Below are 70011 nucleotides of genomic sequence, written 5' to 3' on the forward strand. Positions count from 1 at the left end.
ACCCAGTTTCATGCAGATGGGTCAAACTTCCTAGGAAGAGATCGATTTGAAGTGTTTTTCAAAAAAATTCAAAATGGCGGAAAATCTATATAACTGGAAGTTATGGGTTCTTGAGGCAAATTTGTTCCTCATGAGGAGAGGCATCTCTGTGCAAAGTTTCATGTCTCTACAACATACTGGGCATGAGATATGACCATTCAAAGTTTGCAATTTCAGTCGGTTGCTATAGCGCCCCCCTTTGGCCAATTGATGTAATATTGCTTCATTGGCATCCTCCCATGACCCTCCACCACTGTGCAAAATTTCACATGGATTGACCAAGTCAGTGAGGAGAAAAACATGGAACAGACACACAGACACACCCACACACACACACACACACACACACAGAGCTTTCATCATTATATAATAAGATATAGTTCTGCTGGGAATCTTTCAGGTATTCATGTGGATTTACATACTCCACTGACCCAAACAGTGGTGCAGACCATATAACCCCCTCATGGCAGTAGCACTCCCAAATGGCAGCCCCCAGCAGGACAGCACATCCGTGGGACATTCTGGTACCCCACCTTACAACCCACAGGACTCAAACGATCCACTGTCAACGCCCTGGTGCCAGAAACCCCCACGGATGCTAAGTCAGATTGGGATCTGGGGAATTTTAGGCCAAGTAGATGACCTGAGCTCTTTGTCATGTTCCTCTGACCAGTTTTTGCAGTGTGGCATGATGTGTTGTCCTGTTGAGAAGCTGCTGCCATCGTGTAGTGCTGTTGCCATGCAATGATGTTTGAGAGCATTGTGTGTGGCATCCACATGAATGCCAGGACCAAAGGTTTCCCAACAGAACATTACATTGTAATCCGATGATTAATGTTACTTACTTCACCTGCAAGTGGTTTTAATGTTTTGGCTGATTGGTGTATATAACAGATCTTCATTTTTCTGCTTTTTTTTTAACTTTAACTTTGAAACTAAGAGTTGCTTGAATTCTAATGTAATACATGTCTTACCCACAAGATGGCAGTACATCCATGCTACATCATATACATGCTGCATGTGGTGGAGTAGTTGAAATTCATGTGGGAATAATCTCTCACAGATGCACATGACATTCATGCATGACATTAATATGTGATGTCATGTTTTTTTGCAATGTTTCCACAAACACCTTTACAGTCTAATGGAATCCAGCACAATAGTCCAGTAATAAAGAGGAGCCTTTGGTAGAGAGGAAATGTATTTTTCTTTTGTTGTTGGGACTTTGTTGGACTTGATTCAACCTCACTGTGAACAGCTGAACAGAGCAAAGGTATTTATGTTATTGTGTCAGAAGCTGGACAGGTGTTAACTTCTGTATTCAGATTACAAAAGAAAGTTTTCACGCTGCATAGTCCAAGAATGTAATCAACCAGCCTCAGCCCAGAAATTACATCTCCTCCTTTACTGGCTGTTAAAGTTCAATCTGGTCACCTAGATGATCTCAGCACCTTGTAGATCATTGTCACCTTTTTTTGTGATTGTGTGTGTGCAGGACAGGGGGTGGGTGGAGCTGGGTGAGGCACCAAACCAGGTCAGTGTGACTGTGTGATCTGATCCTATAGGGAGAATAATGCTCACCAGAGGAATTTTACAATACAGTAACAGGGGATTGCATACTGTAGAGATGGCTGAGAGATAGTTGACACTTATCGAATGTACAAAAAGGTGTGTTTCTGTCTGTGTGTGCGTGAATTTAAGCCAGGTTTCCAGTTCAGCCAGACCTACGCCCTGCATTTCTCAGGGGTCTTCACTTTCTTTTCAGTCTCTCCCTCCATTGTTCCCGCTTCCTCCCGTTTCTACCCATGATCCCGCTGGACTGTCCTCAGGTGAAGCCGGCGTCTCACATCACTCTGTGCATTGTGTGCCCACTCAATGGGATCACTGTGGAGACAGCAGAGTCCCTGTTTCCAGGCCTGCTAGCAACACCAGTTTGTCCTCCCAGTATCACCCTGCAGGGCAGACAAAGACCTGAATATGAGGCCAAATATAGCTCCAACAGTCAGTTTGTGTGATGTACAGGAGTAAAGGAAATACACATAGGGTCAGACTATTGCATTTTGTTCTAGCTAGTAATCCATTTTCTCACGATTGTTTTTAATTTTCATTATCTCATTAGCTCAAATAGTCAGAGTACTTTTATCTTCATCACTGTTCAAGCATTTTTTATTATGTATATTTGGTAAAACTTTAAGACAAGCAAGGTTAAAATGCACTAAAAAACACCATACTACACTAATAAACAAAGTTTTTAGTTTTAAACAGACAAACAAAAAGAATGTTACAGGAAATAAATCAGGCGTCTCAGCTGATACCTGCTGTTTGCAAACTTGCGCTGCTGCAGACAAGGAACTGCATTTAAAATTTTGACACCCACCTGTGTAGTTAATGTGCACCACAGTTATTTTTTTCACTCCTCCACAAGGTGTCAAGTTGCATCCTCCTCCTTGTTGCTGTGGGGTTGGACATACCAAGTGTAGCTCCACCCTGACATAGAGAGTCGTGCCTCTGCAGAATAACTCACCTGTGAAATCTGGTCCAGCAACAAACAACGGTCACTTGCACCATCAGGGTCTGACCTGACCAAGCAGCACGAGAGAAGACCTGCTGAAGAACTGATCGATGTAAGTACTATTCTGTCCTTTCTCCACTCTTGTTATTCATTAAATGACCATTTAATGTCACTGAATGAGTGATAAAGTTTCACTCAGGAGCAGATTTAAAGCTCACAGCTGTTCTGACACAGATGGAGAGATGCCTTGGAGGAGCCTACTGAGCCTCTGTTTGAAGTGATAGTTAACATTTCTTGTTGGGAAGTTAATCAGTCGGCCTCAAAGAGACACAAAACAGCTACAAAGAGACACAAAACAATGGCAAAGAGAGACAAAATGATGACAGAGGGATGCAAAATTATTACTAAGAGACCTAAAAAGACTACAGAGATGCACAGTGACTACAAAGGAACACAAAACAGCTACAAAGATATGCAAAATGACTGCAGAGAGACACAAAATAACTACATAAAGAGACTAAAAACGACCACGATGGGACTCAAAACAACTTCAAAGAGATGCAAAACAACTTTGAATGGATTCATAACAACTATGCAGAGACACAAAATGACTACAGAGATGCAAAACGACTACAAAGACACACAAAATGAAAAGAAAGAGACATAAAATGTCCTTAAACAGAGGCAAAGGGACTACAGAGAGACACAAAACAACCACAAAGAAACACAAAACAACTACAAAGAGATGCAAAGCTAGTACAGTGTGAAATAAGACTACAAAGATGCAAAATGACTACAGAGAGACACAAAATGACTAAAAAGAGACAGGAAGTGACCACAAAGAGAGGCAAAATGATTACAGACAGATTCAAAACTACAGATGGACATAAAGTGACAACAGAGAAAGTTAATTCTTGATTGCTGCTGCAAATGCATCCTTTCAGGTCTGTGATTCTGTCTTGAAATAACAGCAGTACTTCCGGTCCTGTCTGTCCTTGTAGATAGGCAGACTTCATATCTTCATAAGAGCACTGATTAAACTCCATCTGACTCTCCTGCAGTGGACACCATGGCCTCCACCATCTCTATGCGCAGCTACTCAGTGCGTCAGCCCTCCTTCTCCAGCATGTCTGTGAGGGACAGCGGGCGCAGCATCCGCTCCAAGCCTCCTGTCCCTCTGGGCACGTTGCCTCTGTCCCGTTCCGTCTCAATGGGCAACGGCCTCAACATGCTGGGCTCCAGCCTCTCCATCAACGGCCTCGGTGTCACCGCCAGTGAGAAGGAGACCATGCAGGGCCTGAACGACCGGCTGGCCAACTACCTGGATAAGGTGCGCTCACTGGAGAGGTCCAACGCTGAGCTGGAGGTGAAGATCAAGCAGCTCATGTTGGAGAGGGCTCCAAAAGGGCACGACATCGAGGGGTTGATGGCCCAGGCACATGCCATCGGGCAGGAGGTCAGTGTCTGATGATCAGATTTATGAACTTGCTTTCCAAGAGAGTTTTGTTTCACACATTTAATTGTACCACATCGATTCTGATGTGTACTTCTGGGACCATCTTTTCAATGTGTGGCCATCTTTTTCTCTTCAGATTATGTTTGCCTTTTTTTTTATTTTGGGGTGAACTGTCCCTTTAAGAAACTTAGTTAAAGCCAGTGATAAGAGAGGCAGGACAAAGCTCCTGCAGCCAGATGGATTTGGATGTTCAGGGTGCTTTTGTAAGAGCATGTATGATTTTGCAGAAAACAAACCAGAACACTAACATTATAAAAAGCGCATATAATCTCCTTGATGGCACTTCTCACCTTATTCCCTGCTCAGGTGAGAAAGAAGACGCTGGAGAATGCCCGAATCATGCTGGAGATTGATAATGCCAAGCTGGCGGCCGATGACTTCAGGGTCAAGTGAGTGTCACACAGAGGTTCCTTTCTTTTACTTGCCTGTGAGTGTTCACATGGGAGCGCCAGACTGTGAAGCAATGTGAATAAATGACCTTTATGTCAGGCTGTGAAATCAGAGCCCCATTCCCACGGTGCACAGGCACCCGCAGGAGACGAAGATTGCCATCAGTGAGCGCAGGATGTGATAGATTGTGCAGGTCAGAGAGACGTCATCAGTTTCTGAGGTCCAGAGTTGGCAAAGTGGAGATGAGGGATAGATGGTCAGAGTCGGGAAACACCCACCCTCTGCTGGTGTTTTCACAATGTGTTGATGGTATGTTTTGTGGCCTGATGTGAAGGAGTGATGCATCAATTGGCAATGATTTATGGCATTAGCAGCAAAGTGCATGTGTACCTTACATGCAGATCTTTGCACGAGTTTTTATGGTATTTTTCACATGTGTGCACCCATACTGGGATTATATTCTGAAAGGTTTTTGCATCCTGTTCTCAGCTGCATGTGTTACACCATCTCCAGTTTGTGCTTCTCATGTCGATTCAGTCTCGTCAGTGGTGGTTCGTTACTTAGTTTTGAGGTACTTGTACTAAATATTTATTGGCCAAAATACCTAAGTATTTTTATTTTATGCTACTTTCTATATCTACTGCACTACATTTCGGAGGAAATAAAATAGTTCTTTTAATCTAACAGCTGTAGTTACTAGTGATTATTCAAATTAAGATTTGACATACAAAAAAAAAAACATGCAACATTTATTAAGCGGTTTACAGTAGCTTCAGCTTCAGCAAATGCTGCTTTTATGTTATTGCATCAATATTTGAAACCAAGTCATGACAGTTTTATTTATGCAGGCAAAATTCACAATTTTGCCTCAAGGATCTCAACAATCTGTAAAGCATATGACATCCTCTCTCCTTAGACCAGTGACACTCAATCTATGACCAGAGGGTCAATTTCTAATTCATGATGAAAATAATTTGATGCACATGGGGAATTTTTTTTTTAATACTTTGAATGTAAAAAACTGCAAGACTGCATAAAAGGCATCAACATAGAACTTGAGTATCAAAAAAGGGTGGCACAGGCATAGTGGTTAGCATTGTTGCCTCAAAGCAAGAGAGTTCCTGTTTTGAACCCAGGGTGGGGGAGCCCTCAAACATGTTCTCCCCGTGTCAGTGTGGGTTTTCTCCAGGTGCCCCAGCTTCCTCCCACAGTCCAAAGACATGCAGGTTAATAGGTAACTCTAAAATGTCCGTAGGTGTGAATGTTGTCTGTCTCTATGTATCAGCACTGTGATAGTCTGGTGACCTGTCCAGGGTGTACCCTGCCTCTCGCCTCGCTCATTATTAATAAATTATTTATTAATGTTTGTTTATTAACTGGCCCCTGCCTCCTGTCATTTTGCAAAAGTGGCTTTCTTGCAAAAACACTGCCTTAGACCCTTAATAATTCCATAATATATCAACTCAAGTAAAATATAGTATACTTTACCTTAAGGTATGATCTGCTGAAAATGCTGAACTATTTAACTTGTAATGGAGTATTTTTTACAGTGTGGTTTTAGGAGGCAATCTGACTACTTTTGCCACCGCCAATTATTATTAAATTTGAGTGACAAAAATATCCACTTCGGACTATTTAATAACACATACTACTGTTTTAAAGGTATTTCCAATGTCCTCATAGACTCACTAACTTGCACGTTTATTTCTAATAAAGATAAAGATTAAAAGATGACAGCAGGAAGACACATAGACAAAACTGAAAATATTTTTTCTGAATGATTAAAAATGACATTAATACAGTTTGACAAAATCATCTTCAATCAGGATCCACTTACTAGTTCTCTTCTGAGCATCTCATGACCTTCATCATCTGATTGAAGGCTTGAGCTGAAACAAAATTTCCCAAGTATGAACTTTGATATACAACATCAACATAGACTGAAACTTAATTTTGTTGATGCATCATAAGAATTAAGTGGAAGATACGCCTGGCAGCCATCTTTGTTTGGATTATTCACAACTTGGAAAACTTCTTTAAGATCTTATAAATGTTGCAGCTAATGAAATATTTGATTACGCACATGAACAGAAGACTTTTTGAGGGTGCTTAAATTCTGGATGAAATGACATTTTGTGGTTTTTGTAAAATCTGCCAACTTGTGTTTAAACTGTAACTGAAATGTCATTACAATGCATGAGAGACACAAACTGGGACCAGTGTTGCACATGTCTGCTGATGACCTCCCTTCCTCTAATTTTAATTCTCCCTGCTGCAGATGGGAGGCAGAAGCCACCCTGTGCCAGTCAGTAGAGAGAGACTGTCAGGCTCTGAGGAGAGCAAAGTCCGACCATGACCAGATCATCGCCACTCTGCGAGGAGACCTGGACAGTCTGAAGGAGGAGCTCTACTTCCTCAAGAAGAATCACGATGAGGTGAGATCCCTGCCAAGGTGAAGGTCATGTCAGACTATGATAAATGTGGGTTGACTCATCAAGATAATGACTTTACAAGTTGTCAGGTGTCGTCTTGTTTAAACGAAGGATGTCTTTGAAGCACGGAGGGTCATCTGAGCTGCATGAAAACCAGTTTACTGCATCTGAACATGATTAATGTCCTCCCAAAACCACAGAGCTGTAAAACATTCCAGTTTTTCTATCAGCAACACAGTAGCAGAAGGTTTAACAGTTTTCAGTATCTGAAACATGATCAGTTAAGTGTATACACACCCTTTGTCTTTGTAGCCATAGTTCTTCAAGACAACACCCATGTACACAACACAGGAGTATCTGAGCCCATCCAGCAGCTGGGATTATATGTGTGTTTAGACTGAGAGGTGTGGTGTCCAGGATGTTAACTGTAGACTGTGAACACAATGGATTTTATTTGAATATTTATCTTGCACTTACTGAGGTGATCACAAAAAATAATAAAACAAAGAGGTTAGTCAGGAACAATTAAAGTTCACCGCAGCATCACAGCATCTACATCAGTACATTTTTTGGACCCCTTAAATTACTAGTCATTTTACATACACTTTGTGTTTTGTGTTTGTAAAACATGATGCATTTTTCAGTGCACTAAAGTAGTTTTGCAATAGAGTGATTTTTTAAACATATTTTTGAAAAAATGTTCATAATTCTAGCGCTGCCAAACTTCCTCATTTGTTCTCTCTTTAGTATTTTTAAACAAAAATATCCTTACTACCTTTCACTTGTTGAAGCTTATAATTTACTGGTCAATCTACACCAACCTGGGGTCCCCCAGGAGGAGCTGGAAAGTGTTGCTCGGGAGAGGGACATCTGGGGTGCTTTGCTTGGCCTGCAGCCCCCACGACCCAGGCCCAGATTAGCAGATAAAAATAGACCTCATCTACTGTTGTGCTCAGGAAAGTCCCAAACACAGCAAAATAAGAAAATAAAAGCACAGGGCAGGGTTGCTGCAAAAAAATATACACCGCCACACACTTCTAGTTAGTCGAGTCTATACTTTGTTTTCAGGAAAATCCTGCATAGTATAACTTTAAGTAGGATTTTGAATGAAGCCCTTTAAGTATTTTTGTAATTTGGTATGACCACTTTCACTCATGCAAAGGCTCTGAATACTTGTTTCACTGCTGGATAGTGGATCAGTTAGACACTTAAAGTTGTCCTATTTGTGAGGTATAACCTAAATTCTGCTTTTCCTTTCCCCTCTTCAATTCATCACAGGAGATGAACTCATTGAAGTCTCGTCTGGCCAACGAGCAGGTGAACGTGGAGGTGGATGCGGCTCAGGGTCCTGATCTCGGGGCCATCATGGCTGAGCTGAGGGTCCAGTATGAGGGCATCGCTCGCAAGAACAAGGAGGAGGCCGAGGCCTGGTATCTCAAGAAGGTCACTGCTTGAATCAGCTCTTATTTTTCTGGTATTAATACGTATGGACTGCATACTGTACATTAAATATTTAATGTGTGTGTTTGCAGTTAGAAGCAGTGCAGTCGGAGGTCAAAGAAAGCAACGAGGCTCTGCGCTGTGCCCAAAGTGAGCTCAGTGAGAGGCGACGTTTCCTGCAGGCGCTGGAGGTCGAACTCGACAGTCTTCGGAAGCAGGTAGAGTACACAGGGTGCAGGGGTGAATATGTGAACGTCTGTATGTGATCACCCATTTTATAAAGTTTCATGTTTGCTACCATTCCTCTGCTTCTTTAGAGCTCAACCTCGTCCTCACCTTCTCCTCTGGACACATGTTATCTGTAGATTACAGCTGCTTTCTCCTTGTCAACAAATAGCTTTTAGCAGCACAGTGTACACAGCAATTTATTCTGCCCCAATAATCAATCAGTGTGACAAGACGAAGAGTCAAACAAGCAGAGGTTTTGTCTGTGTTCCCGCTACATGTGAACACAGGTCAGCAAATAGAGCTGCTCAGTGGAGGCAAATATAGCTCATGGATGTTTGCCTAATAGTGAGCACACCATATTGAATGCAGAGATATTATCGCGTTGACAGTGTTAAGTGTCTTTGGATGAGTGGTGAGGGGCCGTGAATGGATGAGCTCAACAGGTAAACATATAAAGCAATACTGGGTGGTAAAAATGTACATTGTTTGAAACTGTATACCTGTATGTTCTGGTAACAGGTGGGTGTGTTGGAGGGAAACCTTGGAGAAACAGGACACAAGTACTCTGTGGAGATGGACCGTCTTCAGGCCACGCTGACCCAGCTGGAGGACGAGCTGTCTCAGCTGCGTTTGGACATGCAGCGCAACAAGACCGACTACGAGCAGCTGCTGCGCATCAAACAGAACCTGGAGATGGAGATCGCCACCTACAGGAGGCTGCTGGAGGGGGAGGAGATGTAAGTGAGGGCAAGGAAACAATGCTCAGTCCTCAACATTACATACATATAACTTCACATTTTTGAGTATAATTCAGAAAAGAACTTAAAAATCTTGTCACTGCAAATATGGTACTGTTTTTAATATTCATATTTCTTTTTGCTACACAAGAATACATGTAGTTTGTGGTTAACATGAATATACATGTATTTTACACACCAACTATACACTGTAAGACTTTGAAAAGGTTAAAGTCTGAGTCTGAGTTTGATTAGATGATCGATACCTCAGTCATCAGCAGCTGCGAGTGGTATTTATTGTATTTATTAGGACTTCCATTAGTTGATGCAGATACATCAGTCACTGATATCAACCTTCTCATCTAACTCTCAGCAAGAAGCAGAGTCAGCATCTTTTCCAAAATATGGAAATGTTTCTTTAAAGTGTCCTACAGCTAATGGCATCAGATATTGAATGAACATGATTTATGCTTAATTTTTTCATACTCTTTTGTCCAACAGGGTGAAAGAAACACCTCCACCTCCTAAAAGTAAGTTCAGATTTTTTTCATTTACTATTTATTGAATGCTAATGTTATTTGCTGTAAGGATTCTTTATTTAAAGTCTCACATCTTCACATGGTCCTGTGGCAAATCTTACAGCAGGTTACTTGTGCTGTGTTTGTTAACTTCAGTGTTTCGCTCTTATCTGATCCAGTGAGGATAGTCAAATAACCACACCCAAGGCCAGCTCCATTACCATGTGGGCATCAGGGAGGTTTTGCAAAATGTAGGAAAGGATCAGATGACCACATGTTGCAGGAGCATCCAATCCTTTCCTAAAATTTCCAGACTCTCCCTTTTGCCCATATGAATTCCGGCCTCAGGTGTGGTCGGTAGACACCCACACAGGATCTGATAAGAGCAGAAAAAGACAAAACACAGCACCAAAGAAATGATGATTCTCTCAATGGAAGTTGAAATCACTGACATCCAATCTCTTCTCTTTTTCCTCCCTTTTGTGTTTTTTTTGGCATGAATTTTACTGACATTAGGTTACATTTGAGTATTGAGTTGTTAAAATATTACCTTTCAGCACAGCCTCATAACCTCAATACTGTAAACGAACACCGCCTTTACAGTAAGTGCTGTTTTGCAAGCCGAGAGAGTTTTTTTACTGACCCTGCTTTCATTCTGTTCCACAGAAGACCCCGACGTAAGGACCAGGAAGATCGTAAAAGTCGTCACTCAGACCATGATAAACGGCAAGGTGGTGGACGAGTCCAGTGAGGTGGAGCAGATTGAGGAGCACAAAAAATGAGCCAAAGTGTGTGAAGAGAAGAAGCAGTGATGTCTGTTAAACCTGAAGTGGATCAAATATCACCACAACCTTTTTGGGGTTTTTTTTTATTATGTTTTTGTTTTAATGCCTTAAAGTTTGCCAAATAGACTGAAATGTGTGGAAATAAGTTCAACCTAAAATATTATAGTCCTTTGCAGCAACATGATATATTTTTGGTCTGCATATCATTTGAAACATTACAATACCAGTATCCTTAGGGTGATGCAGATACCAACAGAGTGCTTCAGTTGATACCTTTTTTTTTCTACAGTACTTCATTTGATACCTGTCATGTGAATGGAAGCATTTGTGTGTGTAGTATAGCCATACTTTTGAACATTTTGGCAGCAACTCCGCGTGCTCAACAGCCAACTCCAATGTCAAATGCTTAACTTGACCCCACCACAGACTGCATGGCTGCATTCACACCAAATCCGCCCTTGCTTTAAAGAAAACAGAATCCAGTTCTCCTATTAATTTGAATGTGGGTAGAATATCTAGGCTCTGGTGCTGGGGCCGGAGGGGGAGGCTGAAAAAAAGTAGCGGCCTGAAAAAGGTTTAACTTTTGTAAAAACACATCCCGTTGGTTGTGTGGGAAGCATGGCGGTGCAGTGTCTTGTCTTCTCCCTGTGTCACTGTGGGTTTTCTCTGGGTACTCCAGCTTCCTCCCACAGTCCAAAGACATGCAGGTTAATTGGTGACTCTAAATTGCCCGTAGGTGTGAATGTGAGCGTGAATGGTTGTCTGTCTCTATGTGTCAGCCCTGTGATAGTCTGGTGACCTGTCCAGGATAAGTAATGTCTCTTTCTATTGTTAAATATTATATTGAGTAAAAAAATAAAATATGTATTAAGAGTATGTACTATCTTACAAAGGAGAGTGCTCGATTTGTTTGCGTGTGTGCACACGTGTGTCTGTTGTGGCAGTAAAGATACTAACATGATAATCATGACATGATCATGACATGATAATCAAAAGGACGTCACAGATAACATAACAAATGCGCCATTTCAGTGATACTCCCACACCACCACCAAGCCTGTGGCTAATTGCTGTAATGCCTATGCGGTGCAGTAGAAGGCAAATTATGCGTCACATTAAATCAAAGAAGACATACTTAACATTTTTCTAGATCTGACAAAAAGGATTGAATGCAGGTGTTGTTTGACTGGAGAGGTTTCAATACAACTTGGTACTGGGTTATTTTGGTCGATACCTTAAAGCTGTTGATGACCGATACCTATTCCTATATATATCTGTACATATGATCTCTAAATGTAAGAAGAAACTCTTAATCCTGATATATGATCCTCTGAAATGTTTGAATAGTCTGTTTAAGAATGCTTGTCCAAGGATTTATGTGCAGATTGTGCTGGAACTGAATGAAACATGCAGTCTTCTACAGCAGATTGAGTTTGCTCTGTAGTCATCAAAATATGAAACATCGGGAAAAAGAAAGCACCTGGACCTTTTGCATTCAGATGTTTTTGTGACACTACTGTTTTTGAGCTCTAACGCTCATTTTATTTGAATTTAAACAAATAGTTTCTCATTTTTTGGTAATTATGGTTATTTGCTTTATTGCTGAGAGTTTGATTAAAAGATGTAGCTTCATATTTAATGCAAACATGAAAGTCTTCTCATCTAACTCCCAGCATGAAAGCCAGTAAGTGATTTTCCAGATTTTCTTTAATAGTGACTGAAGCTTTTAGAAAATGTCTTGATCTTGCATTATCTATCTGTACACGACAGTGTCACTGTAAAAAAGTAATGGGAGTGTTTTAATGTGTTGCAGTTTTATGATGGACAGGAACAAATCAACCAAAGCAGCTGTACAGTGTCAATAAATAAAACAGTGTTTAAAAGAAAGAAAAGTGTCCCTGCTCATTTTCAGCTGAAACAGAAACTTCAACTGATACTGCAGGAACATAATAGCATGAAGAGACAAAGATTTTGCACCAAGAGGGCAGAAACTACAAAACCTCCATACAGTAGTTTCAGGTGACGGGCTTTTGTGTATTTGTGTAAGTGTTGTGTTTCAGTGTGTTTCTCTGTTAGTTTGTGTGCACGTGGACAAACAGCTCAGAGGACTTAAAGTAATGTTGGAACATGAAGACACAACATACTGAAAATAAGAATAAAAAGGCCAAAGTAAAATCCCAAGGTACAGTGAATGAAAGTTATTGTGTTGTCATTCTGGGTCACTGTGATACAAGAAGGAACAGGTCAGGTGTCATGGCAACATGGAGACAATGAGTTCACAGTTTAACAACAAGAGTTTAAAATCATGTCAAAGGTTTCTCCACCTGAGATTTGGGCTGAAAGCATTTTAGGATTCTGGTGGGTTTTTTTTATTGTGAAACTGTTTTTCTTTCTTTTCTTGTCTTGAAATGTGATCGTCATTTGGGGATTTCAGCGACTTTGAGTTTTGTAGCTGATCACTGAAGTGTTTTGTTGGTGTGAGAAGTTCCTCAGATGGGTGTGTTTGCAGTGGTGGAATGTAATTAAGTACATTTACTCAAGTACAAATTTGAGGTACTTGTACTTCAACTTCAACTTGTACTTAACTTGAGTGTTTTCTTCCATGTCACTTTCTACTTTTACTTCACTACATTTTAGAGAAAATACAAACCTTTTTACTCCACAAAAATTATTTGAGCTTCTGCTACTAGTGACTATACACAAACATAAAAAGCTTATAAATTACAATGTTTTTGTTATAAATTAAAACTCCCTAACAGTATGAACAGTGCAGCTACACTCACCGGCCCCTTTATTAGGTACACCTGTTCAGCTGCTCATTTATGCAAACAGCTAATCAGCCAATGACATGGCAGCAACACAATTTAGTCATGTAGACATGGTGAGAACGATCTGCTGAAGTTCAAACCGAGCATCAGAATGAGGAAGAAAGGTGATTTAAGTTACTTTGAACGTGGTTGTTGGTGCCAGAAGGGCTGGTCTAAGTATTTCAGATACTGCTGATCTACTGGGATTTTCACACAGAACCATCTCTAGGGTTTACAGGGGATGGTCCCAAAAGAGAAAATGCAAAAATGCGTTGCTGATGCCAGAGGTCAGAGGAGAATGGCCAGACTGGTTCAAGGCAACAGTAACTCAAATAACCACTGGTTACAACCAAGGTCTGCAGAAGACCATCTCTGAACCAACAACACGTCCAACCTTGAAGCAGATGGGCTACAGCAGCAGAAGACCACACCAGGTGCCACTCCTGTCAGCTAACAATGTATGCCATGAAGAATTAAGGCAGTTCTGAATGCAAAAGGGGTCCAACCTGGTACTAGCAAGGTTTACTTGATAAGATGGCCAGAGAGTGTATGTTTTCATCATCTTAGAATGTACAGATTTTAGCTGCCAGACTTTTAACCAGAGCCAAGAGAAGTGATCACATCACTCCAGTTTTAGCCTCTTTACACCGGCTCCCAGTTTGTTTTAGAATAGATTTTAAGATGTCACTGATTACTTTTAACTCACTAGTGTTTTATGTTGTTTTTTTATTTCTGTTGTACAATATTTCTCTATTATTTGATGTGCACCCGTGGAATTCAGCTTTGAAAGGTGCTATACAGTATAAATAAGGTTAACTTACTTATAACTAACGTGGAAACCGAGAGAAACCTCAGCCTATGTAAGCACTCATTTTGTGCAGTGTCATGTCAATGTGAATATTTTATAGTTTGTCACTCCAGTGTGAAAAGTTTTACTATGACGCAGTAAGAAAACACACATTCCCAGAGTCAGATGTCACTGATAATGTCTGAGTCTTAAACTGCAGCCTCGTCATCAGCAGTGAATGATATTGTTTTTGACACCTTGGTGACAAACTTGTACAAATCCAAACATGGATGTTTCCCATCAACCTTTAGGAGTCTCTTAACGTGTTAACTGTCCCATGAGGCCATTCAGCAGATTTACAGGCACACAGAGGAGACAACAGCTGTTTTGTGAAACCCAGAAAAAAAGACATGAGACACACCTGACCCCAAAGTCTTCTTTTTTCACTTAAGATCATCTTTGAATTGCAACGTAACAGAACACGCTGTCATGTTTGATGTAGAGTAACTCATGGAGTGATTGAGTGACTCAGTGTCTGTGTTACTGTCTGATTTCATGATTTTATATCATGTTTAAGATTTGGTGACCTGGACAGGGGCAGATTTACCTGCACATGGTGCCTGCACAGATTCACTTAACATCTTCGGTGTCAGCTCTACTGATAGTTGGTGAGCAGCGTCTCCTTGTGGTTAAAAGCATTCACTGCTCCCTACAGAAAAAAAACAAAACAAACGCACTTCATGGGTTTTATAAGTTTTACCCTCATGATGATTCCGATGCTCTCTGTATGTCTCTAAACTTTTTTTTTTTTAATTCTAAATAATGTATTTACTGCATCTTGTCACTGTAAGTGGAAAAATGTGAACATTACCCTCTGTACAAATACATGATTATGATACATCAACTTAAATATATACACAAATAAAATAGTGATAATGACATAACATGTTACTAATAATGAACCGAACCTATATGTTGTGGTAATGAATAAATAAATAAAGGTAAGGTAATAACCCTAAAGCAAATAATCTAATACACACATACATTATACTGAAATATATTTAAAAAAATAAAACAAAATAATAACATATCAAAAATAAGTAAAATAAAATAAAAACACATAGAATAAAAATGTAACTGCTTTTTGAGCTATTGGGAATGTCACTCTACTGATAATTAGCACTTTTACAATTTTGGGAAATAAAATAATTACAGCATTTTTTAGATGATTATTTTATTTCTTGTTTATTTATTGTTTATTGATTATTACAATTAGAATTTATTTTATTTTATTATTCTAATAATAGTATTATTCTTTTCAACTCCAGTTGAAGATGCTCTACGCACGCCCTAAAGCGCATGCGTGACAGTTAAAACCCATCTTTGTAGTTCAGAAAGTGAGTCTGGCTCATTAGCTCGTGATTGACACTTCACCTTTCAGAAAACGCCAAAATAAAGCGAAGTTATGTAAGTTTGAATTTAACCAACACGGTCTAATTATTCAAGTTATATTTGTTCAATTAATGCTGTTAATCTTAAATGTCATCGAAAAGTGTCATTAATTAAAAGTTCGTCGAAAACAAGTTAGCTAAATTTGCTATCTTACTTGTAATAGCTAGCTAAGCTAACGTTAGCTAAACAAAGCTAGCTAACGCTGCTGTTAAAGAGTTATTTTGTGATAGACTCCCTTATTTTAGTTTAGTAATAGTTACTTATTCAGAGTGATCTATTTTAGGTTTTCGTTAAGAAAAATAATGATTCAGAATTTAATATTTTCCTAAAAATATGCTAATTTATGATTGAATTGTGGTTTTTATTATATTAACAGGTGTGAAAACGACAGTTGTTTTCCAGCTCAGACTTTCTCTGCTGTCAGATTTAAAGCTCTGGATTATGTGTTTGAGGTGAGGTTGTGACTTGTTAATTTTTCCGCAGAGTGTTATCATTAAACCCCAAGGATAAGCTGTCCTGCCTCCCTCTTATATCTTTATTTCAGACCACCACCAGTCTAAAGGTAATGATGAACCTACTGGCACTGCCAGCACCTTACTACACTGGTACCAGTGACCTGTACCCACACAGTGGAAAACTACCTGAAGTCACCTACAGGACACCGTGGATCAGAGGTATTCAAGTGGTCCAACCACAGAAATAATTGGTCTATTGGTCCAGCAAAGGTCAAAGAATCACCATATTTACTGGTTTTGCCATGTTGTATGTTTCAGCAAGAGGTTTTATTTTTAATTTTAACACAGTATATAGCCCAAGATCTCTACCTTGGTCCATTGTGCACCAACTGCATCATTTGTGGGAGAAGGAAATTAAAGTGAATGGACTTTTGGACTGGGACCCATCAGTTGGGAACCACTCAGGTTTTAGTCTCTCTAAAACTAGTTTCTCTAAAAGCTATTTTCACAGCTTTCTGCAAATTATTCATCACTCTTTGACAGATAGCTAACATAGTCCAGTAAAGTCCTACTGAAATGTAGTACATAAACACTTATTGGTACCAGACTACCCTGAAAGAGATCAACACAAAGGGTTTTTAATTGTTTTGTATTATTATAGGAAAGGTGATCTCCACCTGCAAACTCTTTGTCAGTGGTTCTGTGCTTGAAGACCTGGGCCAGAAACAAGAAGTTATTCCACCAGAAAGGTTAAAAACAGTTTCACTATGCATCAGTTTACCCTCCTTATCTTTTATTGTTTGAGTCGTACTTGCTGAGCAGTTCAAGATGAATAGTTTTGATTAAAAGTTTTTCTTATATTCCAGATTTACAGTGACTCTGAGTGAGGTGAACTTGGACATGATCCCCAGCTCTAATCCTGACTCACTGAAGGATCTAGACCAGGATGAGTATGTCTGCCTTTTAAAAGAGTCACAGATAAATAATCCATGTCAGGAATCATTTTTCAAGTGGACGACTGACCAGATGAAACATGAAAATGAGGACAAAGGTAACTCAACATCTGTCAGCTATTTAATTTCATCGTTCCCTCGTACAGTGTATTGTCTATTTTCACTGATCGTCTCTCCTCTGTCACAGATCTCTTCCTGCCAGAGGAGCTCATGGCTGTTGATTACTTGCCACACTTTAAGAGGCATTTACCCACACTTAAACCCAAACTGTCCCGTCTGAGGACGCTTCCTGTGGCTGACCCTCTGCTGAGCTCAACAGGAGATGTTATCACTGAAGACGGCATATTCAGGTGTATATGTTCATCCTGACATGTGTTTCATAGTTATGTGATGAAGAGGTTGTTGCACCTTAAAATTACCAACAAGTATTAGCATCAAAATATAGTTTACGTACCAAAAGTAAGTAGTGGTCATTATGCACAACGCTCCAGAAATGTTGCAGCATAATACTGGTAATATTTATGATAAACATAGTGGGTTAGTGACTAAATGTGTTTTCCCCTGAGGATCAACCAAGTTTTATCTTAATCTTTCATCATAATTTATTTGTTGATCTGAATCTGCAAAGTAACTAAAGGTATCAAATAAATGTAGTGGAGTAAAAAGTACTTCTACTGTTGGAGTATGAAGTAGCAGAAAATGTAAATACTCAAAGTACCAGTACATCAAAATTGTACGTGAGTAGATGTACTAAGTTACTTTCCACTGCTGCTTTTCAGGCACTACGCGTCTTATGAAAAACCTCCTGATGTGTGCACCAGCGACATTCAGTCAAGTTCACACATTCACGAGGAGTTTGGTAAAGAGTCACTGATGAAAGACGAGGTAACTAGTAATAAAAATGACAAATTCAATGTAGGAATTCTTGTGTAGGAAGACTTTAAAATTGAAAACTTTTTTCTGTGTAGTATCTGTTGTTGCCGGTTGCCATGGACACGCTGAGTCTGAGCCAAGCAAACATCTGTACTCACATGGATGTTGCTCCTGAACAGCTTGATGAGGAGCCTCCAGTCCTGGATGTGCTTCATAAAGGTAATGATCAATATATAACTTACATAAGATAAGTACAGTTGCACAGTAGGTCAGAAAGTTAAACCTGATATACTAGAGTCACATTTCTCTCAGCTTCACATGTGTCAGTGTCAGTGGACATTTCCCATTATGAAGCACCAGAGGAGGCCAGTAAAAAACGCAGCATGGATGGAGGCCTGATGGAGTCAGAGCTGGCAGGTAAGAGTTACAGAGAGAAAACATAAAGAACAACATGTTTGGACAGAAATCTTTTATACAGCAGCTGGTTTATATAAATCTACCACTTAATACTCATCAGATGTGGTGGAAGACATACTCAAATAATTTACTTCTTAAGTAAAGTAGAAATACCACACTATTAAAATACTCAATTTCTCAAGTCCTGCATTCAACATTTTACTTAACTTTACTTGAGTAAAATTACCAACAAAATGTACTTAAAATATCAAAATTAATGGTACTCATAGACAGACTGGCCCTGTCAGTGTTATGTTATCGGATCATTATTATTTATGTATAAACATGGTCAGGCAGATTACATTTTATCAGGTTTTTGTAAACAGATTATAAAAAAATAACTATAATCAGCTCAGATTACATTGGAAAAAAAATGTAGTTATCTAACAGTAACATTGCCAAGGATTACTTGATTAGATAATTAGTGCATTTATAAAACCGATAGACACTGTTGTCTTTTAGAATATATACAAATAAGGAAAAAAAAAACACAACAAAGAAAAAAAAATAAAGCACCGAATCTAGACACCCAAAACAAAATTGAAGGATCCTACATTTAAGAATCTGCAAATGGCATTACACTGTTATCTTCTCCAGATATTGAATGGCTTCAAATAAATTCACCTGCTCATTTCTAATATATCTGATCCTTTTTTGTGATGTTTAAAAATAAAAAAAGAGTATTTGTGTAACTCACATTTTTGTTGCTGTGTCAATTTATTTAATATAAGGTACACAATTTTCAATGTTCAGTTTTGTAGGAATTCAGAAATATTCAGATTAGATTAAATTTTTTTTTTGTAATCCAATGGATTACAAGTACTAATTATTAAAAATTGCTGTGTAATTTGTATTCAGTAACTGACTACATTGAATATGTGCTTACATTTTGTAGAGTTGTTGAGGTGAAGCTATTTCATCGCTTTGTACACAGTTTGATAGTTTAATCTATAATATTACATCATATTTGATAAATTCGTCAAACAAGTCCATACATGTCTAAATTAGATCTAAATCTGAAAAGTAACTATAAGTGTTAAATAAATCTACTAAAAAAATATAATGTTTCCCTCTGAAATGAAGTGGATTAGAAGTATGAAGTGGTATAAAATACAAATACTTAAGTAAAGAACACATACTCAAAATTGCACCTCTGTAAATTTACTTTTTCCTCCACTGCCCACTGATCAATCAATCAATCAAACTTTATTTATATGGCACTTTTCATACACTTTTCATCATAAAAACAAACAAAAATAATACATACATATTGAAAACCCCTCCCCACATATAAACACACACACACAGTCAATATAGTCAATAACATGACTGGGCACTGAGGAACCAGGTGAGGAAAGAACCACCTATGGGGAGCCATCCACACTGAGAGGCGCTACAGCCCACAGCCACAGGGAGCGCCGCCACAGGGAGCGCCGCCACAGAGACCACCCCGACCAGACAGACCGGGGTGGACTCCACACATGGTGTGGAGATTAGGAAAAATTAAAGAGTTAAAGATTAAAATAATATTAATAATAATAATAAATAAATAAATAAATTAAGATTTAGAGACTAAAATGCATAAAGATTTAAAAATAAATCATTTAAAACATATAATAGAAGAATTAAAAGAGTAAAAGAAATCAGTTAAAAGCTAAATTAAAAAGGTGAGTCTTGAGCCTCCTTTTAAAAACATCAACAGTCTCTGCAGTCCTGATGCTCTCCGGCAGGCTGTTCCATAAGTGAGGGCCATAATGGCTGAATGCAAATAAGATGGCCAAAGACCGTTAAGACATTTAAAAACTAGTAAAAGAACCTTAAAATCAATCCTGAAACACACGGGGAGCCAATGCAGCGACTGATGCATTCGAATGTGGCTGAAAGACAAACCAACTGCAGCTACAACTCTTTTTCATAAGTATTTGTCAGCTGCTGCTGTAAACCTGTGATTAAACTTAATCTTCCTTTCAGGACGACTGACGCTTCTGACTGAAATGGAGCTGGACGTGACTTTGACTCCGACTCCCAAGATAAGTCAAACCCAAATCTGTGTGTCTACATGTGACCTCCAGGAAGAAGAGATGTCAGAGCTCTGCAGACAGTAAGTGACAACATGTGGTTAAACAAGTCACAATTTATTTTCACTGAACTTACAAATAAAGAGCTAATTACCAAGTTAATGAAGAAAACTAACTAAAATAGCTGATAGTTAAACATGGTCTCAGTTTAAATGCCAAACTCTCCTGTCACACATACAGAGGATAAATCAATAAATAAGTATGTAGAAAAGCTCTTGTAACTTATCTGATCGTCATGTAGATCTTTGGTGTCGGCCAAAGCTCAGGAAGAGATGGAGGCAGCACTTTGGATGGCGGAGAAGCATCCAAACTTTGTGGTGGGCTTTCTGTTGGCAGGTACATATTAAGTTTTACAGGTTTATTGTTCAGTGTTTTCATGATGTTGAATCAGAGCTTATAAGATTAAAACTTCACAAATAGCAGCATGTTTAAAATTCAAGTTTACTTTATTTGTCCCTAGGGAAATTTGTCTTGGACATAAAAATATGTATATGAATAAACAATTGTGGGGGCTGCTCCCTCACCCCCATCACTTTCATTGCTGTGTGGACTTGACTGATAAATTACCAAACCAAGCTGAAATATTGCAATTTAAGATACTATCCTAGCATGATGATATAATATCATTACCCTCTGTCCAGCCCCAAACACCCTGAGTGCAAAAAGTAAAGTTGCTGTTGGATCCTAGTGGAGATACAGTACAGAATTCACATGGACAATCCATGTTATATTGCTTTTACCTCAGTCTTGAAGGGCTGTTGTAAGTGTATCAAACCACCAGATGTCTTTTTTTTTCAGCACAAACAAAAAGAAAGCTCCAAAGCCTCACAAAGTTTCATCTGTCTGAGTTTTTAGATTTTGACGAGACTATAAGTCAGGACATCTCAGCTCCTGCTGCAGTGCAACCCTGAGAAGTAGTCATTTGAAGAAGATAGTTTGCTGGTGCATTATTTATTCACAGTATCAGCGAACCTTATTTTTAAACACTTTATTGTGAAATGTGTTAATTAATCACAAAATTTTGACAAATATGAAGTGCTGTTGTAGAATTGAGTCTTTACATGTTTGATGTGGTTACTGAATCTCTAATCTTGACAGTTACAGAGACCTACAATACAAATAAATCTACAAATGATGTCATTAAATATTTAATCTGCTGTATTGTCTCACAGAGCCACATATATATGAAGCAGCCATCGACTTCCAGCCGCTGTCTGAAGCCTGTAAAGTCATGAAGTCGGAGAATCAAAGCTTCGTCTACAGTGGTGAAAAACTGCAGTTACAGGTGGAGACAGGAGCTCCACAGGTGTACTTGTGCCGCAGCCTTGAGTTCACAGAGAGCCTGAGGTGCAAGTCTCCTCCAGCCAACGAGGAAAAGATGGAGGATTTCAAAAAACTGTCACTTGAACATGTGGAGAGTGAGTAGGTATTTATTTTATTAGGTTTATTAGAAGATTGGAATGAATGTGGCAGCAGATTTCTGGTATCATCTCACCTCCTCTGGTTTCAGTCCCACTCAGATCCATCCTGAAGAACCCCACAAACAAAACTCAGTTACCTCTCTTGAAGAAATCTGAAATTGCTGCTTTTCATGCTGAAGCTCTCGCAGACGACGCCCATCTTCAAAAAGAAACAGCTGCTGTTATGTCTCAGAACGCCTTCCTGATGCAGGCCGTCAACACAGACAATAAGGAAGTAAAATCTACACCCAACATCAGAGATCAAGTTTCAGACAAGAGGTTTTCAGAAGTTGCAGCCATGTTTTCTGCTCGCAAGAACGTCCTCAACATGGGTAGAGATGACTACAAGGTGGAGCAGAGAGCGGCGTCCCTCAGAGACTATCCCAGAGGTCCACTGGTTAAGAGACGTCCACCAGAGAAGGACTTGGATCCTCTGTCCACCTTCATGTTACTGAGATCTCAGCAGACTGCTCCAGTCACCACAACACCTCAGAGCTCAACTCCAGGTACGCTGTGATAATGTGGTTGAAATGAAAACACAGATGATGCATTTATTAAGTGTATCTCTGTAAAAAAAAAAAGCCTCAATATAATTTGCAACTGTACTTTTATACATTTTTCTCCTGGTAACTTTGATGTTTTTAGTTTGTATGCTTGCTATAAAAAATATATGAATTATAGGTTAGTAGTAGGTCGGTAAAAAAAAGGATCAACATTAGCTGGACATACTGATATCAAAACCACATAGTGAAATTGATGATTTTCAGCTTAAGCCTTTATGGTACTAAGAAGTCTTTGGAAACATTTTATTTTTCTATTTTGTTAAGATTTTCATCAATATTTTTGAGGGCAAAATATATTTTTGGTCCTTTTTTAGGCAACAGAAATGTGCATTGAGGATATGATTTAGTTTTAAAACTTTGGCTCCATCTAGTGGTCATATCAAGAATGTGCCCACCAATGTTTTTTTTTTTTTTAATGTGACTATAAAAGTCCCCACATAGTACTTGACATTATTTATGTACGTGGTTTTAAATGTTTTATTTTTATTGCTGAACAAAATTATAAATAACACAGAGCCAAAGCAATTTGTCAATCAATCAAGTTTAAGTTAATGCGAATTTTGATAAATGATTAGTTGTTGCAATTTTTTAAGATAAAATCTCTGTTTTGGGCTTTTCAAATGTTAACATTCAAATTTCTTTTTAAGTCTATAGTAAAACTGAATATATTTGGGTTTTGTACTGTTGGTAGCACAAAAGACGACATCTGAAAGGGACAGTTCACCCCGAAATCAAAAATACATATTTTTCCTCTTACCTGTAGTGCTATTATTTATCAATGAGTTGCTGAGCATTGGAGATATCAGCTGTACAGACGTCTGCCTTCTCTTAAATATAACAGAACTAGATAGCACTCGGCTTGTGGTGCTCAAAGCACCCAAAAAACTCAACAGCAATGTCTCTTTCCAGAAATCATGACGCGGTTACTCAAGATAATCCACAGACCTTGTTGTGAGCAGTGTCATGTAGGAACTATTTTCTCTCTATGGATCTACACCTGCCAACTGTATCATTGTGCAGAAGGAAGCATGCATCTACTCATGGACAAGAGGCTTGTACTTGTGACATCGTGAATTGTACATGTTAATGGCTCGGCTGAACTGTGACAGTAGGTAGCTCAGTGGTGCAAGGTGAGCTAGGAGTAGATGCATGGTTCCTTCTGCGCAATGATGCAGTTGTTTGTTGTTGATTTTTAGGTGCTTTGTGCACCACAAACCGAGTGCCATCTAGTTAGAACTGTCCCTTCAATTGATTATGTAACTAATCAGTAGTTAAAGTGTTAAACATACTAGCATCCCCCTTACATGACTGAGTTATCATGAACTTATTAAATGAAATTCAACAGTCAGGAAGGTGGCTCCAAAATGCTAACCTTTTTTTGTTTCAAGTTCAAGATACCTCATTTGAATACATACCTTACTCTACTCATGATCTAAAGATACATTCATGCTGCACACTTTAACCTCATCCTCTTTTTATCAGAACCAAACGTGGACCAACAAACTCCTCCATCCCAGCATCATCAGCCTCCTCCAGAGAAGATACAAAGATCAGATCAGAGGCCAAAATATATAAGCGGTAGTGTGTCTGGAAATGCTACTAGAGAGCAGAAAGCAGCTTTTCAGTCGACGAGTCAACCTGTCTGTCAGTCCATCCCTCAGGACAGTAGAGTCGTACAGGTCCAAGCTACTGGTATGACACTTTCACGCTACCTTCAGTGAAAATATACAAAACCATGTGTCTTAAATTGTCCTTTGTGGAGAAGAGCACGGTTCAGATGGTTTAGAAGTTTGTTATTTTATCCCCTGGTGTTCTCGCTCACTGCAGACAGCCAGCAGCGCGCCCACTGTGAGCTACTGGCCTTCGCTCAGCCTTGTTTAAACTCTGCCAGACAGCTGGGGCTCAACTTCCCGGCATGGGGAGACTTCAGCTGCCTGGCCCCGGACCAAACACACTTCCTCCTCAAACAGCAGGAGAAGGCACTCTGCAAGACACAGAATGAAGAGCTGGTCAGAGGTACAGAATAACATTTCATAATCCAAAAAACACATTCATTGTAGAACTAAGATATTAATTTCATAAATCTGTGTTAGAAAAGGCGTAAAGTCCCACTGCTGGTTTATGTTGTATACAGATCAGGAGCTGCTTTTCAACCAGGCCGCTCTGATTCACATGCTGGTGACATTCAAGGAGCTGCTGCTGAAGTGTGACCTCAGCACTGCTTTGGGTCAGTATAAACTGATGATATCTGGGTTTCAAATTGTGACTGTTTACTAGTAAATACAGAAAATACACAAAGTTTAACACTTAAAATTTGCTTTAACAGGGCGGTGTGGGTAGAGTTTCACCAGAGTTGATTGACTTGACACTGCTGACAACTAAACAACTAAAAAACTCTCAAAAAGTTTTAATTTGAATTTAATTTTTGCAAAGAAATACTTTTTTTTCAATTGAGTGATGTCCACTTCAGATTATTTTAACAAACTATTTCTGACTCTCTCTTTTAACCATAACTGACCATCACTCACGATATAAGGCTGAATGAAAATGAAGGGTTTTCAGGGCCTTCACACTTGTAAGGATGTTCATATTTGTGTGTGTTTAAACAAGTTCCCAACCCTAACTGTAGCATGGTGTATACAATATTGTGATGTTTCGGTGATTATTGTCTCCTCTTGCGCTAAAGACTACCTGACTAAGGCAGCTGAGGCGTGTGCAGAGCAAAGTCTGAAGCAGCTGGTGAAGAGGATGCAGATCATCTTCCACCTCAGTCAGAAGAACCAGGAGTCCAACTTCAAACTGCAGGAGATGCTGCAGCTGCTGGCTGCATGGCTGCACAGCAGGACAGGACAGAGCACTGCGGAGAAAGTCAGTTTCACAAACATTCATCACATTTCAATGTTTAACTGTGAAACACTGAGACCCTGGTTGATTTTTTCTTTCTGTAGATTCTTGTCATAATATCAGTCGACTCTGATGACATCAGCTCTTTAATCATCAGCAGCTTGAGCCAAGTGACTGGTGAGCAACTCTTAGAAGAAAAGAAAAGTTTCACTAATCAGCTACAACAGCACTACTAATAAACTAAATGCCACTGTGGGAACAAGTGTTGTGGCTACATATAAACTTTTGTTAAGGAATCCAGTCAATTGATTTACATCAAATAAACACATGATCACGTACGTGTCACAAAGTGTGTTTGCTTCATTGTCGTCTCAGGTGTTGCTGTTACTGCGATTTGTCCTGAGGAGGACAAGAAAAAACTGAATGGTGCCAGTGTGGTCAGCAGGTAAAAATGAACAGTTGGTTTTATCAGCATTTAAAAATGTACATATGGACAAAACCAAAAATGGCGTGTGCCAAAAAATATTTAATATATATATAATATATAATTTCTGCAATCAGGCGCCCACCTCACCATCTGCATCGCCAATTTCCCGTCTCCAAAATGTGCCTAAGCATGGGTCAAAGTTTCCCCGATTAAGTCTGTTTTTATAGATCACAACTTCTGCATGGGATGTGGCGTACCCCTCTTTCAGGCCTCGTTTTGTGCGCATGCAATGTTCATAAATGAGACCCCAGGTTATTTAAACTGGGAAAAAGGCTAAATAGAGCAGTTTATGGTTAAAAAAAAAAAGTGTTTTTCAGACAAGGCTCATCGTTGAGGGGTTGCTAACTTAGTTGGCCAATGCAAAAACGTGAATGGCTCTGTCTATAGTCTGTGTTTGGTCTGTCTGTTCTGGGCTTCTGTAGAAACATGGTGGTACAACATGGCAGACTCAGTGGAGGAGGACCAGCTCCCTATGTAGATATAAACAGCTCATTCTAAGGCAATGAAAACATGCTGGTTCTTATTGTGAAGAGTATTTAAAATTAAAAAACAGAAAACATACTGAATATAAATTATTTCAGTCTTGCCAATATATTCCCCTAAATCCTACACACTGGACCTTTAATACCATGGTACTAATATGACATATACAGCAAATAATTAAAGTACTTTTTAGTTTGAGGTTGTTTTTTAAGAACAAGTAAAATCAAGTCATTCCTCATCTCACTCCTACTCTATGAGTAAGTAACAAGGGTGTTTTGATTTATGGGACTAAATGGTGATTGTTTTGTTGTGTTAAAGGAAATACTTCAAGCTGCTGTGTTATGTTGAACAAAGTGTTTTCTCACTCCCATCCTGTTCCGCCAGCGTGTGCGACAGTGTGTGTGTGGTGGTGTACGAGCAGCACATAGGGCCCGACTTCCCCTGGAGCTGTTTCTCTTTGGTGGTGGAGTACAACCATCCAGGCCAGTCACCGTGGGCCACCATCTGCCTAGAGAGGAGTATAAATCATCTCACCTTCAACACCATCATCACTCACACTGGTCAGCTGCCACCAAATACACATTACTCACACAGTTGTTCAGTTATGTGTTGTTTGAATTTTTTTTTTCTGTTAATGTGTTTTTCTCAAAAGAGGAGGAAAAAGCTCTGTGGTGCCTGGAGGACAATGTTCCATATGTGTTGTTTGTGACAGAGGGACTTCTCAACTGTCCACTGCTGTTACAGACACTTGAGTCAGGGTAACTTTTTTCCCCCCACTCATCCAGTCAGTCATATTAAATGATATCCAGCTAGTAACAATGATACATACCTGAAGTTCCATTACACTGCCACATTGAGACAATACTAATTAGACATGATATTACCAAAAATCAATAGTCTGATAATTTTACGATTCATAAAATGGTTTAGTATTTTTTTACTTACATCATTAGTCCATGGCAACCACAAACCTGCACCATAATCTACATTTTATATGATCCACTGGAAGATTATGCTCTCAGAGGTTGAAATACCACATGCATCTTCACAGTAGTGCATGTAAAATTTGAGCTGTGCATGCAATTCTTAGCTCTACATGCAGTGGGGCATGTAACTTGGTACAACTGGCAAGTTTCACACATTAACTGTAGACTCATGCAATTGACACTTCACAGTCAATTTACTGTCTCAACTTCAGTGGTTATACAACTCTATCTCTATTATCATTTCTCATCATATCATTTAAAGAATACATCTCTCCAACACTATTTTTACAGCAGACTTTTGAAAATTTGTGTTTCTACCATATTTGCCAGTGATAAGTTATCATTTAAATACCATATTGTGTGTTGTTTTAAAGGTTTAATATAACTGTGCTGGAGAGGAGCCACTGTCCATCCCTGCAGATGCTTGGAGGGACCGATCACTACGCTGTGATCACAGTGGACGAAAGCACCGCTATCCTCATTCAGGTACAAGGGGCAGAGATACATACTGCATCCTTCAGTGCACGCACGCACACACACACCCAATAATCCATTATGATGCTGAATTTTTTCCTTGTTTTATCTCCCTCTACTGAGCTTATTGGGTATTGCATGAAAATGCTGAAAAACAAAATTTCCATCTTGAAAGCAACAACTAATACTTCAACTAATTCTAAATAATTCTTCAACTGTGTGTGTGTGTGTTTGTGTGTGTGTGTGTGTGTGTGTGTGTGTGTGTGTGTGTGTAGGAGGAGGATGAGCTGTGTCAGGAGCAAGCCAGTGAGAGAGTAGTGATGAGGCTGACTGCTCTCTCACTGCAATATAACTGCTGCTGGCTCATCCTGCACTGCAGAGACAGCCAGGGAGGAGGGTCAGTGTCCACACACATACATATGTAAATACAGTACACACACATGCATCTTGTACACAAAAGCTCACTGTCACTGCTTCTGTCCGTTGCTGTGTTGGCAGATTTACCAGCGAAGCTTTCAGCAACTTGGTGTTGATTTATTCGTCTCTGGTGCTGTTCGGCATGAAGTCAGAGGATCTAGACATCAAGGCAGAAAACAAACATGATTTATTTTTCTGCCCTCAACTCAATATGTTCTTTCAACTAAATGTCCTTGCTGTCAAAAAATCTCAGTCTGAAAAGTTCACCACATCATTTAAATACAAATAGTTGTCTTCAACCAAGACTTGAATTGCTCTAAACTCCACATCTTATTCTTCTATAATATAACAACAATACAAACCACTTATTCTTGGCTTGTGTTTTTCAGGTGCTGATTGTGTCTGAGGTGATGGAAATAGCCAAATGGATCAGCCAGATCTGCTTCCACAGCCTGATGGCCAGTGAGAAGGATCCTCTCAGCTACCTGGACAGAGATTGGCTGACTGTGATTCCCTCAGAGGTGATCTGTACACAACAAGTTACACAGATTTGTCTGGTTCTTCTTTGGTTTCATGAGCTACTTGAGCCTAACTCATGCAGTCTACTTAAAGTGTAAAATGCCTGAAGAAAGGCCTCTGCTGTGGCTCCAATTTGAGCTTTGAATTCTTATTATTTATAGGTATTATTACTTAACACATATACCTTGCAACTCAACACCATAGATGGCTTTCATTTTTTTCCTCCCGCCCAAAACTCTTCTAATAAGAGCTTTTGTGCTGCTGTTGTTTCCTGTCCCTCTAGGAGGAAAAGTGTCTGCTGAAGTTCCCATGCATTAACCCCCTGGTAGGTCAGCGCATGCTGAGGAGAGCACCATCCATCCAGTGGCTTCTGGGGGCCTCTCTGTCTCAGCTGACGGAGCAGCTCCCTGAGGTGCCACATAAAGTCCTCAAGGTGATCACAGATATATCACTACTTTTACAGCCGAAATACCTGTGACATGGATGCAGTCGATCAAAATAGTCAAAATTATTTTTCTTTCAGTCAACTGAACGATTGATCAACTAATCGTTGCAGCTCTGCTAAAAATAGCAATGCGTTTTTGCATTTCCCAAGTTTTATCAAAGTGTTATCACATAAAAAAAACCTAAGTGGCTTAAAGGGATAGTGCACCCAAAAATGAAAATTCAGCCATTATCTACTCACCCATATGCTGATGGAGGCCCTGGCGAAGACAGCGACCCAGACTAACATCCAAGAACACAAAATTGAATCCACAAAGTATCTCCATACTGCTCATGCGTAGTGATCTAAGTGTGCTGCAGCCCCGACATAAAAAGTTGTTTCGAAAAATGTCATCTGAACTCTGTTTTTAGCCTCACTGTAGCCTGTAGCTCTGACTGCTTCTCTGTGCTCCGCGTTCACGTGTGCGCGCTTGCGCGAGACCAGCAAAAGCATGAGCTTTGCTCACCCGTGTTTACATCACGTGACACGTGCACTGCAGGGGGAGACAGCAGTAACCACAGTCGCTAAAAGATAATTTGCACTACGGTCTTTTAGCAAAGGACAGCCCAACATGTCTGAAGACTTTGAAATTGAGGAGGAACAGCATTTCTTTGTTGAGCTGTATTTGTTTGAGCCCGAGTATACGGACGGAACTGGACGAAGCAGCCACCGCAGCTCATGAGCCTCAGCCAGCTGCAGAATACCGGAGTCGAGCACTGGAAACCTGGTGGTGTTGTTGCCAACGGATGAGGAAAGTCTTTGCTGCTCAGACTGGGAATTGGCGATGCCTGCACTTGAGAATCTGGACATCAGTACTGACGAGACTGCTGCTCTTCAGAGGACGTGCATCACCGATCACCCTGAGCGCGCACACGCGGAGCACAGAGAAGCAGTCAGAGCTACAGGCTACAGTGAGGCTAAAAACAGAGTTCATATGACGTTTTTCGAGACAGCTTTTTATGTCGGGGCTGCAGCACACTTGGATCACTACGGATGAGCAGTATGGAGATACTCTGTGGATTCAATTTTGTGTTCTTAGACGTTAGTCTGGGGCGCCGTCTGCCATTAGGTGTGCTAGCCGCTCCCCCCGCTGATCTCCGCAAGGGATGTGAGGACTCTAAAACTTCACCAGGGCCTCCATCGGCATATGGGTGAGTAGATAATGGCTGAATTTTCATTTTTGGGTGCACTATCTCTTCAAGGAATATTGAATCTTTTTCAGTGACATTTCAGTACTTAATAGCCCCTCTTCTCTTTCTGTTTTTAGCTGTTCAGTGACACCACATCCCTGTACACACTGACCACAGACCAGCCAGAGTCTCAGACCATCATCACTGAGACACACCAACAAACCAGTCACCCAAACAGCCCCTGGGTCACCTGGGACCCCGAGCACTTGAACCCACAACCAAAACTGTTCATCAGCCCTCATCCTGAACTATTCTGTGGTGACCAAAACACCAGCTTCCTGTTTGGAGCTGACTGCAGCTTTTGTGAACCAGACCCAGACTCAATGGTGCAGGAGGGCAACACAGATTTCAGACTCGACCTGAGTTCTTCCTTCGGCAGCCCAGAGGTTCACCTCCAGAGGAGCTGCAGTGATCCATGGAAAGAGGAGGACAGAGGCACAGGGGAGGTGAAGTTTTCTGGCTGGGGCGGCAGAGCTGGAGCAGCAGGGAGAGTTGTTGGAAGAGTAAACGATGAGTGGACACCGAGGGCTACAAACAAACAAACACACTCGTACATGCCTGGAGTCCTGCTCAACAGTCCTTTCAAGCTGGACTCAACATTCAGTTACAGCCCGATCCTGCAGCAGCCTACCAACAGTCAAATGTCCACATACGCTACAGTCTACAGCGACCTCCAGCATCCAGACAGCCACCATGTTTCCCACGGTCTGAGCGCCCCTACAGAGGTCATGCTGTGGGGTCAAGGTCAAAGCAGCAACAACAGTCTCACCAACAGTGGAGAGACAACAAAGGTTTCAGCCATCTATGGATCCAAATGCTGGATCGGACAAGAGAGGAAGAGGAGGGGCGAGGCTGCAGGTTTGGTGGCAACAGGTGAGTGATAGTGGCTATAATCAGGTTTCAATCACCCTGTTTTTAAATAAATGCAACAAAGTGGTGTGGGAAGAGACTAAAAATAGCACATAATATAAACATAAATGCCACATTTGCATCATGTTTTCCACCACCTGAGGTTTAACCAGCACACTTAACTTAAATCATCTTGTCTTCACCCTCTTTTTCTGCAGTTGTTTAATAGCCACAGCAGTTTCACAGTGAGTCATCTCCTAATATTAGCATAACAGTAGTGGATGGAAACAAAAAATAGGCCCCAATCAGACAGAGCATGTATTGCAGGTTGCAAAATCTGAGGTCGCTTTTGTTGAAGCCTGACCTGATCAAACAGAGCACTTTTTGCAGCTTGCTGCGTCTTTTTTTTTTTTTTTTTACCTAATTACAGAATCACCAGTCCATAGCTTATCTGCTATTTTGCTGTGACATAAACTCACAGATCTGTACCTTAAAGGTCCTGTGTAAAAGATTTAGTGGCATCTAGTAGTGAGATTGCAGAACTGAAACTTCTCCTGAGTGCCAGGCGTGTAGAAGAACTACAGTGGCTGACATAAAAACGCAAAAACACAAATGACTCTATCTAGAGCCACTGTTTGGTTTGTCTATTTTGGACTACTGTAGAAACAACATGGCAGACTCCGTGGAAGAGAACTTGCTTCATATGTAGATATAGCAGCTCGTTCTAAGGTAAAGAAAGCACGATTCTTAGTTCAAGGTGATGATAAAGTAATTTAAAATATTATGTTCTATTTTTGCCAATAGATGCCCCTAAATCCTAAACAATGGACCTTTATGATCTGCCTAAAATATGGACAGGCAGAGGGCACTCGGGCAGAGATCTATGTGGATACATGAGACCCTCATAAGGAGGAGAAATTACAGAGTACCAATGTCTGGTCCGCGAGTTTTACCTGGATGAATGCCAGTTTAAGGCTTATTTTAAGACGAGTCAAGGACAGTGTGACGATCCTCTGCCAATCCATTGGGCCTAATTGTGGTTAGTAAAAGATTAGAACGTATATGAGGCTACAGTTTTCTCAAAAATATCTTGCGGCTTGCGTAGGGCGACAATGGAAGTGAGCTAACGTTAGCTTAACTACCACTTGTCATCACCGCCAGACGAGGCCTGATTTTCAATACATCTAATTGAACAATGGATAACAATAATAACCGCTTTTCTGCTCTGAGTTTAAGTTGTCAACTTGAGGCGTTTGAGTTTTCCTTGAAAAAACACAAAGCTCATGAGCTGTAAAACAGAAGGCACTTAGCACAAACACAGCGAGCAAAACACTTCACTCTCATTGGAAACAATTTAAAAACACTCTGAGGCCTTAAATTGCAATTTTCTTTTGCCTTTTTTTTTTTTTAAAACTTTTTCACCACATTTGGATGAAACATGTCTTATGTCTGTTTTTGATTCTTTCTTCTTTTTTTTAACTTTAATGGTAGTTAACAGATTTTTTTGTGTTGATGTTGCAGTGTTGACGCCACTGAAGAGGGGGAGATTAAGCTATGAGAAGGTGCCCGGCAGAACTGATGGACAGACGAGGCTGAAATTATTTTAGGCATGAGTGGTTTGTTCCTGTGGCTTGTTTGTAAAGACAAGAATGATTTGTTGAGTTAAAGTTATTTATTGCATAATTCAACTTCTGCTTCTGAATTTTTATCCTGATGAATTGATGTATGTTTGCCATGTTAATCTGCTAAAAGGTTTCTATTTTAAGTTAATTTTTTTTTAGATAAAATGTCAACAGTGCTCTTGTTCATTCCTGTTTTTTTGCTGTTAAAAAAAAAGCAGGAACATGAATTAAATTATTTATAAAACACTAATTTACTATCAGTTTATTTTGTAAAATATAGTGTTACAGTATAGTATGACTTGTTTTAAGATTTTAACTTTGTACTGATTCATTTACTGATTCATTTATTAAATTAAAATTACAACACTTGTTAAATATTTTACTTATTATTTTAGTGTTCTGCACCTTGTAACTCCTCCTGCAAAGCATTCATAACTGGATGCTGGTTTATAAACAGATAATTAATGCCGATTTGTTATCTTAGAGAATGTGTTTTTAGGTAAGATTGTAATTGTTGAAAACAAGGCACATTAACACCTTACAACTACATTATAGTGCATTTTAATAATTTGTTTATATAATGCTTCTACATAATAAATAAAGGGGTCGTTACAGATTATTTTTTTTTTATAAAATAAGAAATAAGGATTACAACTGTGTGCTCATTTTGCTTTTGTTTTGATTTTTCCTCCGCACTGAGCATGCTCAGTAGAGAAAAACAAATTGTGATTTATGGAATGGGATCGAGGGTCTTTCCCAGCTACACTGATAAAGCCTCTCATTTTAGCAGCTCCAATGGTGGGGCCATTTCTTTTTTTTTTTTTTCTTTTTTCATTTAGTGAAGCAATCCCCTTATCATCGTCTCTCAGCATGTGGAGAGAGTGCTTATCTTCACGAGCCAGCAGAGTGAAGCCAGCTCCCTCAGGAATGATCCCCAGACAAAGACAACCCCGGGGGACACCGACTCCAAGCCTCCCTGCCTCCGGACGGCCATATCCAGCACTGGCTGGTCACCATCAATAACCTGCCAGCTTTTTTTTTTTTTTTTTTTTTAAAAAACATCTCTCTCGCTGTATGTGTGTGTCTTCGTGGCCTCTGCCTTCTAACAAGCAGCAGGCAAACAAAGAGACAGACTAAATGTTTTGTTTTTTAATGGCACAGCAACAAAAGCTGTGGGGGAGGACGGTCAAAGGAGTCCCCATATGAAGGCTCGGTAAATAGCAGCAGTAATGGTGCAGTAATTGCCCCCGACTATACTTACAGCCCTGGACTGAATGGGACAGGGGACACATTGTGGGAATTAACAGGCTGTTTGAACCGAAGCCATCCTTTAGATTTGGATCCCACTCTGACTGCAGCTGTAAAGGTCACACCGCTGTTATCTGTTAATCACAGGCAGCAGTTAACTGTGTCACCTGTGTGTTTCCGCTCCTCTGTAAATAAAACACACAGCCTCAGCGGGGGGGGGGGGGGGGGGGGGGGGGGGGGGGTCCTGTGACTAAGGTGCACATGTGTTTGTTAACACCTGAAGTGATTAAGTGATTCAAGATAAGACAAAGGACATTTCCCTGGCGGAAATCAATATCAGCAGAAGCAACACAATAACCAACACTGCAACATGATAATAAGATGAGCTAATGAAAGATGAGGCACCGTGCATCATCATCAGGACAAACAGCATTAAGTAGATAAAAAATACAACAAAAAGTGCCCAGTTTATCCTTCCTATAGACAGTGTACGGACACACAGAATGCAGAATTGCAGCTCAATTATACCATGGGTTCATTGTCAGGCCTGTCACAAAAATTACTTTAGGTGAGCAACTAAGAAATAAGAAATAATTGTGGTTATTTTAAGACTGTTTTATGCCACTAATAAAACCATTATATAATGGCACAAGACTGCAAGTACATGCTTTTTAAAGAGCAATGAACTTTCAATTTTTAAGACTATTTATACGTTCGAATTGAAATAGATGAAAAAAACTAAAATATCCTGAACAAATAAATGTGTGTGTGTGTGTGTGTGTGTGTGTGTGTGTGTGTGTGTCTGTGTGTGTGTCTGTGTGGAGGAGTTGAGCACTACCCCCAGTGAACGTGACAGAGCAGACAAGAGGGCAGCCAAACATGTCTCAACCTACTTTTCTTTTTCAGCACAGGCACTTTAAAAAAAACTGCGCTTAAGTCTTAGAATCGTAGGGAAAACCGTACTGCTTATTCTGACATGTTGGCTTAAATGTTGGTGACATTCTTCCATAAACAAATACATATAAACAAGTGAAATATTATACAATATATGACCTTGATAATTTATGCGGACTTCGAAATATCGATTGTAAATATCATGACAGGCATATTCATCGTATTTATTTACTTTAAAAAACAATATGAAGTCATGGTATTTTGACCTACTACAAGTCTTATGAATAAATCTGCTGGCAGAATGTAATTTAATTAACTGTTTGGTTTACAATCAATGTCACTGCATCTTGCAAGCAAGAAAGGGCAACTCTAAACAAGGGCACACCAAACTGACATCAAAGAACTGGTGTGGACAAAGTCCAACTGTTGCATTGCCTCACGTCACCTCGCCCAAAAAAGTTGCACATGAACACACTACAAAGACTACAACCAACAGCCAACTACGACATACATTCAGCGCCTGCATGAGAGGAAATAATTCTCCCTGTCAGCAGGAAGTAGTAGTCTGTATTAGTCATAAAAAAGGAAAACTGTAGACCGACAGGACAGATTCAAAACACCAGTTAGCCAGTTAATAACACAAACAATTATGAACCGTTTCTGCTAAAGAGCTTAGTGGTTGACAAAACAACATCTCACCTATTCTAACACATTTTTTTCGATCTCAATCCTTTTTGACTCAATGTGTCTGTTCACATTCCTTGCTTTTGATTGTCTTATCATGGAGTGAGCTAAACTACCAGTCAGAGTGATTTCACTCATCTATGGGCTCCGCTGTCTCTGATGCCGATTCAACTTGCTGAATCAGCCAAAAAAAAAAAAAAAAAAAAAAGCCAACAAGGGCCGAGGAAGGCCAACAGTGTGAGACACAGCGCAGAATCTAGGGCAACAGACACTCACTGACGGCCAACTGTCTGCTTGGTGTGTGAGGGCCTTTAAGAGTGACCAGCACTGGGGCACTAAAACCATATTTATTTTATTTATCTAACTAAGGGTACCAACTTTTTACTTCTTTAAGAAACAACAGTGGCACGTGAAGGGAAAAACAGGCACATGTTCACTCTTTTGCTCCCATATATCAACTCCAAAGCACACATAGTTTACAACAGTCAGCAGAGAATCACATGGAGTTTGACGACCAACTCAACCTACTCTGAAGCTGCATTACCAATTCTGTGCTCAAGAATGTTCTGTACATATCAGCACACAATACAGCAGTAACTTCTGTTATTCAAGGTCCTCACTGCGAGACTTGTCCTCATGAGAATGGCTTTATGAGTCATCTCATTTTGTCTCTCACAGGGTGCTCACATATCAAAATGCTGCTCTTAATTCAACATGATTAACAAGTGGCTACACAGCCTGTCATTCTGCCTTCAGCCCAAACCTGAATTATGGATAAATTACAACATATCAGGTATAATCTTCACCTGGCCTTGTTGGCGTAATGAAAGTTACCACACTGACATTGACCATAGCCTACAGTGAGTGTGTCTGCAGACCCTCAGCCTGCAGTGGAGGCTGGATGGATCCAGAGAGCGGCGGCGCCTGGCCTGCAGGTGCAGCCTCTTGGACGTGCAGCAGGGCCCATGAATGGCCGATTCAGAAAACGGCCCCCATCAGGCCTGTTCTCCAGGCCCAGGGCTAATCCCAGCCCCTAATCGGATTATGTAAATTCCTACTCCACACAGAGACTTTTATGGAAGGCTGCGTCTTTGAAACAACACTTGAAGGGTGTAAAAGGAACAGTGACAATTGGTTAAACTAGACTTGTTTTTTTTTTTATCTGAAGGGAGGTTGAAAGTGGGAGGCAGAGGAGGGGGGAGAGAGAGGAGTGAGGAGTGGTTGGAGAGAGGTGAGTCAGGACGCTGTAATTTATGTGTGGCCCCATGGAATGGCTCAACAAGATTACCATAGTCATAACAAAACCTGTATTGTTCAACTGTCAATCTGGATATGGTATTTTTACCTTTTGTGGCCCAATCAGGCTGAATTCAATAGCGGAGTGGGCAGCGATATCAAGGTCTTTACCGCGGTGCAGGGGATGGTGGGTTGTCCATGCCTAATGTCAGAGAAACAGAAAGGAACAAGTGTCCACAGCAGTAAGAGAAGGATCAGAGAGATGAACGTCTCAGTTTCACTTCAATAGAAATGTATTTGTCACCTTTAGTGCGAACCTTCAAGGATTAAACCAGCAATGAATCATAAAAGCAGCACAAATAGTCACTTAAAAGGCTGTTGGGGAAAAAAAAGACCCAGAATCCCTTCAAATGTTACACAGAGACACCTCTGGAAATCATTTAACGTGATGATTTATGGACAATGTAATCATAAAGCCACCTCCATTGGTTCTAAATGATAGAAGGGGAGGGGGTGTTTTAACAATCACCCCTCAGTTAACACCAACCTCACACACAATGCCACAGAGGCTCCACGACAGCACACGTCACACAATAGGGTTCACCCTGCTATAAAATGTGGGATGCGAGCATGCAGCAGTCTTACCCCATCCCTCCCTCCCTCCCTCATACTCTCTCTTTTACTCTCTCCTTCCCTTTCGCTCACAAGGATCTCTCAGCGAGCATGAGAAGACACTGAGAGGACATTCACACCGGACTCCTGGACACTGATGACCTGCAGAGGACGACTCTGCAACTGACATTTCTGCACATTTCGACACACATACAGGTGAGATGTTTATGGTATATTGAAGGATTTTTTCCGCCTTTAGGCCATGTGTGTCCACACATAAATAATTAATCGACAAGAGGGTTTATCGCAAAAAGATAATGTGTACTCTTTGCTTGAAGCTTAAGGTAAATAAATCATGTGCATTTATGCCAGACTTTGCCTTAAGATAAAATGATCTGTTCATAATGATAATTTCAGAGTGTTTTTTGTTGTCACAGAACAGCCTTATGTAAACATTCAGTTTAGCACCATATAACCATTTAATAAATGGTTAAATTTAAATCGAATACATTTTACGGCAGCAAACATTTTGGAGCTACCAAACCATTCAATTCCTGAGTGGACTTAAAACTATTTACAAAATCTGAGCCTGGTTTGAACTGTAGTGTGTTCACACTGGAAAAAAATGATGATGTGTAGGAGGTATATACAGTAAGGGGCATGCTCACAGTGAGTACACATAGTAATACATTTAGTAATACACCTGCTTTTGTCTAAGGACACAATTGTTCCACAATGCAATGCACAAAGGAAATGGAGGAGTGGCTGGAAAATAAATAAATTGTGATAAAACCCAGAAACACCTAGGAAATCAAAACATAACTATTTAATTCCTGGAAAGACATTATGGTAAGACAATTATTATTCTTACAATAAGTGAAAGTGCAAATAAGTGTTTCAAAATGTGCTGAATTTGTCAACAGTTAAATACCCTCCTATGAAAACATATTTTATATTATTACACCTGTATTTTACTATATTGGCATTCATTATCTGTCTTTACACCAGCCTCCACTTGGTGGTGTCCACAGGAGGAATTTAAGTTGTATCTGTTTACAGCTACATTATAGTGAGGTTTCAAACCATCCGTTAAAAGTTGATAAACTGCTGATATACTCTAGGGGGGGTTAAAGTGTTACTGATGTCTATATTTAAAGTGAATACCTGGTGCGAGTCAAGCAGCCTCTTGAATATGGAGGAATATCAAGAGTTGTATTTTGCAGAAAAAAGTAACAAACTACAAAATAATTCTGTAAAATGTTTTCATAGGATTTTATGAATGATTTCTATCAATATGGGCCCCCTAATTTAATAAGGGGGCCCATTTCCCTCCTAACATACCCTGATCCTAACCCTTTTGATTAATCAATGTCTATAAAATGTACAGCCAGAGGAGTACCAAAGAGTACAAAACCCATATTTACTTAATTATCATACCAGACAAAGACAAGCATGGATTATTCACGTCAAAGAAGCTGGAACTTTCACGTTTACTTAATGCAGTTGTCAAAAATAGTTGCTGAATAATTTTCTGTCAATTGACTAATCAATAACTCTACTGATCATTGCAGCTCTACTCAGCACCATGACCAGGAAGGTGTTCACCAACACGAGGGAGCGCTGGCGCCAGCACAACGTCAACACTGCCTTTGCCGAGCTCCGCAAGCTCATCCCCACCCACCCTCCAGAGAAGAAGCTGAGCAAGAACGAGATCCTGCGTCTGGCCATGCGCTACATCAACTTCCTGGTGCAGCTGCTGGAGAGCCAGAGCGGTCAGCCGGCCAGCCACTCCCCCACCGCACTGCTCACCTTTCTCAGAGGGAATATGGAGCAGCTGCACTCCCCTCCACACCCCTGGGCTATGACCAGCGACACAGAAGTCCCGTCACCTGGATCCAGCTGCGACAGCTCCGAGGCCTGGTAGAAGCACAAAAAAATAAACTCTTGAGTGGACCTTCTGACCCTTTCACTGGGTTTAAAAACTGATCTAGTCCTTCCTCAAGACTCTTTTGTCTCTGCATTTCACACCCTGTGTGTGACTCGTTTCAGTGCAGGAGATGCAATATTGTGTGATAATTGTGGACTCCAAACATGGTTAAAAATGTGGGCACAGCCTCCACGCTGATCAGTGTTGAAATATAATTTGCAGGTGAAAATTAATTTGTATTCTGCATGGATGTGTAAAAACCTGGATGTACAATATTCCCCTCATGTCTTCATATTAATATTCCTTGTTGCCGGCCCGCCTGGAACTAATTTAGTTTTGCAGTGACGGGGTGTTTTGCCGATGAGGAAAATGGAGGGGATTAAGGAATTTCTCATTTCAAGCAATAGATCAGCATTTAAATAGATAATGGCTCAGCCAATTCTCCAGACTGCAGTCGTTTCAAAATAGCCAAGGGCACTTTTTCTTCATCTTCTTTTTTTCTTTTTCATCGACATGCTGTTTTTTTTTTCCTCAAGAAGACAAAATCTGGCCTTTATTTTCACTTACCAAGGTTACCTGACTTCAGAAGAATCAGTTCTGTGAAACACTTTTCCTGTTTCTCACCCTTTTACACAACAATGTTCGGTATTTGTCGATTACAGATTTGTGGTATTTAGGACTGGGCTGAGGAATTTCGGCAAAACTGACAATCCTCTTTCAGTAATTACATTTAAATGTGTTTTTATTTGAGTTTTTGTAAAATACGCATGTCATATAGCCAAAGATTATGAATTGATTGTCTACTGTGAAGAGTGTGCTAATTATCTTCTGATACCTCTTTTTGTAAGTTATTTTGGTGTGCTTGTGAATATACAGTATGTTATTTATTTGAACTATTTATTTAATAAATGATTTGTTAATAAAACACCTTCTGAATCTTTTTAATCAAAGAAGTCGCTCAAATCAATCGTATGTTTTGCAGGAAACACTTAAGCGCTACCAAACATTGAATTTCTGAGTGGACTCCAAGCTCTTCACTATATCTAAGTGTGTTCGCACTGAAAGAATGACAAAAGAAAGTATATTCCAGTCTGTATGCACATCAATTCAAATGATTTTTCAGTGTTGAAGGACACAAATGTCTCACAATGCATTGCACAAAGAAAATAGAGGAGAAGCTGCAAAGAAATATATATAAATTGTGATATAACAGCCCAGAAACACCTAAGAAAGCAAAAAATTACGATTAAATCCTTGGATAAACATTGTCAGTCACAGCTAAATAAAATGCATCTGCACAAATGCTGTATCATTTCCATATAGTATAACACAATTTAGTATATTAATTGTTTTGTATACCAACTAGAAAAATAACATTTACTGAGACAAGAAGTATAAACTGTATATAAAATAGTATGTGGTGTGACATTAGAGCACACTGTTCTCTCTACTCTAATGAAATTATTTCACACTTTGTGAGACACATCTGACCATAAGTTAAGAGTGGAGCCGCTACGTCTTTGTTCATGCTCAATAAGCCCAGAAACATTTGTCCACAAGTCCTATGATGACCATGTGGACACAAAGCTGACCTCTGCTCTCTGTCCACTGACCAGAGGTCTGTGAGAAGAGCCCTGAAAGTGACAGCTTAACTTATGACCCTGGGGTGGGAGGTCACTCTGCAGTCAAACACTGTCCAGTTGACCAACGTGCAGATGGAGCTTTCTCTTGAGGTAAACGTCACTTTGTTGCAACGTGCAGTATTTGACAGCACTGATGTCATAACCATCAACTATAAAGGCAGGGATTTCTTAACAGAAATTACAGAAGCCACCAACTCATTCATTTTGGATTTAATCGTCCATGTAAACCCTTTAATTCAATGTATTAATGAACAAAATTTTACTTAGATTAGATTGATGTTTTTGATGGGAAACACCATCAAACTATCAAAAAACAGCATATGAAAATCAACTACAGCTCCACTTAGGGCTGCAATTGAATATCATTTTCATTACTGATTAGATTATCATTTTTTTTCAATTAATCGATTAATTGTCAAGTCTATAAAATCTCAGAAAATAGTGAAAAAGGCTCATTATAATTTCCAAGTCTTCCCATGACTTGTTCTATTAGACCAACAGTCCAAAACAAAAAAAGATTCAGTTTACAATAACGTGAAACAGAGAAAGCAGCATCCTCACACTGGTGAAGCTCCTACCGAAAAAAACATTTGTAATTTTTGCGTATTAATTACTAAGGCATTTTATCAACTATCAAAATAGATTTCTGTCAATCGACAAACTGATTAATGGATTATGTGTTTCAGCTCTAGTTCCGATACCAGCAGTTTTGTTTGCACCCGTCTTCTTGTTTGTCATTTAAACTGAGGTCAGACATTTACATGCCTAATCGTCTATTGTGACTGCAGAATATGTGCCCCATTTTCAGGGGAAAAGGCTGCAACTAACTGAGCTGAAGAGTAAACACTGAGTAGGTTTCAGACGCTTTCACTCTGGCTGTTAAACTCTGGCTAATGGTGTGTAAACGGAGCAGAGGGCAGCTGGACACACTGACTGGAGGCCTGTGGGAACTGACAGGTGACTCTTTGTAATCCTGCAAAAATACTAAATAAATCATATTGTACTGGGAGAGTGAGAAACAACTGTACAGCGGCAGCCTGCCTCTCCCACAGCATGAATTTGGGAAGTATTTACCTCTTGTGCAATTTCACAGTGAATTGAGCAATTTCATGGTGAAGTGAAATAACACCAAATAAAACTGCTGTGGTTATTAATAGCTGGAGTTTCTGGTATTATGAGATGCAATATTAAAAAACAGTATTTCTTTGTATGTTTGCTGTTATGGCGTAATTCAGACTCCCTAATATTTAATTATTCAGTCATCATTTGAAACTGGATAGGAAGTCGTGTGACAGCTTTTGCACACATGCTGTCAGGCTGTGAAATGCATTTTGCTGATACACCTTATTTACAGAAAACGCCCAATCACAGTGTGAGCATTACTCTGACCTCAACTTTCTAGCAGGATTATGAAACCCTGCATTGAAAATAATAACAAATCTGTACGCTTCTCATTCCCTCCACCAAGTATATTTGCCTGATTGACTATTCTCTCCCAAGTATGAGGGTAATCGTCTATTGAGAGCACATTTCCTTATCAGCGTCTAGCACACTGTCTGAATCTGTTATCACAATGGGCCAGATCAGTGCAGGCAGCCCCTCACTCTCCCGGCTGAGGCGCCCATGAAAAAGAATTTCTGGAGTTGGGTGCCAACCGATAGGCCCTGAGCTCTTTATCCCCTTAAAGCCAATTCACACTCTGCATGTTTAAATATCTCAGCTCAACCCCTGCCCTTCCACTCCCGTCATGCACTCAAACCCCCTCCTCCTTCTTCCCTTTCCTCTTGCTCTCTCTCTCACCCCTCCACGGCTGCAAGTCCAAGCGTGGACTGCTGCCGCGGCCGACCTGCAGCCCGGACGGGTGGGTGGGATGCAGGTGCAGGCTGGTTGGAGGGTGAGAGAGGAGGGGAGTCATCCATTGTTGGGCTGGACAGCACCCTCTCTCCTCTGGAGCACCCTCTGATGGGGGAGCCCACTGACAATCACGCATCCTAATCTGATTATGCAAATATCTACTTCAAAAAGCAATACGCTGTAACCCTTACCCTGTGGTGGAAAGACAGAGCAAGGAAGGAGGACAGAAGGAGAGGAAGCAGCAGGAATGTGCAGAGGGATGGGTAGATGGTTGAATTCCCAAGAAAAAAAATGAAGGGCAAAATGCACATTCAGACTCAATGATTCTACAATTGTACCAGACACCCTGATATACCTATCATTAGCTTCACTTCCACGTCCTCTGTACCACCAGGGGAGGTCTGAGGACGAAACAGTGCACACTTACACACTCTGAATGGCCACTGACTCCCTCAACAGGGCATTGAATTCAATATTCAAATGCTTATTGTTTTTCCAGACGCTCCTGAATCCAGCCTCAAAAGGAATCTACAATGTTAATGAGGGGCCAAAGTACCCAGAGTGAAGATTTAAACGCCCAAACAGTCCAAGGTGACATTTCCCAAGAACAACACAGCCTCAACACCACTGATTCATAAAGGCATGGTCGACAACCCCCGCCTACTAAATTTTCACACCAAGCTGACCCCTCTGGCCCCAGGCGGTTGCTCAAATCAGCTGCCTCATTCTACAGCTAGATACATCTCTGAAACAAGACAACAGTCTACTGCCATGCTGACGGCTCTGTGAGGCAGTATTCTGAGCTAAATGCTAACATGCTCACAATGACACTGTTAAAGCAGGGGTAGGCAGCTTAGTCTGGGCATCACTGCACAAAAATCCTATGATAAACTTTAAACACATTGTAATTACAGTGGACTGAGAGAACAGTGGACTTCTGCACCAGGACAGGAGACTTTGACAAACCACTGGTTATTTCAGGGAGAGGGCGTTCCATTGGCTTTTTTACAAATGCAGATGCATGAGCATGTCCCTTCGATAAAAGCCTTAATTCACTGGCAGAGAATCTTACAGAGAAAGTTGCTACTTCAGCATTGGCAACAACTGCCTACACTGCAAAGCAACCCAAAAAAGGAAGACGGACTTATAAAAGAGTCTGAAATAAACAAGATAAATCACATGTCAATACTGGTGAAACGCTTAGAGATGGAGAGAAAATGTTGCTAATTGTTAGCCTTTTGCAAACTGGACCAAAAGGCTTATGGCGCATATTCAAGCTCATGTTTATGTTGCTAAAGTTAGCAAGAGCCTCAAAGTCAGCTGCCACAGCAACCTGAATCCAGCCAGTGCAAACCACAGCTCTGGGTAACCGTACAGTCCCAACTCTCTGCCGGAAGAGCAACTGTCTGTTGCTTCTGTTACACAGGTTAGACATGGAGCTACCGCTGGCCACCAGCCTGCTATGCGTGCTCGAGTTCAAGCTGCTACAGCTACCAACTGAACATTGGTCTCTGGAGCTGCTGCCCACTCTCCCCCAAGTGAAGCAGTCCGTAGAGGCAGGGAACAAGGCGGAGAGGCCATGGGGTGGCTGGGTAATTCTTTTGTAGTTTGTGGTCTGATAAAGACAGATTTTCAGAGTGAATGCACTACGTGCAACTCTATAGTGAAATGATAAATAAATCAATGTATGGGGAACAGTGGGTTACTGTATGAAGTGTGTGCAAATACCCGTGGTCATCTGTTAGGAGGGGCCAAGCACAGAGAGGGAAAAGGGCAGAATTATTGTAGGTTTTGTTGCCTTTTCCAGACTTCTGCCTATTCCAGCTTTAACATGCTGATGAATAACAGGTGTAATGTTCATGTTCAACATGTCAGCATGCTAACATTTGATAATTAGCATGAAACAAAGCTACAGCTGAGGCTGATGGGAATGTCATTAGTTCATCAGGTATTTGGTCATGATCCAAAGTGCTGGACAAACTGAAAATTTGACCTGATGATAGGCTCACCAAACTCATTACAATTCATCCTCAAAAGGACATGAAAGTGTCCACACATCAAATTCTTGTAGACACAATCCTTACTCACCAATAATCCTAAAATCACAATAATGATACATTTCCCCTCTCACAAAAACCAACACATTCTTGGTCACACTCATACTCCTACACTCACAAAATCATGATCCACCTGTGTTAACTCACTCTGTCTCTCCACCACTAACAACTAGAATCCAGTTTTATCAACTTTCTTTTGTGGATTTAGAGACTACTTTAGGGTTTTTTATATTTACTGGTAACTTTACCTTTTCCCTCTGACGACTTGCTTGGGGTGGGTCTGTTATATAATATGCCATGCAGCACAGAGGGGAACTACGAGCCAGAGTTCAGCTTTGTTTAGTTAATTATTATTTTTCTAGGAGCGGCTTTTGAAAAGGATCCGGCCACAGCAAGCTGATAAACAGGCACCATGAAGCTGGGGCAGCGTCTCTCTGTTTGTGTCCTGCTGCTACTTTGTGTGACACAGAGCGCAGATGGAGGGAACATTTTGGTGTGGTACACTGAAGGCAGCCACTGGATTAACATGAAACCTGTGCTGGAGTCGCTGATTGACAGGGGACACAAAGTGACGGTTCTGGTCCCGAGCACGTCAATGTTCATGAACACCAGTGAGCCTTCCCGCTTTGGCTACGAACCCTTCAACGTCTCTGTCTCAAAGGAGACAATGGAGGACTTTATGAAAGAATTCTTTCACTTCTCCATGTATGAAATGGATCATATGAGTTACTTGCAGATTTACATCAGATTCATTGAGCTGATGAAGGACAATCTGCAGAACTCTTTGAAGTTTTTGGATGGCGTGGTAAAATCAGAGACCATCATGAAGAAGCTGAAGGAGGGAAAATATGACCTTCTCCTGGCTGACCCCGTCTTCCCTGGCAGTGACTTAGTAGCAGATATTTTGGGCGTCCCCCTGGTCTTCTCCCTGCGGTTTTCCATAGGCAATACATGGGAGAGACATTGTGGTCAGTTACCCGCTCCTCCTTCCTTTGTTCCGGGCACTATGAGCAAACTGACTGACAAGATGGACTTCCGAGACAGAGTGTGGAACTTCCTCTTCTACACACTGCAGGACGCTGTGGTCGATAACTTTTTTTTTAAAGAAGTAGATAAATATTACTCCGAAATCAAAGGTGAGCAAAAACTGTGTGTAACAACTGTTTTTTATGGATCGCATGGTCACAGGTCTAACGATGATTGGATTAATTGCAATTGTTTTTTTTTTTTTTATCAAAACAATCATCAACAGTTTTATGTTTTAAGAAAATAAATGTACTGCTAGCAGCCCTTACTTTTGCATTGTGACAGGAAAACCCACCAGTGCCTGTGAGATGATGGGTAGAGCAGACATCTGGTTGATGCGAACCTACTGGGACTTTGATTTTCCTCGTCCTTCTCTCCCTAACTTCAAATTTGTTGGTGGGATCCACTGCAGACCTGCTAAACCTTTACCAGAGGTAACGCTGTCTCCACTATCACACACCTATTAATGTTTTATTAAATCTCCGAAGTAATCCTGACTTAAACGAACATTACCCACAAAATCACCATTAGTATTTCTGTAACTGACCTTGTGTTAAGTTAAATCCAAAAACAGTAAAAATTCTAAATGACCTAAAGTAAAAGGAGTCAGGGTTAAAAAAGGCAAGGTTTTAGTGAAAATGCATGTGTTTGGGAAATTCTGAGCAGACACCTGGGAAAATAAGACGTGGTTTATTCTGCAAGAGCTATGTGAGAGTTTGTAAACTGATGTTTTGAAATAGTTTTGCTGTTGTTAAATGCAGTCCCCCTTTAATTCAAGTCATCAATAATGTTCACCATTTTTGGATTCTTCATTTATCTTTGAGGCATGTGAGAAAGACAAAGTTTTCTTCACAAATTCAATATAACATTGGGTGAGTTACAGACATACTAATGGTGATTTTGTGGGTGAAGTATTCCTTTAAACTAGGGAGGAGAATTAGACAATAAAATGCTGAGGAAAGAAAAGAAAATGCTGGTTGGTTTGCGTTGAGGTAATGTTACTCTTCTTGCAGGATATGGAAGAGTTTGTGCAGAGTTCTGGAGATGCTGGCATCGTGGTCTTCACTTTGGGATCACTGATCAAAAACATCACCACAGAGAAGGGAAACATGATCGCCTCAGCCCTTGCTCAGATCCCACAAAAGGTCAGTGGACAATCTCTATGTGCCACATGGAATTAACCTGAATGATGCCGAGTTAGACCTACACAAGGCGGCAGGTCAAGTTCAGCTCAGTCCAGCTACAAAGTGTGGGCTGGTGGCTGGAGAGGTTCCAGTTAAACTCCTGGGCACTACCAAGGTGCCCCTCGCTGAAGCAACCTTCACGATGATAAGCATTCAATAAAACCAGCAAGTTAATCAGCTTATGATGAGGCTGGACTTCAGCAACTCATGATTTGCAATAAATGATAATAAAGTTATAGTGGCATGGCATTTTTTTCTGGTTAAAATATATACCACGGGTGGGCAACCTTTGGTTTCAGAGCCACATGCAGCTCTTCAGCCCATCTCCAGTGGCTCCCTGTTTCTTTGACACAAAATTATATGGAAATGAAGAAATGTACAGCCTGTGCAACAAACAATTTCTTTGTTTTACATTTCATCAACTAAAATGTGCATCATATGCATTATGGTATAGAATTAGCACTGTGTGGGTCTGAAAGTGTTTTTACTATTGTTTGTAGGTGCTGTGGAGATACAGTGGAGAAAAACCAGTGACTCTGGGTGCCAACACCAGAATATACGACTGGATCCCTCAGAATGACCTACTGGGCAAGTAAAGCTTTTATAAAAGCCTTTGAAAGTAATTCTTATGACTTTTACATTTAATAGGGTATCGCTAATATGACTATTTAGTTTGACAGTACAAAATCCCAAAGGGGCAGATAAAACATAGTGAGAATACTTTGATGAACTTTGTTGATTGGCAAGAAAGAGAACGTCATTTCAGGTGGTGATATTCATCCAGTGAAAAGTTAACTATGCAAACAGGTCCACACAATAAAGCTGCGTCCCAATTCTATTCTACAAGGGTTTCACACACATTCATTTATTTGTGGAGGTGACCACCATGATATCATGATTTTCCTCCATCAATTGATGTTCTATTTTTGGAGCTGGACCGTTAATTCAATGTGCTGTTAGTATATATCATTCCCCGTAAAACCCACAGTGCAGAGTGTACTCTGGGCTCAGTAAATGTGAAACTTAACAATTTATTAATTCATATAGAAACAGAATGCTCGATTTCTTAGTACAACAGCGCTCTCACTTAAGTGTTGTCCATCCTTTTTTCCAAACTACTAGTGATGTACCGGGCTGCACTCCCATGAAAACAGCGCAATCCAGCAATGGGTCAAAATGTTTACCTTTACTTTTACATTATACAGAAGTGATAAGATGTGCTTTAACAGCCTGTTCTGGTTGGAAAAGTAATGGAGATTTCATGATTTTTGGTAACCTATCAGGTCACCCCAAGACCAGAGCTTTCATCACCCATGGTGGCACAAATGGGATTTATGAGGCCATCTACCACGGTGTTCCCATGGTGGGTATCCCCATGTTTGCTGACCAGCCAGACAACATGGTCCACATGAAGGCTAAGGGAGCTGCAATTATTGCAGACTTGAACTTCATCAAGACTGAGGACCTGAGAGATGCTATCAATACTGTCATCAATGACAAATCGTAAGTTATTCTACCTATCTGCACTTCGTCTATTTAAGGGTATTACTGAAAAATTACTGCATTTCTGGAGACTTCACATTAATAATACAGACGCAAGATTGACAACATGCTATAAAGGAGGCATGGTGGAATGCAGTGTGACTCTGTTTAATTACCAACACAGAGTTTCAAGGTCACAAAGAAATTACTAAACCACTGGATGGCCATTTCTCCTCATGTATTGGTTCCCTCCTTTTGATATTTAGGTATTAAAATAACAAAAACTAAAGAATTAAACTTTTTGTATCACCATTCTTGGTAAAGCAAAGACACTAAATTATGAAAATAAAAATACATAACACATTAATGCACATTTTCACCTGTATATTCACATTCATAGGTACAAGGAAAATGTCATGCAGCTGTCCAGCATCCATCATGACAGACCAATGAGTCCTCTGGATGAGGCAGTATTCTGGATCGAGTACACCATGAGAAACAAAGGGGCCGAGCACCTGAGGGTTCAGGCCCATGAGCTCACCTGGTACCAGTATCACTGCTTGGATGTCCTGGCCTTCTTCTTCGTCATTGCTCTGCTCCTCATATTTCTTGTCATCAAGACCTGCAGTTTCTGCCTCCAGAGGTGCTGTGGCAGAAAGGAAAAGAGAAAGAGAAAGGCTGAGTAACTGACTGAACTGAAATGAAGCTGGTAAAAAAAAACGATGGATAAAAAAACAGTCCGCTAGTTCTCCTGTTGGTCTAAATCATGTGATGTAACCACAGTGCCCTGGACTGTAATTTGTGGCATGGGACCAGAAACTGTCACAACTTTGAAATAAATAATTTGGGTATCAAAACTGAAAATACATTCAAAAAATCTCTCTACAGTGTCCAGTATGACTGTGAAACTCCAAATGATGTAACATGTTTTGTACTACTTGTTTCACTTGCTTTGTCACCGTGAACTCAGATTAAGTCAACCTGTAAACTGAAGTAAAAACACTGTTCGACTCTCCATGGACAACACCATGAATTTGCATCTCAACATACTGTAGGTGGACACTCTTCTCGTTTGTTCCAGCATCAATTGCAGACAAGTGTGATCTAATTTCCATTATGTCAGTTACCCAAAGTTACATTTTCTTCTTTAAAAAACACATTAGTTTTACTTTTACGTGAGAATAAATTTCTGTGGTCATATATCACCATTTTTAATCGTGGATTCTGACATAACTTCCACAACTTAGTTGGAGTTTAGTTGGGGTTTGGTGCTCAGCATGAAGAAAATTATAGAAAAGGCGATTACTATTTCACAATTCAAGGAGTAGACCCCAGGACAGCTCGTATCTGACAGAGGTCTGGAGACGATAAACATGGACCCATCCAGGCTGAGGGAATCATGGACATGCAGCTGGTGAAGACAGGACAAAACATAAAACCAAAGCAATTAGACATGTTCCCACTGGTAAGAAGTTATGGAATAATCTCTCTTTATGTCTTTTCCTACCTGGAACACCTGACATCCAGGTGCTCCCATGTTAAAAGTTTAAAAATATAGACAATGATCTGATGGTGTAAGCTGTAAAGTAAACACTTTGGATGTTTTTAAAGCATAAAACATTGGTGTACTCACCTTTCCATGAAACACCTTTTCCATTGTTGTTTTTACACTCCTCCTTACAGGTGTTTGCCAGTTTGTGTCACAGAGTTTGGGGCTCTACATTGATGACAGATCCTTTTGAGGGCTTTAACCATCAGAACAGAAAAATCAAATCATAAGAGTGAAATGTGCTGAGAGAAGAAAGCCTCATTGCAAGTACAGCACAGGTCAACTGTGCCCTCTAGTGATCTTATATGAGAACAGATCAAATTGTCTTTTAATGGAGTATGACGTTCACACTTATGCTCTCTAGTTCCTTTCTTACTGTCAGCAAAAAAAAAACCCAAAAAACAGCACAAGCAGCATTATATGTCTGTTAGCTGTGAAGAGATAAAGTTAAACTAAAATCTGGGGAGCTAAAGTTTGTTTTTACTTTCCATGGATTTCTAGTACAGCATAGAAATTATTCTTGTTTTGTAATACTGTAAGACTGTCAACTTTAGAGCCGTTACCTTTTACCTCTAGCCATTTGCTTGGGGTGGGTCTGTTATCTAATGTGCAATGCAGCACAAAGAGGACCTACAAGCCAGAGTTCAGCTTTGTTTGTTAATAATTATTTTTCCAGAGGTACATTTTAAAGGTGATCTGGCCAACGTCCACTTTGACAAACAGGCACCATGAAGCTGGGGCAGCGTCTCTCGGTTTGTGTCCTGCTGCTACTTTGTGTGACACAGAGCGCAGATGGAGGGAACATTTTGGTGTGGTACACTGAAGGCAGCCACTGGATTAACATGAAGCCTGTGCTGGAGTCGCTGATTGACAGGGGACACCAGGTGACGGTTCTGGTCCCAAGCACATCAATGTTCATGAATACAAGTGAGCCTTCTCGTTTTGGCTATGAACCCTTCAATATCTCTGTCTCAATGGAGACCATGATGGAGTTTTTTGAAGAGTACCTTCACTTCTCCATGTATGAGATTGATCATATGAGCTACTTGCAGATGTACATCAAATACATGGATATGATGACAGTTGACCTGCAGTATTCTTTGAAGTTTTTGGATGGCGTGGTAAAATCAGAAACCATCATGAAAAAGCTGAAGGAGGGAAAATATGACCTTCTCCTGGCTGACCCCATCTATCCCGGCAGTGACTTAGTAGCAGATATTTTGGGCATCCCCCTGGTCTTCTCCCTTCGGTTTTCCCTAGCCCATAACTGGGAGAGACATTGTGGTCAGCTACCTGCTCCTCCGTCCTTTGTCCCTGGTGCTATGAGCAAACTGACTGACAAGATGGACTTCCGAGACAGAGTGTGGAACTTCCTCTTCTACGCACTGCAGGACGTTGTGATCGATCATGTTTCTTGGAAAGGATTAGATAAATATTACTCTGAAATCAGAGGTGAGCTACAACTGTGTGTAACAACTGTTTTTTTATGGATCACATAAAGTCCAATGATGACTGGATAAATCACAATGTTTATCTATCAACACACTTAACACTTTATTGTTTAAAAAAATAATAATAATAATAATTATCTGACGTTTTTGTTATACTTTTCAATGTACTGCTAGCAGCCATTACTTTTGCATCGTGACAGGAAAACCCACCAGTGCCTGTGAGATGATGGGTAGAGCAGACATCTGGTTGATGCGAACCTACTGGGACTTTGATTTCCCTCGTCCTTCTCTCCCTAACTTCAAATTCGTTGGTGGGATCCACTGCAGACCTGCTAAACCTTTACCAGAGGTAACGCTGTCTCCACTATTACACACCTATTAATGTTTTATTTAACCTCCGAAGTAATCCTGACTGAAAGGAAAATCACCCACAAAATCACCATTAGTATTTCTGTAACTCACCCCATGTTGAGTTTAATTCAATACGAAAACTTTGTTTTACTTATGTGCCTCCACGGTGAACGAAGAATCCAAAAACAGTAAACATTCTTGATGTCTGTTGCTTTTGTTAAATGCAGTCCCCCTTTGTTTTAATTCATCAAGAATGTTGGCTGTTTTTAGATTCTTCATTTATCTTTGAGGCATGTGAAAAAGACAAGGCTTTCTTAGCAAATTCAATATAACATTGGGTGAGTTACAGACATACTAATGGTGATTTTGTGGGTGAAGTATTCCTTTAAACTAGGGAGGAGAATTAGACAATAAAATGCTGAGGAAAGAAAAGAAAATGCTGGTTGGCTTGCGTTGAGGTAACGTTACTCTTCTTGCAGGATATGGAAGAGTTTGTGCAGAGTTCTGGAGATGCTGGTATCGTGGTCTTCACTTTGGGGTCATTCATCAAGAACATCACCACAGAGAAGGGAAAAATGATCGCCTCAGCCCTCGCTCAGTTACCACAAAAGGTCAGAGGACAATCTCTATGTGCCACATGGAATTAACGTGCCATACACAAGTTCTAGTGCTCGCAATACTACTGTGAAAATGGGTCGAAGCCCAGTTTAAGAGCATCCACGTCTGTCTGCATATTACATTGTTGTAAGAGTAGCGTAGCGTACTGTGTGCATAATGAGTGTGTGGTCTAGAGGAAAAGAAACGGTGGATGCGCAGTAGAGCTGCAGTCTGTGAAATTTCATTTGTGTGATTCTAACAAAACTGTTACTGACGGGAGATCAGTAAGATTCATGTTTATTTTTCAACAGCAATAAAATGATAGATAAAGTTGAAGATAAAGATAAGCAACTTTGGTCTAAAAAAAAAAAAATCTCAATTAGATCATTTTCCCATATCCTTAAGCCCTAATTAAATGTACTGCTATATGGTCTATGATAAAATAAAATTGGCACTGTGTGGGTCTGAAAGTGTTTTTACTATTGTTTGTAGGTGCTGTGGAGATACAGTGGAGAAAAACCAGCGACTCTGGGTGCCAACACCAGACTATACGACTGGATTCCCCAGAATGACCTACTGGGCAAGTAAAGCTTTTATAAAAGCCTTCGACAGTAATTCTTATGACTTTTACATTTATTGGGGTATCCACCACATTTATTTCACTATTCAGTTTGACAGTACAAAATCCCAAAGGGGCATACAGTAGGAGATAAAACATAGCAAGAATACTTTGATGAACTTTGTTGTCTGGCAAGAAAGAGAATGTCATTTCAGATGGTGATATTCATCCAGTAAAAAGTTAACTATGCAAACAGGTCCACACAACAAAGCTGTGTCCCAATTCCATACTACAAGGGTTTCACACACATTCATCTATCTATTTGTGGTTTTGATCAACTGATCAAGATGTGTATATATAGATATATATATATATATATATATATATATATATATATATATATATATATATATATATATATATATATATATACAGTACAGGCCAAAAGTTTGGACACACCTCCTCATTCAATGCGTTTTCTTAATTTTCATGACTATTTACATTGTAGATTCTCACTGAAGGCATCAAAACTATGAATGAACACGTGGAGTTATGTACTTAACAAAAAAAGGTGAAATAACTGAAAACATGTTTTATATTCTAGTTTCTTCAAAATAGCCACCCTTTGCTCTGATTACTGCTTTGCACACTCTTGGCATTCTCTCCATGAGCTTCAAGAGGTAGTCACCTGAAATGGTTTCCACTTCACAGGTGTGCCTTATCAGGGTTAATTAGTGGAATTTCTTGCTTTATCAATGGGGTTGGGACCATCAGTTGTGTTGTGCAGAAGTCAGGTTAATACACAGCCGACAGCCCTATTGGACAACTGTTAAAATTCATATTATGGCAAGAACCAATCAGCTAACTAAAGAAAAACGAGTGGCCATCATTACTTTAAGAAATGAAGGTCAGTCAGTCCGGAAAATTGCAAAAACTTTAAATGTGTCCCCAAGTGGAGTCGCAAAAACCATCAAGCGCTACAACGAAACTGGCACACATGAGGACCGACCCAGGAAAGGAAGACCAAGAGTCACCTCTGCTTCTGAGGATAAGTTCATCCGAGTCACCAGCCTCAGAAATCGCAAGTTAACAGCAGCTCAGATCAGAGACCAGATGAATGCCACACAGAGTTCTAGCAGCAGACCCATCTCTAGAACAACTGTTAAGAGGAGACTGCGCGAATCAGGCCTTCATGGTCAAATAGCTGCTAGGAAACCACTGCTAAGGAGAGGCAACAAGCAGAAGAGATTTGTTTGGGCCAAGAAACACAAGGAATGGACATTAGACCAGTGAAAATCCGTGCTTTGGTCTGATGAGTCCAAATTTGAGATCTTTGGTTCCAACCGCCGTTTCTTTGTGAGACGCAGAAAAGGTGAACGGATGGATTCCACATGCCTGGTTCCCACTGTGAAGCATGGAGGAGGAGGTGTGATGGTGTGGGGGTGTTTTGCTGGTGACACTGTTGGGGATTTATTCAAAATTGAAGGCACACTGAACCAGCATGGCTACCACAGCATCCTGCAGCGACATGCCATCCCATCCGGTTTGCGTTTAGTTGGACGATCATTTATTTTTCAACAGGACAATGACCCCAAACACACCTCCAGGCTGTGTAAGGGCTATTTGACCAAGAAGGAGAGTGATGGAGTGCTGCGGCAGATGACCTGGCCTCCACAGTCACCGGACCTGAACCCAATCGAGATGGTTTGGGGTGAGCTGGACTGCAGAGTGAAGGCAAAGGGGCCAACAAGTGCTAAACACCTCTGGGAACTCCTTCAAGACTGTTGGAAAACCATTTCAGGTGACTACCTCTTGAAGCTCATCGAGAGAATGCCAAGAGTGTGCAAAGCAGTAATCAGAGCAAAGGGTGGCTATTTTGAAGAAACTAGAATATAAAACATGTTTTCAGTTATTTCACCTTTTTTTGTTAAGTACATAACTCCACGTGTTCATTCATAGTTTTGATGCCTTCAGTGAGAATCTACAATGTAAATAGTCATGAAAATAAAGAAAACCCATTGAATGAGAAGGTGTGTCCAAACTTTTGGCCTGTACTGTATGTATATACACAAGAATCAAGAACACGTGGTCACAATGACCTTGACCTCTGATCACCAAAATCTAACCAGTTGATCACTGAAGTGGTTGTTTGAAGAAATTCCTTCAAGGCATTCTTGAGATACTGCATTCACGAGGATGGGACGAGCTGTCGGACGGACAACCGGAAAACATAAAGCCTTCTGCCACAGCTATCACCGGCACAGAAGCATGAAAAGTTAACTTACCTAATTGTTTTGGACAAACAGGAAATGATACAATGCTTGTAGTGTCAGATGTCACTCAAACTGCAACTTTGTGATGTCATTGTCAACTTCACACAGAACGATGGTTTTCCAAAAATGTTATTATTTCCTGTTTTACTACAGCATGCCTAAAACTGTTTGACCAACATCCACAATTAGCTTTTTCAGGCTGTGTGCATTTCCTTCATTTATATTGTACTTTACATTGTGTGACAATGGTGTCAATCAACAGCACACATAAAAATTAAGCGTTGTTTAGTTTACATTCTGACTGCTTTGAGTGTATATGTTTACTTCCCCTTTTAAAGTGTGCATACAGTACACACTTATTACCTGCTTAGATTTAGGAAATTGTACTGGGACACAGCTTAAGGCTGACTTGGACCAAAAAAAAAAAAAAAACAAAGTGTGGAAAAGGTGTGATAAAAGCAAAAATCCTTGAGGTGGGGGGCTGGGTGTATGATTGTCTCTTTCTGCTGTTTTTCCAAAGTCTCTATGGGATCTGATCTAGATAGCTTCCACTTACAAGCCTTTGCCAAAGTTCAGTATATGTTTACAGCAGTTACATAAAGTAGAGGTGATAAGATGTGCTTCAAGAGCCTGCTTTGATTGGAAAAATAATGTAGGTTTCATGATTTTTGGTAACCTATCAGGTCACCCCAAGACCAGAGCTTTTGTCACGCACGGTGGCACAAATGGGATTTATGAGGCCATCTACCACGGTGTTCCCATGGTGGGTATCCCCATGTTTGCTGACCAGCCAGACAACATGGTCCACATGAAGGCTAAGGGAGCTGCAATTATTGCAGACTTGAACTTCATCAAGACGGAAGACCTGAGAGATGCTATCAATACTGTCATCAATGACAAATCGTAAGTTATTTTACCTATCTGCACTTGGTCTGTTTTAGGGTATTATTGAAAAATTACTGCATTTCTGGAGACTTCACATTAATAATACAGACGCAAGATTGACAACATGCTATAAAGGAGGCATGGTGGAATGCAGTGTGACTCTGTTTAATTACCAACACAGAGTTTCAAGGTCACAAAGAAATTACTAAACCACTGGATGGCCATTTCTCCTCATGTATTGGTTCCCTCCTTTTGATATTTAGGTATTAAAATAACAAAAACTAAAGAATTAAACTTTTTGTATCACCATTCTTGGTAAAGCAAAGACACTAAATTATGAAAATAAAAATACATAACACATTAATGCACATTTCCACCTGTATATTAACATTCATAGGTACAAGGAAAATGTCATGCAGCTGTCCAGCATCCATCATGACAGACCAATGAGTCCTCTGGATGAGGCAGTATTCTGGATTGAGTACACCATGAGAAACAAAGGGGCCGAGCACCTGAGGGTTCAGGCCCATGAGCTCACCTGGTACCAGTATCACTGCTTGGATGTCCTGGCCTTCTTCTTCGTCATCGTTCTGCTCCTCATATTTCTTGTCATCAAGACCTGCAGTTTCTGCCTCCGGAGGTGCTGTGGCAGAAAGGAAAAGAGAAAGAGAAAGGCTGAGTAACTGACTGAACTGAAATGAAGCTGGTAAAAAAAAACGATGGATAAAAAAACAGTCCGCTAGTTCTCCTGTTGGTCTAAATCATGTGATGTAACCACAGTGCCCTGGACTGTAATTTGTGGCATGGGACCAGAAACTGTCACAACTTTGAAATAAATAATTTGGGTAACAATACTGAAAACACATTCAAAAAATCTCTCTACAGTGTCCAGTATGACTGTGAAACTCATAATGATGATGATGAAAATGATGTAACATGTTTTGTACTACTTGTTTCACTTGCTTTGTCACCGTGAACTCAGATTAAGTCAACCTGTAAACTGAAGTAAAAACACTGTTCGACTCTCCATGGACAACACCATGAATTTGCATCTCAACATACTGTAGGTGGACACTCTTCTCGTTTGTTCCAGCATCAATTGCAGACAAGTGTGATCTAATTTCCATTATGTCAGTTACCCAAAGTTACATTTTCTTCTTTAAAAAACACATTAGTTTTACTTTTACGTGAGAATAAATTTCTGTGGTCATATATCACCATTTTTAATCGTGGATTCTGACATAACTTCCACAACTTAGTTGGAGTTTAGTTGGGGTTTGGTGCTCAGCATGAAGAAAATTATAGAAAAGGCGATTACTATTTCACAATTCAAGGAGTAGACCCCAGGACAGCTCGTATCTGACAGAGGTCTGGAGACGATAAACATGGACCCATCCAGGCTGAGAGAATCATGGACATGCAGCTGGTGAAGACAGGACAAAACATAAAACCAAAGCAATTAGACATGTTCCCACTGGTAAGAAGTTATGGAATAATCTCTCTTTATGTCTTTTCCTACCTGGAACACCTGACATCCAGGTCCAAAGTTTAAAAATATAGACAATGATCTGATGGTGTAAGCTGTAAAGTAAACACTTTGGATGTTTTTAAAGCATAAAACATTGGTGTACTCACCTTTCCATGAAACACCTTTTCCATTGTTGTTTTTACACTCCTCCTTGCAGGTGTTTGCCAGTTTGTGTCACAGAGTTTGGGGCTCTACATCGATGACAGATCCTTTTGAGGGCTTTAACCATCAGAACAGAAAAATCAAATCATAAGAGTGAAATGTGCTGAGAGAAGAAAGCCTCATTGCAAGTACAGCACAGGTCAACTGTGCCCTCTAGTGATCTTATATGAGAACAGATCAAATTGTCTTTTAATGGAGTATGACGTTCACACTTATGCTCTCTAGTTCCTTTCTTACTGTCAGCAAAAAAAAACAAAAAAAACAGCACAAGCAGCATTATATGTCTGTTAGCTGTGAAGAGATAAAGTTAAACTAAAATCTGGGGAGCTAAAGTTTGTTTTTACTTTCCATGGATTTCTAGTACAGCATAGAAATTATTCTTGTCTTGTAATACTGTAAGACTGTCAACTTTAGAGCCGTTACCTTTTACCTCTAGCCATTTGCTTGGGGTGGGTCTGTTATCTAATGTGCAATGCAGCACAAAGAGGACCTACAAGCCAGAGGTCAGCTTTGTTTGTTGATAATTATTTTTCCAGAGGTACATTTTAAAGGTAATCTGGCCAACTTCCGCTTTGACAAACAGGCACCATGAAGCTGGGGCAGCGTCTCTCGGTTTGTGTCCTGCTGCTACTTTGTGTGACACAGAGCGCAGATGGAGGGAACATTTTGGTGTGGTACACTGAAGGCAGCCACTGGATTAACATGAAGCCTGTGCTGGAGTCGCTGATTGACAGGGGACACAAAGTGATGGTTCTGGTCCCGAGCACATCAATGTTCATGAATACGAGTGAGCCTTCTCATTTTGGCTATGAACCCTTTAACGTCTCTGTCTCAATAGAGACCATGATGGAGTTTTTTGAAGAGTACCTTCACTTCTCCATGTATGAGATTGATCATATGAGCTACTTGCAGATGTACATCAAATACATGGATATGATGACGGTTGAACTGCAGTTTTCTTTGAAGTTTTTGGATGGCGTGGTAAAATCAGAAACCATCATGAAAAAGCTGAAGGAGGGAAAATATGACCTTCTCCTGGCTGACCCCCTCTATCCCGGCAGTGACTTAGTAGCAGATATTTTGGGCATCCCCCTGGTCCTCTCCCTGCGGTTTTCCCTAGCCCATAACTGGGAGAGACATTGTGGTCAGCTACCCAGTCCTCCGTCCTTTGTCCCTGGTGCTATGAGCAAACTGACTGACAAGATGGACTTCCGAGACAGAGTATGGAACTTCCTCTTCTACGCACTGCAGGACGTTGTGATCGATCATGTTTCTTGGAAAGGATTAGATAAATATTACTCTGAAATCAGAGGTGAGCTACAACTGTGTGTAACAACTGTTTTTTATGGATCACATGAAGTCCAATGATGACTGGATAAATCACAATGTTTATCTATCAACACACTTAACACTTTATTGTTTAAAAAAATAATAATAATAATAATTATCTGACGTTTTTGTTATACTTTTCAATGTACTGCTAGCAGCCATTACTTTTGCATCGTGACAGGAAAACCCACCAGTGCCTGTGAGATGATGGGTAGAGCAGACATCTGGTTGATGCGAACCTACTGGGACTTTGATTTCCCTCGTCCTTCTCTCCCTAACTTCAAATTCGTTGGTGGGATCCACTGCAGACCTGCTAAACCTTTACCAGAGGTAACGCTGTCTCCACTATTACACACCTATTAATGTTTTATTTAACCTCCGAAGTAATCCTGACTGAAAGGAAAATCACCCACAAAATCACCATTAGTATTTCTGTAACTCACCCCATGTTGAGTTTAATTCAATACGAAAACTTTGTTTTACTTATGTGCCTCCACGGTGAATGAAGAATCCAAAAACAGTAAACATTCTTGATGTCTGTTGCTTTTGTTAAATGCAGTCCCCCTTTGTTTTAATTCATCAAGAATGTTGGCTGTTTTTAGATTCTTCATTTATCTTTGAGGCATGTGAAAAAGACAAGGCTTTCTTAGCAAATTCAATATAACATTGGGTGAGTTACAGACATACTAATGGTGATTTTGTGGGTGAAGTATTCCTTTAAACTAGGGAGGAGAATTAGACAATAAAATGCTGAGGAAAGAAAAGAAAATGCTGGTTGGCTTGCGTTGAGGTAACGTTACTCTTCTTGCAGGATATGGAAGAGTTTGTGCAGAGTTCTGGAGATGCTGGTATCGTGGTCTTCACTTTGGGGTCATTCATCAAGAACATCACCACAGAGAAGGGAAAAATGATCGCCTCAGCCCTCGCTCAGTTACCACAAAAGGTCAGAGGACAATCTCTATGTGCCACATGGAATTAACGTGCCATACACAAGTTCTAGTGCTCGCAATACTACTGTGAAAATGGGTCGAAGCCCAGTTTAAGAGCATCCACGTCTGTCTGCATATTACATTGTTGTAAGAGTAGCGTAGCGTACTGTGTGCATAATGAGTGTGTGGTCTAGAGGAAAAGAAACGGTGGATGCGCAGTAGAGCTGCAGTCTGTGAAATTTCATTTGTGTGATTCTAACAAAACTGTTACTGACGGGAGATCAGTAAGATTCATGTTTATTTTTCAACAGCAATAAAATGATAGATAAAGTTGAAGATAAAGATAAGCAACTTTGGTCTAAAAAAAAAAAAAAAAAAAATTCACAATTAGATTATTTTCCCATATCCTTAAAGGGAAATTTTGTTTTTTTCAACCTGTCTCCTATCGACCTAATTTTGTTTCAAGTCACTAGTGACATAGACATAATAGTTAGCATGTTAGCTGTTAGCCTAGATACAGCTGTAGCGTCAGACCTGTTAAAACGTAATTGAATGGGCATCCTTTCAAGTGAAGTTAAGTTAGTCCACTAAACAAGCTTTTTCTCCACAAAGACTGCCTCATATCATTAGGATAAATGTCAGAGAACATATAGAAAACGACATGTAAACGTGTTGTCTTACCTTACCGGTGTGCTGCCATGTTTGTTGTTTACCATTTAGCTAAGGCTGCAACCGGTCCCATTCCTTGCAACAGAGGCATTCCTCTTCTGTGTGCATTGGGGCACAGCATTCACAGGTAACGTTACACCACCAATCTCCAGAGCTAAAGCCTTCCAGCAGCCATTCCTCCTCTCTCGTCCTCTACCTGTTGTGCCTCTCTCTCTCTCCTCCTCCGTTCTTCAATTTCATGAAGCTCTTCGTCAGTGCATTCTGGCTCAAATAAATAAGGGCGGCCATCAAACTCTGCAAAATCAAATTCCTCCTCCACAAAGTCGAAGTCTGGCAAAAAGTCAGCCATTATTCTATAAATCTTTCATAAAATAAATGAATGAACTTTTCAGGCTACTGTCCGGTTCTGCCTTGCAGCTGCTGCTGCTTGTTCTCGCGAGATTTCGGCCGCACTTTGGGAAGCAGAGGTAAATGGTAAACACACCGTAAGGTAAGACAACAACTCTGAAGACCACCTAAATGTGGAATGTTAGTATATAGGCTTTCCACATCAAGAGTCGATGGCCGCCCTCATTTATTTGAGCCAGAATGCACTGACGAAGAGCTTCGTGAAATTGAAGAACGGAGGAGGAGAGAGAGAGAGGCACAACAGGTAACATTAGAGGACGACAGAGGAGGAATGGCTGCTGGAAGGCTTTAGCTCTGGAGATTGGTGGTGTAACGTTACCTGTGAATGCTGTGCCCCAATGCACACAGAAGAGGAATGCCTCTGTTGCAAGGAATGGGACCGGTTGCAGCCTTAGCTAAATGGTAAACAACAAACATGGCAGCACACCGGTAAGGTAAGACAACACGTTTACATGTCGTTTTCTATATGTTCTCTGACATTTATCCTAATGATATGAGGCAGTCTTTGTGGAGAAAAAGCTTGTTTAGTTGACTAACTTTGCACTTGAAAGGATGCCCGTTCAATTACGTTTTAATAGGTCTGACGCTACAGCTGTATCTAGGCTAACGGCTAACTATTATGTCTATGTCACTAGTGACTTGAAACAAATTTAGGTCAATAGGAGACGAGTTGAAATAAACCGAAATTTCCCTTTAAACCCTAATTAAATGTACTGCTATATGGTCTATGATAAAATAAAATTGGCACTGTGTGGGTCTGAAAGTGTTTTTACTATTGTTTGTAGGTGCTGTGGAGATACAGTGGAGAAAAACCAGCGACTCTGGGTGCCAACACCAGACTATACGACTGGATTCCCCAGAATGACCTACTGGGCAAGTAAAGCTTTTATAAAAGCCTTCGACAGTAATTCTTATGACTTTTACATTTATTGGGGTATCCACCACATTTATTTCACTATTCAGTTTGACAGTACAAAATCCCAAAGGGGCATACAGTAGGAGATAAAACATAGCAAGAATACTTTGATGAACTTTGTTGTCTGGCAAGAAAGAGAATGTCATTTCAGATGGTGATATTCATCCAGTAAAAAGTTAACTATGCAAACAGGTCCACACAACAAAGCTGTGTCTCAATTCCATACTACAAGGGTTTCACACACATTCATCTATCTATTTGTGGTTTTGATCAACTGATCAAGATGTGTATATATAGATGTGTATATATATATATATATATATACACACACACACACAAGAATCAAGAAGACGTGGTCACAATGACCTTGACCTCTGATCACCAAAATCTAACCAGTTGATCACTGAAGTGGTTGTTTGAAGAAATTCCTTCAAGGCATTCTTGAGATACTGCATTCACGAGGATGGGACGAACTGTCGGACAGACAACTGGAAAACACAAAGCCTTCTGCCGCAGCTATCACCGGCACAGAAGCATTTTGGACAAACAGGAAATGATACAATGCTTGTAGTGTCAGATGTCACTCAAACTGCAACTTTGTGATGTCATTGTCAACTTCACACAGAACGATGGTTTTCCAAAAATGTTATTATTTCCTGTTTTACTACAGCATGCCTAAAACTGTTTGACCAACATCCACAATTAGCTTTTTCAGGCTGTGTGCATTTCCTTCATTTATATTGTACTTTACATTGTGTGACAATAGTGTCCACACATAAAAATTAAGCGTTGTTTAGTTTACATTCTGACTGCTTTGAGTGTATATGTTTACTTCCCCTTTTAAAGTGTGCATACAGTACACACTTATTACCTGCTTAGATTTAGGAAATTATACTGGGACACAGCTTAAGGCTGACTTGGACCAAAAAAAAAAAACAAAGTGTGGAAAAGGTGTGATAAAAGCAAAAATCCTTGAGGTGGGGGGCTGGGTGTATGATTGTCTCTTTCTGCTGTTTTTCCAAAGTCTCTATGGGATCTGATCTAGATAGCTTCCACTTACAAGCCTTTGCCAAAGTCCAGTATATGTTTACAGCAGTTACATAATGTAGAGGTGATAAGATGTGCTTCAAGAGCCTGCTTTGATTGGAAAAATAATGTAGGTTTCATGATTTTTGGTAACCTATCAGGTCACCCCAAGACCAGAGCTTTCATCACCCACGGTGGCACAAATGGGATTTATGAGGCCATCTACCACGGTGTTCCCATGGTGGGTATCCCCATGTTTGCTGACCAGCCAGACAACATGGTCCACATGAAGGCTAAGGGAGCTGCAATTATTGCAGACTTGAACTTCATCAAGACTGAGGACCTGAGAGATGCTATCAATACTGTCATCAATGACAAATCGTAAGTTATTTTACCTATCTGCACTTAGTCTGTTTTAGAGTTTTATTGAAAAATTACTGCATTTCTGGAGACTTCACATTAATAATACAGATGCAAGATTGACAACATGCTATAAAGGAGGCATGGTGGAATGCAGTGTGACTCTGTTTAATTACCAACACAGAGTTTCAAGGTCACAAAGAAATTACTAAACCACTGGATGGCCATTTCTCCTCATGTATTGGTTCCCTCCTTTTGATATTTAGGCTTTAGAATACATGAAACTAAATAATTCAACCTGTTTTATCCCTATTCTTGGTAAAGCAAAGAAACTTAAGTATGAATATAAAAAAAAATACATAAGACCTAAATCCACATTTCCACCTGTATATTAACATTCATAGGTACAAGGAAAATGTCATGCAGCTGTCCAGCATCCATCATGACAGACCAATGAGTCCTCTGGATGAGGCAGTATTCTGGATTGAGTACACCATGAGAAACAAAGGGGCTGAGCATCTGAGGGTTCAGGCCCATGAGCTCACCTGGTACCAGTATCACAGCTTGGATGTCCTGGCCTTCCTCCTTGCCATCATTCTGCTTCTCGTATTTCTCTTCATCAAGACCTGCAGTTTCTGCCTCTGGGGGTGTTGTGGCAGAAAGGAAAAGAGAAAGAGAAAGAGAAAGGCTGAGTAAATGAACGGACATGTAGTTGGTTAAATAAGTAATGGCTGAAAAACAACAGTTTTCTGGTTGTCCTGTTGGTCTAAATCATGTGATGTAAGCATAATGCCCTGGATTGGAATATGTGGATTAGATCCAGAAATTTGTAATTAATAATTTTGACAAAAAAAGTGAAAATACATTAAAAAATTACTTTACGGTGTCCAGTATTATCATGAATCTCCAAACAATGTACCATGTGTTGTGCCATTTATTTCACTTGTTTTGTCACCATAAACTCAAGTTCAGTAAGCCTGTAAACTGAAATAAAAACAGCCTGAACAAATACCATGTTTTTGCTTTACATTATAAATAGAGACAACTGCACCTAAGACCAATTAGACATCAACCACTGAATGTCCAATGGCTGATGTAATTTTTGGAAAAAACAAAGGGAATTTGTTATGTTCATTTATGTGTCTGCACCCACTCCTGATGGCACAAACACAGGAGGCAAAAGCGAGGCCGATTTTCAATATCATCAATATCATCTCTATGTACTGGAGAAGCTATAATGAAGATATTTTGCATGTAGTGTACATCCAAGCACCACCTGAGGTCACTATGGTGCAACAGGTAGCTGAGCTTATGAGGAAGAGTTAAGAGGACTGTCAACAGCTGGCCAGTGTCATGCCCACAACAGCAGAGAGAGTGCAGAAAGACCGCACCAGAAAACAGCTTATTTTCACATCTTGTTTTTACACCTATTTTTACATTATTTCAACCAACCCAGAGTTGGTGATTGTTGGATGGAACAGTGGATTAAATTTTTTTTTTAAACTTTAGACAGACTGATGTTGACCTGTAACATAACAGGACGGTTAAATATCAGCAGGTCACTGTTTAATGATAAATCTACCACCATGTCCATGGCACTGAAATGGCACACCTTACTGTAATCCCCATTTCCTTCCATTCTGTCCCTCCATCTTCATAGTTTTCCCCTTTAATCTGTCTCACATCTCTGTACATCCTATAGGTTGTATAAGGGCCCACTACAGGTCCTGGCCTTCTCTGCAATGAGCCATCGGCTACGTGCCTCTGATCTATCTACAACTACAGAAACAGACAAAGATTTTGCCCCCACCCCAACCCCCCCCCCCCACCACACATACACACACACACACACACACACACACACACACACACACACACACACACTTCTGACATTAATCTACTACCACTGTCTTTAACCATTTGCTTGGGGGTGGGTCCATTATCCAATATGCCATGCAGCATAAACATAAACTATGAGCCAGAGTTCAGATTTTTCTGTCAATAATTCCTATTCAAGGAGTACCTTTTCAGGCAGAACCCGCCAGTTTTCATCATGAAGCTGGGGCAACATCTCTTTGTTTGTGTCGTGCTGCTACTTTGTGTGACACAGAGCGCAAATGGAGGGAACATTCTGGTGTGGTACACTGAAGGCAGCCACTGGATTAACATGAAGCCTGTGCTGGAGTCGCTGATTGACAGGGGACACCAGGTGACGGTTCTGGTCCCAAGCACATCAATGTTCATGAACACCAGTGAGTCTTCTCGCTTTGGCCATGAACCCTTCAATGTCTCTATCTCAGTGGAGACCATAAAAGAGTTTTATGAGGATTATATTCACTTCTCCATGTATGAGATTGATCATATGAGCTACTTGAAGATGTACATCAGACACATGGATATCACAAAGGAGTACCTGCAGATTTCTTTGAAGTTTTTGGATGGCGTGGTGAAATCAGAGACCATCATGAAGAAGCTGAAGGAGGGAAAATACGACCTTCTCCTGGCTGACCCCATCTATCCCGGCAGTGACTTAGTAGCAGATATTTTGGGCATCCCCCTGGTCCTCTCCGTGCGATTTTCCCTTGCTCATAACTGGGAGAGACATTGTGGTCAGCTACCCACTCCTCCTTCCTTTGTCCCTGCCGCTATGAGCAAACTGACTGACAAGATGAATTTCTCAAGGAGAGTGTGGAACCTCCTCTTCTACGCACTGCATGATGCTGTGACCAATAATGTTTTGTGGAAAGAATTAGATAAATATTACTCTGATGTCAAAGGTGAGCAACTCAGCTCAGCAAGTCAAATGATGATTTGATTGATTTTGATTCACTGCAATGCTTTAATATCAAATCACTTACATCAATAATTTTATATTTTAAGTAAATATGAAATTAAGAATCATAAGTATTGGTGATACTTTGAGATGTGCAGCTGACAGGCATTACTTTTGCATCGTGACAGGAAAACCCACTAGTGCCTGTGAGATGTTGGGTAGAGCAGACATCTGGTTGATGCGAACCTATTGGGACTTTGATTTCCCTCGTCCTTTTCTCCCTAACTTCAAATTCATCGGTGGGATCCACTGCAGACCTGCTAAACCTTTACCAGAGGTAACGCTGTCTCCACTATCACACACCTATTAATGTTTTATCACACCGTCACAGTATTCCTGACTTAAACAATGAAGAGAATAAAGCAAATGGTATGCTGAGGGGGAAAAAAGGAAAATGCTGGTTGGTTTGCATAACGTTTGGTAACGTTACTCCTCTTGCAGGATATGGAAGAGTTTGTACAGAGTTCTGGAGATGCTGGCATTGTGGTCTTTAGTTTGGGATCGTTCATCAAGAACATCACCACAGATAAGGGAAACATGATAGCCTCAGCTCTTGCTCAGTTACCACAAAAGGTCAGTATAGTCTGTGTGCCAACTGGAAATAGGGTGTTGATGGCATACTGTTACATTGCTGTCACATGACAAAGCAGTTGTAAGCAGGGACTATGTTAAATGTTTTTCTTATAAAAAGACTCTTTTTGGTTTGAGTTTCCAAAACACAGTTAGTGAATGCAATGCTATTTGATTGATGACTGATGTCCTGACATGGCACCAATTGCTTTGGAAGTTGCTGCTTGAAACTGCAAAATAAGGTGATGTAACTAAAAAGAAAAAAAAAAAAAAGGCAACAAAGTGTTTACGCTGAAGAATTATCCAATCTGGAGTAATGTTTAAAGGTCCAGTGTGTAGGATTGAAGGGCATCTCTTGGCAGAAATTGTATATTACTGTGTTTTATTTAGTGTATAGTCACCTGAAAATTACAATCAATGTCTCTTCATTACCTTAGAATGAGCCATTTATATTCATATAACAAATGGGTCCTCTTCTACCAAGTCCACCATGTTGTTCTATAGTCGCCCAAATGGACAAGCCGACACTGGCTTTAGATAGGACCATTCGCTTTATCACATTTTTACATTAAGCACTGTACTTCTCTTACAGGCAATCTGGAACGTCAATGCTAGATGCCACTAAATCCTAAAACCTTTACCTGGACCTTTAAGTCTAAAATTGATTTTCACACCATTTTGACATTCAATGAAACCAACCCCTCCCTGCAAGAAAGTTAATGAGCGTATGATGGTAAGAGGTCAGACAGCAGAAACACATGACAGTTAATGGTAATAAATGGTAAACTTAGAGTAACATCACTGCATTTTTTCTGGTTGAATCAGGAAATTGGGATGGGACATAAGGCAAGGAAAACCTATCAAAGGATTTTATGGGAATCATGGATCAAGGATGACAAATCACACTAGATAAATTTTATTTGTATTTTATATGTAATTGAAACTAACTGTGTTAGTTGAAAACTGTTTTCTACTGTTGTTTATAGGTGCTGTGGAGATACAGTGGAGAAAAACCAGCGACTCTGGGTGCCAACACCAGAATATATGACTGGATTCCTCAGAATGACCTACTGGGCAAGTAAAGCTTTTATGAAAATCTTCAACAGTAATCCTCATGACTTCTAATATTAAATAAATTTGGGTATCCACCGCAGTGGGTTTTGTCATTATTAAGTTGGGCAGTACGAAATCCTAAGGGGACATACAGTAGGAAAGACAACCTAGTAAGAATATTTTGGTGAAGTTTGTTCTCTGGCAAGAGGCAATCCACAGACGAGGATTTTTCCAACCACTACACATTAATAAGTTCTTTTACATACTGGTATTTCATATACATGATTCTGTACAATTTATCCAAATGACTTTGGTGACCCCCTTTTCCTCTATTGCCACCATAAGTTCATGGCACTTCAGCACAAATCCTTGTGGTGGACCTTGTGATGTCGCACTGTAGTTTTCTGCAGTTTTTCCAAAGAATCTCTGGGATCTAATCTATTAAACTTCCACTCACAATCCTTGCCAATGTCCAGTTTAGATACTTATTACAGTTACATCATACAGAAGTGATGACATGTGCTTTAACAGCCTGTTCTGGTTTGAAAAATAATGTAGGTTTCATGATTTTTGGTAACCTATCAGGTCACCCCAAGACCGTAGCATTCATCACCCATGGTGGCGCAAATGGGATTTACGAGGCCATCTACCATGGTGTTCCTATGGTGGGCATCCCCATGTTCGCTGACCAGCCACACAATATGGTCCATATGAAGGCTAAGGGAGCTGCAGTTACTGTAGACCTGAACTTCATGAAGACCGAGGACCTGAGAGATGCAGTCAATGCCGTCATCAATGACAAATCGTAAGTTATTTTACTTATCTGCAGTTGTTTTTTTTATGCCAGAAACACATAAAGCAGCTGGTAAGTGGGATCTGCCGCAAAATGCCATGCAATGTCCATGGAAAGCTGCTGCGGCAGCTTCAAGCTCTGCAAGCTGCGGCCATTTGATTCTATGGCAAAGTGCAGCCAAACTAAAAGTTGTGTATTGTATATTTTTCTTGGTGAATTGTGGCCAGAACATACCCGCAGCCAATCAGTAAACAAAGTCCTGTGACTCCTGCGAGATGATCTATTTTACAACAAATTTTCTTCCCTCCTGAAACACATACACAAGCCTCCCAGCTGCAGAAAAATTTTATTGTCGCAGCAAGCCACACTTTGCTGCTGCTTGGTGTGGTTTCAGCAATGGGTCATTAATAAAAGGTATTCAAAAGACAAATTTTCCCTTCAAGAATAGTCATCTAATCTTGAAGGAGCAACTGCTCCTCTTGGGTGGGGTGGTGGGCAGACTAAGATTGATTCACAGACCCCATGAATCAGCCAAAAAGGAGTTGCAGCGAGTCATCAGGAATAGGGAAACCAGTACCCCCCTCATGTAGCCAGACCTGGGAGGGAAGCTCCTAATGGCCTTGTTGGATGGACACAACCCAAAAGAAGAACCTGGAGCTGCCGCCCTGTGGGCACACTGCCCACAGGGACAGGCACTAGGCTCGAATGCATTGCCAGCTGGGTGGCAGGCAAGGAGGGGACCTAGAATCCTAGAGAAAAAAAACAAAGCTGATATGTAAGGGGGAGTGATATCAACTGAAAGGCCAGAAGAGCTGCTACTTTGGCTGTCACCATAGTGAAAACCCAGGTATGCAATTAGTTTGCAGAGGCTACCAACTGGAAGGATTTTCAGATGGCCACGAGAAAGATCTGGCAAACTGACAAGAGTGAGAGCTGTGTCTGTATTCTTGGTTGGAAGTCAATATAGTTGACTATAAATTCAGAATACAGTTGACTATAAATTTAGAGGCCTCTGCCAGGGTTGTCTCTCAGGGTTAGGGGTTTGTGGAGTTAGGGTTAGGGGTTTATCCTGGAGACCCTGGCATTG

The 70011-nt window shown here is 40.4% G+C and overlaps 6 protein-coding genes and 1 long non-coding RNA gene across 12 annotated transcripts in view; 6 read left to right on the forward strand and 1 right to left on the reverse strand.

The window, feature by feature from the left end:
- Positions 1-2444: 2444 nt before the first annotated feature.
- Positions 2445-12637, forward strand: krt1-c5 (keratin, type 1, gene c5). The gene is made up of 9 exons (XM_033619019.2): positions 2445-2663; positions 3613-4007; positions 4374-4456; positions 6736-6892; positions 8168-8332; positions 8422-8547; positions 9077-9294; positions 9796-9824; positions 10479-12637. Exons 2-9 carry the CDS (start codon positions 3621-3623, stop codon positions 10592-10594), a joined length of 1281 nt encoding a protein of 426 aa, XP_033474910.1. The 5' UTR covers positions 2445-2663; positions 3613-3620; the 3' UTR covers positions 10595-12637.
- shoc1 (shortage in chiasmata 1) lies at positions 12244-33117 on the forward strand. The gene is made up of 28 exons (XM_033619637.2): positions 12244-12281; positions 16020-16095; positions 16188-16317; positions 16760-16847; positions 16965-17149; positions 17239-17401; positions 17831-17936; positions 18020-18143; positions 18237-18341; positions 20352-20481; positions 20700-20794; positions 21631-21876; positions 21969-22424; positions 23964-24173; positions 24309-24497; positions 24616-24708; positions 25168-25349; positions 25430-25502; positions 25701-25770; positions 26680-26855; positions 26948-27053; positions 27656-27767; positions 28031-28152; positions 28254-28341; positions 28562-28693; positions 28975-29124; positions 30443-31238; positions 32736-33117. Exons 1-28 carry the CDS (start codon positions 12244-12246, stop codon positions 32819-32821), a joined length of 4527 nt encoding a protein of 1508 aa, XP_033475528.2. The 3' UTR covers positions 32822-33117.
- Positions 33118-39095: 5978 nt separating this feature from the next.
- Positions 39096-40757, forward strand: tal2 (T-cell acute lymphocytic leukemia 2). Its single transcript, XM_033618481.2, has one exon. The coding sequence runs from the start codon at positions 39096-39098 to the stop codon at positions 39432-39434; it is 339 nt and encodes a 112-aa protein (XP_033474372.1). The 3' UTR covers positions 39435-40757.
- A 4597-nt stretch (positions 40758-45354) lies between these two features.
- Positions 45355-57209, forward strand: LOC117252422 (UDP-glucuronosyltransferase 2C1-like). Of its 2 annotated transcripts, XM_033619287.2 has the most exons (7): positions 45355-46127; positions 51058-51684; positions 51884-52032; positions 52514-52645; positions 53124-53211; positions 56147-56366; positions 56746-57209. In XM_033619287.2, the coding sequence occupies exons 1-7, from the start codon at positions 45404-45406 to the stop codon at positions 57029-57031; spliced, it is 2226 nt and encodes a 741-aa protein (XP_033475178.2). In that variant the 5' UTR covers positions 45355-45403; the 3' UTR covers positions 57032-57209. The 2 variants fall into 2 exon arrangements, with proteins under 2 accessions (XP_033475178.2, XP_033475177.2); XM_033619286.2 differs by lacking the exons at positions 51058-51684; positions 51884-52032; positions 52514-52645; ... (1 more) ...; positions 56147-56366; positions 56746-57209 and adding exons at positions 46303-46451; positions 47031-47162; positions 47702-47789; positions 48485-48704; positions 49084-49698 and having other exon boundaries at positions 45362-46127.
- Positions 56886-70011, reverse strand: part of LOC117252426 (uncharacterized) — a 15673-nt gene continuing 2547 nt past the window's right edge. For 2 of the 3 annotated variants that reach the window (XR_013492007.1, XR_013492006.1), the window contains 3 exons: positions 64221-64316; positions 57984-58095; positions 57420-57771 (listed from right to left, as the gene is read on the reverse strand). This is a non-coding gene — a long non-coding RNA (uncharacterized LOC117252426). Of the gene's footprint in view, positions 56992-57419; positions 57772-57983; positions 58096-64220; positions 64317-70011 lie in introns of those variants that run through there. The other variant, XR_004501322.2, reaches the window with a different exon arrangement.
- LOC117252423 (UDP-glucuronosyltransferase 2A1-like) lies at positions 58592-64685 on the forward strand. Its single transcript, XM_078170570.1, has 6 exons — positions 58592-59350; positions 59549-59697; positions 60179-60310; positions 62159-62246; positions 63477-63696; positions 64080-64685. Exons 1-6 carry the CDS (start codon positions 58627-58629, stop codon positions 64369-64371), a joined length of 1605 nt encoding a protein of 534 aa, XP_078026696.1. The 5' UTR covers positions 58592-58626; the 3' UTR covers positions 64372-64685.
- LOC117252424 (UDP-glucuronosyltransferase 2A1-like) overlaps positions 65561-70011 on the forward strand; it is a 19132-nt gene continuing 14681 nt past the window's right edge. The window contains exons 1-5 of one of the 3 annotated variants that reach the window (XM_033619291.2): positions 65562-66452; positions 66637-66785; positions 66950-67081; positions 68065-68152; positions 68717-68936. In XM_033619291.2, coding sequence (XP_033475182.2) covers positions 65729-66452; positions 66637-66785; positions 66950-67081; positions 68065-68152; positions 68717-68936 — 1313 coding nt within the window. In that variant the 5' untranslated portion in view covers positions 65562-65728. Of the gene's footprint in view, positions 66453-66636; positions 66786-66949; positions 67082-68064; positions 68153-68716; positions 68937-70011 lie in introns of all 3 variants that reach the window. The other 2 variants (XM_078170571.1, XM_033619290.2) reach the window with 2 other exon arrangements.

The sequence above is a fragment of the Epinephelus lanceolatus genome, chromosome 9 (genome assembly GCF_041903045.1).
Source record: "Epinephelus lanceolatus isolate andai-2023 chromosome 9, ASM4190304v1, whole genome shotgun sequence".
Classification (NCBI taxonomy): Eukaryota; Metazoa; Chordata; class Actinopteri; order Perciformes; family Serranidae; genus Epinephelus; species Epinephelus lanceolatus.

Excerpts from the sequence above, each read along its gene's own strand:
- krt1-c5 (XM_033619019.2), top strand. The coding sequence starts at position 3,621 with ATGGCCTCCACCATCTCTATGCGCAGCTACTCAGTGCGTCAGCCCTCC. Across the intron at positions 4,008-4,373 it reads CACATGCCATCGGGCAGGAG|GTGAGAAAGAAGACGCTGGA; the intron begins GTCAGTGTCTGA and ends TTCCCTGCTCAG. Across the intron at positions 8,548-9,076 it reads TCGACAGTCTTCGGAAGCAG|GTGGGTGTGTTGGAGGGAAA; the intron begins GTAGAGTACACA and ends TTCTGGTAACAG.
- shoc1 (XM_033619637.2), top strand. The coding sequence starts at position 12,244 with ATGAAAGTCTTCTCATCTAACTCCCAGCATGAAAGCCA. Across the intron at positions 16,096-16,187 it reads CTCTGGATTATGTGTTTGAG|ACCACCACCAGTCTAAAGGT; the intron begins GTGAGGTTGTGA and ends TCTTTATTTCAG. Across the intron at positions 28,153-28,253 it reads AGAGACAGCCAGGGAGGAGG|ATTTACCAGCGAAGCTTTCA; the intron begins GTCAGTGTCCAC and ends CTGTGTTGGCAG.
- tal2 (XM_033618481.2), top strand. The coding sequence starts at position 39,096 with ATGACCAGGAAGGTGTTCACCAACACGAGGGAGCGCTGGCGCCAGCAC.
- LOC117252422 (XM_033619287.2), top strand. The coding sequence starts at position 45,404 with ATGAAGCTGGGGCAGCGTCTCTCTGTTTGTGTCCTGCTGCTACTTTGT. Across the intron at positions 52,033-52,513 it reads CTGCTAAACCTTTACCAGAG|GATATGGAAGAGTTTGTGCA; the intron begins GTAACGCTGTCT and ends CTCTTCTTGCAG. Across the intron at positions 53,212-56,146 it reads TCCCCAGAATGACCTACTGG|GTCACCCCAAGACCAGAGCT; the intron begins GCAAGTAAAGCT and ends GTAACCTATCAG.
- LOC117252423 (XM_078170570.1), top strand. The coding sequence starts at position 58,627 with ATGAAGCTGGGGCAGCGTCTCTCGGTTTGTGTCCTGCTGCTACTTTGT. Across the intron at positions 59,351-59,548 it reads ATATTACTCTGAAATCAGAG|GAAAACCCACCAGTGCCTGT; the intron begins GTGAGCTACAAC and ends GCATCGTGACAG. Across the intron at positions 62,247-63,476 it reads TCCCCAGAATGACCTACTGG|GTCACCCCAAGACCAGAGCT; the intron begins GCAAGTAAAGCT and ends GTAACCTATCAG.